The 55,168-nt window shown below is 38.5% G+C and overlaps 2 protein-coding genes across 8 annotated transcripts; one reads left to right on the top strand and one right to left on the bottom strand.

The window, feature by feature from the left end:
* The first annotated feature begins 8,947 nt into the window (after positions 1 to 8,947).
* Positions 8,948 to 54,511, top strand: LOC139953543 (solute carrier family 23 member 1-like). Of its 7 annotated transcripts, none has more exons than XM_071952991.1 (14): positions 8,977 to 9,016; positions 31,252 to 31,276; positions 31,393 to 31,778; positions 43,898 to 44,055; positions 44,440 to 44,531; positions 45,096 to 45,145; positions 46,905 to 47,086; positions 47,808 to 47,928; positions 48,449 to 48,623; positions 49,408 to 49,661; positions 50,561 to 50,690; positions 51,052 to 51,195; positions 51,900 to 51,995; positions 52,406 to 54,511. In XM_071952991.1, exons 3-14 carry the CDS (start codon positions 31,560 to 31,562, stop codon positions 52,717 to 52,719), a joined length of 1,935 nt encoding a protein of 644 aa, XP_071809092.1. In that variant the 5' UTR covers positions 8,977 to 9,016; positions 31,252 to 31,276; positions 31,393 to 31,559; the 3' UTR covers positions 52,720 to 54,511. The 7 variants fall into 7 exon arrangements, with proteins under 7 accessions (XP_071809131.1, XP_071809092.1, XP_071809114.1 ...); XM_071952985.1 differs by lacking the exon at positions 8,977 to 9,016 and adding an exon at positions 29,078 to 29,444; XM_071952995.1 differs by lacking the exon at positions 8,977 to 9,016 and adding an exon at positions 29,797 to 29,811.
* LOC139933921 (galanin receptor 2b-like) lies at positions 17,373 to 18,287 on the bottom strand. Its single transcript, XM_071928155.1, has one exon. The coding sequence runs from the start codon at positions 18,285 to 18,287 to the stop codon at positions 17,373 to 17,375; it is 915 nt and encodes a 304-aa protein (XP_071784256.1).
* Positions 54,512 to 55,168: the final 657 nt, after the last annotated feature.

Genomic DNA, 55,168 nt, shown 5'->3' with positions numbered 1-55,168 from the left:
ACACTCTGTCTGAAGGCCAAAATGACATGGGTTCAAAAGTGAACCAACTGCATTTTTGCACCACAACTTCAAGAAAATGGTGCTCACTGATGCGTGACCCTTGAATGTAACCAAATGTATCATTGGAAAGCTTTAAGATGATGCCATGCTTTCTGCTGGTAAACATATAGTCTGGCCATAAAAACCCTTTAAAGTAGGATTACCTTTTTTTTGAGACACCCTGTATAGATAAAGCTTTGTGAACGAGGTGCAGGCGTCTTCTCTCACTTAATGGGGAGAGGTTGATAGTATAAAACATTGTGAGAAACGGCTCCCTCTGAAATAATGTAGTTTTCGAGAAAGAAGTAATTTTCCACGAATTTGATTTCGAGACATCAGCTGTATAATTTGAGGTCTCGAAATCAAGTATATAGTGCACACAACTTAGTGTGACAAGAGAGTTGTTTTCCTTCATTATTATCTCGCCACTTCGACGACCGATTGAGCTCAAATTTTTACAGCTTTGTTATTTTATGTATATGTTGAGATACACCTGTGAAGAGTAGTCTTTGACAATTACCATTAGTGTCTATTGTCTTTAAGACACTGGAGACTTTTGGTAATTATTCGAAACGATTGTTTAGCAAAAAAACTTACTGTACTTGGTAACGATCAAAGGAGAGAGTGTTGAGAGTGTACAACATTGTGAGGATAGGCTCCCTCTGAAGTAACGTAGTGTTTGAGAAAGAGGTAATTTCTCACTCAAAATTAATAATAAAAGACCTCAGGCCTGAAGCCTTTTTTTTTGGCATCAGAGAGAACACAAAATTGTGTAACAAGAATGTTGTCTTCCTTTGTTCTATTGCAGTTTTGAGGTTTTTTTATTGGATGAATATGCCTTTAAATTACGTTCAGATTATGGGCTGCGACTAATAGTTGACCTTATCTCTGTTTTGTTTCAAGTTTATTGTGTATATTATTATTCTAACAGGTTGCCTCACTTTGTTTTTCTTGTTTTGGGTATTAAGTTTTCTTTATTTTGTGATAATTATTAATAAAATAAAACACTGATTATATTTACACAACTTGGCTCTGCTATTTTAATTACATGGAAGTAGAAATAATCAAACTTGGGGCCGGCAAAACTAAAGTTGATTATAAACATTGTTAATTTGTTAACCAAGATATGTGTACATAAAACGCTTTGTTGTTCGTGTTTGGGTATTAAGTTTTCTTTATTTTTGTGATTTCTAGGTATAATAAAAACATATTGATTATATCTTAAATAAATCGGTTGTGTTATTATAAATCCGTGGTAAAAATAATTAAACTTGGTGGCGGCGAAAATACTATTGATCAATTAAATTTAATCAACATTTTTTTACATATTTTACACAATTGTCTTTGCGAATTTGTCTGGTACCAAGATGCGTAGTTAACCATGGAATATGGACTAGTGGTTGACAAAACAAATGTTGCTGGTTGAACTTGCCCCAATATAAGTGGCTTTTGCTAACTTTGTCCATAGTAACATGCATGCACACACGCAATTAGATTGAATTTCGCGCCTTGGATCGGCAATGGCATTAATGATCTGTTGTCAGACAGGATCTTGACCCTTGTGCTTTTTTGACGTAGTCTTGGTTGGCCGCGTTAATTTGGTCAACGTAGTGTAATTGCCGATAGAATACTGTCAACAACATGAGTTACTGGAGAAGAGATCTCAATCATACAAACATCTAGATTAAAAAGTATAGACTTGCAAAACAATCGATGCAGCGCCATTGTACGGCTCTGACAAAAAACAGGTTCGCACCGCCCTCTATTGACTATTGACTATAACCGCTTAGTTTCTATTCCAATCCAAGATGGCTGAACATTGCAGTGAGAAACAAATCATGAAACATACAACTCGTTCTTCACAGTGTGTCTCAGTGGTTAGGACTTAGCAACACACAACTCATTGACTATTCGTAGCGGTAGGTAACCTGGCTGATGATGGTGGAATTTCAGCTATTTTCCTTGTCTTGGAGGCACCGCGGGATAACGAGAACAACTATAAAGAATGTGGTATGTGGCTTTTATTGATATCAATTCATCGTGGCAAAGATAGGGGAAAAGTTTCCGTATCCTGCCACCACTTCTTTTCATTCGTTAAGAAACAAAACGTCTCTAACTAATTTAAATAACGTATTCTTTTCTGTGAAGTCGAGTGAACAAGTTGTGGGAGGGTACGGAAAGTTTTCTAAGATATATTTTGAATAGAAAATTTGTCAAGAAATGGAGGAATTATAACTGTTATTTTTGTGTTGGTTTTAGACCAAAGGCAATGACAATGACATGACTGATGTCTTGGGATGCATTAGGGTAGAATTAATGAGGCAGTATATTTGATAGCAGGACAAATTATCTCAACATAATATAATAGCATAGTGAACAAAATTCGCAAACCATATACACATAAAAGGGTGTTGTTTTTATTGATATTTGCCAATATAATGATAGCTCTTGTAACAGACTAAACTCTTCGGACAAACTGCCCTTTATCCCTCTCCTTATTGTAAATAAACATGAGCCCAAGTCCTTCTAAATTCTTTTGTGATAGAAGTTAGGGAAGTCAACTTTGTGATTTAGTTTAGGTGCTCTGTTGGGGACCTTGGTGTATGATATTCATTGTTATAACTTGTGCCCTTGTGATTAGCTTCTTTTTGCGTGCTTTTCTTTTCGGCTCAGTCAACCTATATTTTTATGTTGGAGTTCAGTTCATCGCCCAAATCAGCATTGAGTTATTACATAATTCTTCACTGATATCAAAATCAGATCAATGTGACTATTGTTGATACCCATTGACCTATATATCTCACTGAATTATTGTTTTTGAAATAAATTTAGATTGTTACATAATATTACCCTCAAACAAATATGGAAGTGCCCACATGCTGTGTTATGGCCAGGACAATGCCCTTGAGAAATTCCAAAGATTTCAATACCATAAATGATGTGTTTACAAAGTCTGTGTGGTGTACAATGAATATTCAATGCATGTTAACCCTAAAAACAATGACCAAGCTAACAAAACACACTTTAGTTGACAAACAAAGAAATACCCCTCCAAACGTCTTTGGCCAAGCTGCATGAGACATAAAACCTTCTAAATTCTCCTTTGTAAAAACAGCCTGGTAGCCCAAGTCCTTCTAAATCCCACCCTAACGAAAAACTCATTGTAAAACAAACCCTTCTAAATCTTCCTGTGATACAATCCCTAAAAAACAAATCCTTCTTTATCATACACTTTGGCAAAGAGGAAATTGAAGGATTTGGGCCCTTTATGGTGACAATTGTTTTCATTTACATATAAGTTGTACTTCCGTCGGTATATAAAGCTTATTATTGGACCAATTTAACTCCGACTGTTAGCAATCGTCCGTGGCCCCAAATAACAACAGTGTGACATATCGTCTTTCGTTATTTCCTTTTGTCTCTGTAATTAAGAATCTCACATAGACTCTGTACACAAAGTCCATATGGATTACCCCTGTCTTTAGAATCGTGTTCCCCGTTCATGTTTCCCTGTTTTCGGACTCCGTAAGATAGTGAATGTCAGTCAACCCCGCAGTCAAACCTTACCTTGCCCAAGGAACACGTTGCCTTGGATCGGTCGAGTTGGTCTTCAAAAAGCGTTTGTAACCGTTTGTTATAAAATGCAGGTTAGAAAGATATTTTTTTTTTAAAGTAGAATACAATGACCCACACAAATTTGCTTCGAAATTGTGTGGTTTTCCAGTTACTTTACGAACTAACACGGTCTGCCATTTATGGGAGTTAAACATTTGACTCCCATAAATAGCCGACCGTGAATAGTCAACGAGGTAAAAAGAAAACCACGCAATTTCGAGTGATACTGTGTGGATCATTGTATTCTACTTTTAAAATATCTTTCTAACCATATCAGCCATTCCATTGTGACTCGCGTGACAATCTCACTGGTTTTTCAACTTTTGAAAGATCTGTACTCCAAAATATAAAACGTGGCTCTCATGTAACTCAATTTATATAAACTTAGTAAAGAGCCCTATAATAAAAAATAAAAAACGAACACAAATTGTGTAGGTATCATGTTTTTATAGGTGTTCCAAAAATGTGACTCGCGTGACTGCCAAAAAATGAAAGGTCTTGTATCCCTGTATGCCGTTGCCCATTCGTGAGAACTCAGAGAAACTTTTTAGTCCCGGATCACTTTTTTTTTAAGTACAAGAGAAGCACTATACTTTACAATAAAAAGTACAAAATAAAAAGTTTTTAAAAAATTGAAAATTTGTTAAATGCAACGTGACTCGCGTGACAGAAGTTTGTGACTCGCGTGACAAGTGAGAAAATATACAATAGCTAAACAGGATACTGCATAACAAGAACAATTTATTTCATTCAGAACACTTAGAACTTGAAATTGAATCTTTTCATCAAAGGAAGAAACACCTGAAGCAACATTTAAAGGAAAATTAAGAATCTGAAGAGGCTTTGACTTAAACATGGTAATGTTGGGACGGTTCTGAAAAGAATTGGTGGTTCAACAACACTGTCTGGTCGAAACGTAGAGTTGTGAAACCACCAGTTCTTTTCAGAACCACTCAAACTCATAGAGAGAACCCTTACTAGAAATTATTATATTGTTTTGTGATTGGGGAAGGACTTTTTTCTCACTACGCTTGGCAGAGTAGGTTGATAAGAAACAACCAATTTTGGTGTCAAGTTCTAATGGCATTAGACTGTGTTAGGCTGAGTACATGTACATCTGTTAAGTAATTTCTTTATTGATGCCCCTCTCCAAATCTAACTTAAGAATACTGTCTTAAAATACCCAATTTCATCAAATATTTTTGTTCGTTCTTGTTTTAAGTTTATCATTCCTTGTATTATTTAAATTATGCAGATGTGAATACATTGTACAGTGCAGTATGCAGTGTACACATGGTTCATGTAGTTCAACATGATCTGCTGACAGTGTGCCAAGTCATAATTGAACACTGTAATAATTCCTTTTTCTAACATAAATTTATAAATTCAGGGGCATAGTAGTATGTTCCAGTGGGCTGGGGTGCTTTTTTAACATTCCATGTAGACATCATCCCCAGAATACTTTGGTAGCTTTTGCCAACCATGTGCATTAAGTGCATTTGCCGTGACTCGCGTGACAAACTCGAGGGTGTTTTTTTTTTAAAGTAGAATGCCTAGGTAAAAAAAAACTAATAAATTCTTGAAAGACCCTTTGAAAAGACCACTATTATGAGAGAGAAGAAAAAAAAAGTTGAGGGTCTATAACAGAAAAAATACTATAATCATTTTTTTTGTGACTCGCGTGACAGTAAAACGAGGGTAAAAATTAACTCCCATTTTTCAAAAGTCAATAGTTCAAAAAGGTATATTTAATGTTGGCTGTCCTTACTAATGACTCTTTGTTGTTTATACATAATGATTAAATCTGAACACCTATTGTTTCATGATTTTTTTTTCAAAACCTGAATTTCAAGGATTTTTCAGACTTCAGTGTACACTTTTTACCCTTTACTCCCAAGGCTGTCACAAAAACAATAAAGAATATTTTTATAAAGTCTTTTTAGAAATAGAAGCACTAGGTGTTCTTGTTTCAAAATAAATGTAAAAACTTCACTGATAACCATTTTAATTTTTTTACTATGAAGCGCAAATACCATGGAATGGCTGACATGCATTTTATAACAAACGGTTACAAACGCTTTATTAAAGACCAACTCGTCCGATCCAAGGCAACGTGTTCCTTTAATGTTTTAATGTAAACCATTTTCGAATCCATTGTTTTATTGGACAGTTCGCCAGAACCCAAGTGCGCCCTCTGTGTTCAACTGTCCAATGCAAATTTGTGATGAACATAACAATTAATACATGAAGAATCACCCTCTTTTCCATAACTAGCAATTAGTAAGAGAGAGCACATTTTGTTGTTGTTTAGCTTTTCCATTTTGTAGGCAGCATAGATCATACCATGCTCCAAATACCATTTATTTGGGAGGGATACATCTTTAGAACTTTCTTTGAGTATCAGTTTGTCTTAGAATATCTTTCAATTAGATAAATAATTGTCATGCATATTTGACTCGGTATATGTAGTAAACCATTGTTAGTGGCCAGACTCCTGCTGTGCTGAGTTTGTGTCAAAACGTATTTAAAGGCAGTGGACACTATTGGTAATTGTCAAAGACTAGCCTTCATAGTTGGTGTATCTCAACATTATACATAAAATAACAAACCTGTGAAAATTTGAGCTCAATCGGTCATCGAATTTGCAAGATATGAATGAAAGAAAAAAACACCCTTGTCAAACGAAGGTGTGTGCGTTTAGAGTTGATTTCGAGACCTCAAGTTCTAAATCTGAGGTCTCGAAATCAAATTCGTGGGAAAATTACTTTTTTCTCGGAAACTATGGCACTTCAGAGGGTGCCGTTCCTCACAATGTTTTATACAATGAACCTCTCCCCATTACTTGTCATCAAGAATGGTTTTATGCTAATAATTATTTTGAGTAATTCCCAATAGTGTCCACTGCCTTTAATACGGTGCTGTACTGCACTGAAGGATTAAATCAGTATAGGACATGTCTGTTGATTTATAGACGTCGTCATTAATGGCTTTTGGCATGTATTGTATTTCGGTGACTGCTAGTCCTTTTTTAAATCAAAGTACCGGCCTCATGACCCGTGTCTCTACATTAAAGGCACCTGAAATAGATTTTTTTTCTTTCAAACATAAGAGTATATGCTTACGAACAATAAAACAATTTTTTTAGTAATTGTTTGTCACGATTTATATGTTTAAAATATATATAAAGTTGTTTGGGGGCTGACTCCGCCTACCCCTTTTGTGACGTCAATAGAGGCAGACTTTGCCTGCATCGGTATAGTAAACACACGTGCAAAGTACATGTACGTCCAATTCGTGAGTTGGTACATTTCAAAAAAGTTTTTTTCTGAATTCAGCAGCAATACACCGGGTCGGCATTGCCGGAAAAAACAAAAAAATCTTTTTTTGGAACGTACAAACTCACGACTTAGTCCGTACATGTACTTTGCAAGCGTGTTTACTCTACGCATTGCAGGCAAAGTCTGCCTCGATTGACGTCACGAACAGCGCCCTCTCGGGTCGGGGTCTAATCTTAAATTTGTAAATAACATAAGAACTAATTTTTTAAAACCTTAGTTAACTGTTTATTCACATTCCACTCATCAAAACACATATATTAGTGACAAAAGCTTTATTTTGAAAAAATACCACTTCCAGGTGACTTTAACAAATTGTGAATCTTAAAATTGAAAAATAAACAGTTTCATTCTGTTTATAGATTTTGTAAACCCCTAGTAGGGGTAAAACAAATGACGAATACTTTTCAACTAGATTATTCTAACATGCTAATTTCCCATATCTCAGGCCAACCATAGTTAATAGGCATTAATACTAATTCTGTAGTATTTTTTGTAATTATGAATGATAAGCTTTTTCCACTGAATGTACGATTATATTATTACGGTGCACCCTCGTGCTTTGCTGTGTGTGGTTCTTGGGAACTTAATGCTACTTTTATTTTGTTACTGCCGCGGAGTAGATTTCATTAAAGACAAAGTCACTAGTGGAAATGTAGATGGCGTCCTCTATCGGCAGGCTTTTACACATGATTCCAAGCACTTTTTTAATCACCATGTTTTTCATTAAAGTCACCTGGAAATAGAAAACAATTCTTTAAACATTAGAGTATATGTTTCTGAACAATAAAATATTTGTTTGAGTAATTGTTTTGAACGATTTATACGTTAAAAAAAATAAATAAAGTTGTGTGGGGATAACTCCGCCTACCCCTTTTGTGACGTCAATCGAGGCAGAATTTGCCTCGATCGAACATCGAACACACCTACGTTTTTTTAATGCATTGATGTTGAACACCAAGTGAGAAGACTGGTCTCATACGATACCATGGGTGTCTAGTGTCTTTAATTACATCTAAAGACGGAGCTTTGGCCTTTGCTTCACAATAAGAACAAACGATGTGAAAATTTAATACCGTAACGATCTCGCATTTTAAAATTTATTGACCTTAATTCCAAACCAGTTGACACGCAAACTATCGTCGTTTCAATGTGTACAGGCCTAGTGTTTTGCAATGTTTTTGTTATTTAAGTAAATTTGTGTGAAAACAAATAGTATTCCTTCTGCAAATCTAAGTAAGCAGGTTTTGGAGTTATTGAGTAAAATAAAATACTAAATCATAACAAATAGCTGATGTGCTTAATATAGATATGCCCATACATTGTCCCTGCGTGGTCACAATGACTTTCTGAACACTAACCGCCAACTCACCAACCACGTCAGCTTTAAATATTACACGTAATGTGTATCACCCCCCCCCCCCCATGCACTTAAGAATAATATTATACAAAATAGATCTGTGCCCCCATTTTTTATTATGGTTTTGAGTGCCAGACCGGAAAGATTGCGATTCAATTTTGAAAATGTCAAAAATGACCTACTTACAACGTACGTTCTCTTTGTTGAACCTTAACATTACGTAATTATTTTTGCTCCATTTATGCAATTGACGACACTACTCCGGTGAACAATACTCAAGGGGGGCCTATAATGAACGGACGTTAAGTGCTGTCTTTTTTCACATTACCAGGCTCAGCCGTAAACCTGGACTCCCATCACTGTAATTAACTTCGGCATGTTGACAACTAGGTTGTCTTTATGCTCCAATTGTATACATTTATTAAATCAGAGAATGTATAAACGAAATATACATAGGAAACACTAAGTACTTTTGAGACCACAAAAGAATGTACATGAAGAGTGTGAAATCACGCACCCTCTCCCCCGAAAGATGCAGAAAGAAGAAGACAAAGAAAGAAACACAAACAAACAAACAAACAAACAAACAAACATGATGGTGGAATTTCAGCTATTTTCCTTGTCTTGGAGGCACCGCGGGATAACGAGAACAACTATAAAGAATGTGGTATGTGGCTTTTATTGATATCAATTCATCGTGGCAAAGATAGGGGAAAAGTTTCCGTATCCTGCCACCACTTCTTTTCATTCGTTAAGAAACAAAACGTCTCTAACTAATTTAAATAACGTATTCTTTTCTGTGAAGTCGAGTGAACAAGTTGTGGGAGGGTACGGAAAGTTTTCTAAGATATATTTTGAATAGAAAATTTGTCAAGAAATGGAGGAATTATAACTGTTATTTTTGTGTTGGTTTTAGACCAAAGGCAATGACAATGACATGACTGGTGTCTTGGGATGCATTAGGGTAGAATTAATGAGGCAGTATATTTGATAGCAGGACAAATTATCTCAACATAATATAATAGCATAGTGAACAAAATTCGCAAACCATATACACATAAAAGGGTGTTGTTTTTATTGATATTTGCCAATATAATGATAGCTCTTGTAACAGACTAAACTCTTCGGACAAACTGCCCTTTATCCCTCTCCTTATTGTAAATAAACATGAGCCCAAGTCCTTCTAAATTCTTTTGTGATAGAAGTTAGGGAAGTCAACTTTGTGATTTAGTTTAGGTGCTCTGTTGGGGACCTTGGTGTATGATATTCATTGTTATAACTTGTGCCCTTGTGATTAGCTTCTTTTTGCGTGCTTTTCTCTTCGGCTCAGTCAACCTATATTTTTATGTTGGAGTTCAGTTCATCGCCCAAATCAGCATTGAGTTATTACATAATTCTTCACTGATATCAAAATCAGATCAATGTGACTATTGTTGATACCCATTGACCTATATATCTCACTGAATTATTGTTTTTGAAATAAATTTAGATTGTTACATAATATTACCCTCAAACAAATATGGAAGTGCCCACATGCTGTGTTATGGCCAGGACAATGCCCTTGAGAAATTCCAAAGATTCCAATACCATAAATGATGTGTTTACAAAGTCTGTGTGGTGAACAATGAATATTCAATGCCTGTTAACCCTAAAAACAATGACCAAGCTAACAAAACACACTTTAGTTGACAAACAAAGAAATACCCCTCCAAACGTCTTTGGCCAAGCTGCATGAGACATAAAACCTTCTAAATTCTCCTTTGTAAAAACAGCCTGGTAGCCCAAGTCCTTCTAAATCCCACCCTAACGAAAAACTCATAAACTCATTGTAAAACAAACCCTTCTAAATCCTCCTGTGATACAATCCCTAAAAAACAAATCCTTCTTTATCATACACTTTGGCAAAGAGGAAATTGAAGGATTTGGGCCCTTTATGGTGACAATTGTTTTCATTTACATATAAGTTGTACTTCCGTCGGTATATAAAGCTTATTATTGGACCAATTTAACTCCGACTGTTAGCAATCGTCCGTGGCCCCAAATAACAACAGTGGGACATATCGTCTTTTGTTATTTCCTTTTGTCTCTGTAATTAAGAATCTCACATAGACTCTGTACACAAAGTCCATATGGATTACCCCTGTCTTTAGAATCGTGTTCCCCGTTCATGTTTCCCTGTTTTCGGACTCCGTAAGATAGTGAATGTCAGTCAACCCCGCAGTCAAACCTTACCTTGCCCAAGGAACACGTTGCCTTGGATCGGTCGAGTTGGTCTTCAAAAAGCGTTTGTAACCGTTTGTTATAAAATGCAGGTTAGAAAGATATTTTTTTTTAAAAGTAGAATACAATGACCCACACAAATTTGCTTCAAAATTGTGTGGTTTTCCAGTTACTTTACGAACTAACACGGTCTGCCATTTATGGGAGTTAAACATTTGACTCCCATAAATAGCCGACCATGATTAGTCAACGAGGTAAAAAGAAAACCACGCAATTTCGAGTGATACTGTGTGGATCATTGTATTCTACTTTTAAAATATCTTTCTAACCATATGCATTTTATAACAAACGGTTACAAACGCTTTATTAAAGACCAACTCGTCCGATCCAAGGCAACGTGTTCCTTTAATGTTTTAATGTAAACCATTTTCGAATCCATTGTTTTATTGGACAGTTCGCCAGAACCCAAGTGCGCCCTCTGTGTTCAACTGTCCAATGCAAATTTGTGATGAACATAACAATTAATACATGAAGAATCACCCTCTTTTCCATAATTAGCAATTAGTAAGAGAGAGCACATTTTGTTGTTGTTTAGCTTTTCCATTTTGTAGGCAGCATAGATCATACCATGCTCCAAATACCATTTATTTGGGAGGGATACATCTTTAGAACTTTCTTTGAGTATCAGTTTGTCTTAGAATATCTTTCAATTAGATAAATAATTGTCATGCATATTTGACTCGGTATATGTAGTAAACCATTGTTAGTGGCCAGACTCCTGCTGTGCTGAGTTTGTGTCAAAACGTATTTAAAGGCAGTGGACACTATTGGTAATTGTCAAAGACTAGCCTTCATAGTTGGTGTATCTCAACATTATACATAAAATAACAAACCTGTGAAAATTTGAGCTCAATCGGTCATCGAATTTGCAAGATATGAATGAAAGAAAAAAACACCCTTGTCACACGAAGGTGTGTGCGTTTAGAGTTGATTTCGAGACCTCAAGTTCTAAATCTGAGGTCTCGAAATCAAATTCGTGGGAAAATTACTTTTTTCTCGGAAACTATGGCACTTCAGAGGGTGCCGTTCCTCACAATGTTTTATACAATGAACCTCTCCCCATTACTTGTCATCAAGAATGGTTTTATGCTAATAATTATTTTGAGTAATTCCCAATAGTGTCCACTGCCTTTAATACGGTGCTGTACTGCACTGAAGGATTAAATCAGTATAGGACATGTCTGTTGATTTATAGACGTCGTCATTAATGGCTTTTGGCATGTATTGTATTTCGGTGACTGCTAGTCCTTTTTCAATTAAAGTACCGGCCTCATGACCCGTGTCTCTACATTAAAGGCACCTGGAAATAGATTTTTGTTTTCTTTCAAATATAAGAGTATATGCTTACGAACAATAAAACAATTTTTTTAGTAATTGTTTGTCACGATTTATATGTTTAAAATATATATAAAGTTGTTTGGGGGCTGACTCCGCCTACCCCTTTTGTGACGTCAATAGAGGCAGACTTTGCCTGCATCGGTATAGTAAACACACGTGCAAAGTACATGTACGTCCAATTCGTGAGTTGGTACATTTCAAAAAAGTTTTTTTCTGAATTCAGCAGCAATACACCGGGTCGGCATTGCCGGAAAAAACAAAAAAATCTTTTTTTGGAATGTACAAACTCACGACTTAGTCCGTACATGTACTTTGCAAGCGTGTTTACTCTACGCATTGCAGGCAAAGTCTGCCTCGACTGACGTCACGAACAGCGCCCTCTCGGGTCGGGGTCTAATCTTAAATTTGTAAATAACATAAGAACTAATTTTTTAAAACCTTAGTTAACTGTTTATTCACATTCCACTCATCAAAACACATATATTAGTGACAAAAGCTTTATTTTGAAAAAATACCACTTCCAGGTGACTTTAACAAATTGTGAATCTTAAAATTAAAAAATAAACAGTTTCATTCTGTTTATAGATTTTGTAAACCCCTAGTAGAGGTAAAACAAATGACGAATACTTTTCAACTAGATTATTCTAACATGCTAATTTCCCATATCTCAGGCCAACCATAGTTAATAGGCATTAATACTAATTCTGTAGTATTTTTTTGTAATTATGAATGATAAGCTTTTTCCACTGAATGTACGATTATATTATTATGGTGCACCCTCGTGCTTTGCTGTGTGTGGTTCTTGGGAACTTAATGCTACTTTTATTTTGTTACTGCCGCGGAGTAGATTTCATTAAAGACAAAGTCACTAGTGGAAATGTAGATGGCGTCCTCTATCGGCAGGCTTTTACACATGATTCCAAGCACTTTTTTAATCACCATGTTTTTCATTAAAGTCACCTGGAAATAGAAAACAATTCTTTAAACATTAGAGTATATGTTTCTGAACAATAAAATATTTGTTTGAGTAATTGTTTTGAACGATTTATACGTTAAAAAAAATAAATAAAGTTGTGTGGGGATAACTCCGCCTACCCCTTTTGTGACGTCAATCGAGGCAGAATTTGCCTCGATCGAACATCGAACACACCTACGTTTTTTTAATGCATTGATGTTGAACACCAAGTGAGAAGACTGGTCTCATACGATACCATGGGTGTCTAGTGTCTTTAATTGCATCTAAAGACGGAGCTTTGGCCTTTGTTTCACAATAAGAACAAACGAAGTGAAAATTTAATACCGTAACGATCTCGCATTTTAAAATTTATTGACCTTAATTCCAAACCAGTTGACACGCAAACTATCGTCGTTTCAATGTGTACAGGCCTAGTGTTTTGCAATGTTTTTGTTATTTAAGTAAATTTGTGTGAAAACAAATAGTATTCCTTCTGCAAATCTAAGTAAGCAGGTTTTTGGAGTTATTGAGTAAAATAAAATACTAATTCATAACAAGTAGCTGATGTGCTTAACATCGATATGCTCAAACATTGTCCCTGCGTGGTCACAATGACTTTCTGAACACCAGAACCACCAGTCACCAACCACGCGTGGGCCACGTCAGCTTTAAATATTACACGTAATGTGTATCCCCCCCCCCATGCAACTAAGAATAATAGTATAAAAAATAGATCTGTGCCCCCATTTTTTATTATGATTTGAGTGCCAGACCGGAAAGATTGCGATTCAATGTTGAAAATGTCAAAAAATTTCCTACTTACAACGTACGTTCTCGTTGTTGAACCTTAACATTACGTAATTATTTTTGCTCCATTTATGCAATTGACAACACTACTCCGGTGAACAATATTCAAGGGCGGCCTATAATGAACGGACGTTAAGTGCTGTCTTTTTTCACATTACCAGGCTCAGCCGTAAACCTGGACTCCCATCACTGTAATTAACTTCGGCATGTTGACAACTAGGTTGTCTTTATGCTCCAATTGCATACATTTATTAAATCAGAGAATGTATAAACGAAATATACATAGGAAACACTAAGTACTTTTGAGACCACAAAATAATGTACATGAAGAGTGTGAAATCACGCACCCTCTCCCCCGAAAGATGCAGAAGAAGACAAAGAAAGAAACACAAACAAACAAACAAACAAACAAACAAACCAACAAACAAACAAACAAACAAACATCAAACAAACAAACAAACAAACAAACAAACAAACAAACAAACAAACAAACAAACAAACAAACAAACAAACAAACAAACAAACAAACAAACAAACAAACAAACAAACAAACAAACAAACAAACAAGCAAGCAAGCAAGCAAGCAAGCAAGCAAGCAAGCAAGCAAGCAAGCAAGCAAGCAAGCAAGCAAGCAAGCAAGCAAGCAAGCAAGCAAGCAAACAAACAAACAAACAAACAAACACATAAACAAACAAATATCCCAAGAAACACCCAAACTATTTACAGTTACAACAATACAACAGAGTGTGGGTTCGAGTCCCAGTCGTGACACTGGTACCCTTAAGCAAGACACCATTGCTTCGTCCTTCGGATGGGACGTAAAGCCGTTGGTCCCGTGTGTTGTGTAACCTACGTAAAATAAACCAGTGCACTCGAAAAGAAAAGGGTTTCACCTTGTAAGTAAAACCATGTGCTGGGTTTCCAAAACCAGCGGATTCAGCATATGAGTCATTGTTTAAAAAGATCTTTAAGACCTTCGTTAAAAGAGAGTTGGTGTTATAGCCAAGAGATTTGGTTGGTACCCAGTGGCACTTCGCTGGCTGGATTCGGCGTTCTTGAAATGGCTGCCATATTTTGTTGTTTTCTCAGCAAAAGCACACTGTAGCAAGTAGCTTCCACATGTCACATTTTATTGTATGTTTTAAAATAATGTCGCCTATTCCTTACTATTGCTGGAAACCGTTTCCTCAGTCATTAAAGGCCGTGGACACTATTGGTAATTATTCAAAAATAATTATTGGCATAAAACCTTACTTGGTGACAAGTAATGGGGAGAGGTTGATGGTGTAAAACATTGTGAGAAACGGCTCCCTCTCTGAAGTGCCATAGTTTGGAGAAAGACGTAATTTTCCACGAATTTGATTTCGAGACCTCAGATTTAGAACTTGAGGTCTAGAAATCAACCATCTAAACGTACACAACTTCGTGTGACAAGGGTGTTTTTTTCTTTCATTATTATCTCGCAAGTTCGATGACCGATTGAGCTCAAATTTTCACAGGTTTGTTATTTTATATGTTGAGATACACCAACCTTAAGGGCTAGTCTTTGACAATTACCAATAGTGTCCACTGACTTTAATCAAATTAATAACATGTTAAGCTGATTATGAACATGACCTTAACCAAACTGAGTGCCTTAATGGACGATGAGCGTATAATTATAGGCCATGTGAACTTTGCTTACAATAAGTGCAACCTTGTGTATTTTTTGGGTATTCTGGCAGGCAGTACTGTAACTGGTCCTATGGAAAAGTTGACATTTTGTGTTATAATAATTTCCACATAAATCCAAGAGTTATGAAAGTAAAAGCTGGACAGGTTTTTAAATGTGCCCCTTTCATCATATCAAAAGGTAATAGGAATGAGACAGGACAATCTCCATAAAATAAGATAAGATTTAATGTTGTCTTCCATTTAGGCAGTGTACAAATCGTGCCTGCATGAAGTCCAGGCTCTGTGGCTCTTTTGTAAACATGTGACGTCACAAAGGTCACATCGTCAATACAACAGTAGTAATTTCTATACCGAATGCTAATTGGCTATTCCGCTTCAAATTAGTCTTTCTTGCATTGTGCAATTATTTTCTTTATCTTTAGAGATACAATAACTTGAAGATTCTCTCGAGACAATTTGGAAAAGCTTTTAGGCTTGTATATACTGATCAACCCAAATGAAGCATCCATTTAAATAAAGCAAGAATTGAGCCAGCCTGCTTTTGCGAATACTAAGTAATAAGGATAAGCACACTTTTACTTGGGGAACAAAATGCTATTGAAATAGTTTTGTTTGGTTTGCCTTGTTGTGGGGGCCTTGTTCTTTATAGAAAGTGGTTTTATAATCGATGAATACAACGGAGAGCCTTGATTGTGTATACATATAATAAAAAAGTAAAAAATACCTTCCAATGTTATGGATATTGCTAGAGGGTATCTGGTAAACACATTTAAGAGTGATCGGCATTTTCTCGCAAACTTATCCTCGGGGAAAAATACTCTCTCTTTTTTCGAGAAAAATGAATAAACCAAAATATTAACGCGCGACATGCATGCATCACGTCAGCCAATAACGGAATAAATACATTTTTGTCCTTTTCCAAACACCCTCCGAGACTTCTGTTTTGTGGAAATGTAAAAAAGATTATACGTTTTTACTAACCACATAATATGGCCAAGTGTACTTTCAGCAACTCTTGTAACCTTAGTCTGTAACTATGATTTAAGCATGGAAAGGGACACGGAAAGGGACAAAAATAAGAACGAGACCAGACTAGTAAATTTAAATAATATATAAAAACAACAGTCTTTGTACTAGTGTGTTTAGATCTACAATATCGTTGCGGTATACCCGCTGCCAAAACATGGTATCATCGAACTGCCTCTAGATACACGGGCAATCTTGGTAGTATAGTTGGTAAGACACTGCTCTAGAATGACAATGGTCGCGGGTTCGAATCCCACACGAGCAACATGCCTTTGATGTGTTTTTTTTTCACATGGCTCAGGGAAAGTACTGAGTATACAGTGCCAACAGCAACACACATCGGTGTATGTGTAAAAACCAAAATTAATATTCTTGATCCACAATGCAAATTTAACATCTATTATAATATTCAAGAGACGTTTCAGTTTGTAAGAGAATTACTTGTGACGGTGTGACACACGGGACCAAAGTTTCATCGCAATCAGTTTCGTTGATTCAACACTCATGTTATGTATTTTGATCTTAAAGGGTCTTATGTACTTTTTGTACGACAAAAAACACAATGTGTACAAAAAAACACTTAACTCACACAGTTTGAAAATAATGATACTAGAAGGCTTCCCTGAAAATATGACTTGCCTATAGGTGCTTTAGTTTTTGATAAATGAGTAAAGCAATGTAATGAAATGAAAATATTTTGCGTCTCAGTGATCATGAGACGAAAATTACTTTAGCATGTAAAAACGTATTTTCATGACATTGTTTTACTCATATCAAAAACTACAGCACTTCAGCAACTAATGTTTTAAGTGCACTTTCTACTATATCATTATCTTAACATGGTGTAAGTTTACGGTAAATCTGTGGACATTGTGTTTTGTGTCACAAAAGGTACCCAAATCCTTTAAGTGGAATGCGTGGTCATTGACTCGTCAAAATCATCTCATCTACCCCGGCATCCTAAGACACTCCGCACACCTTTTCGAAATTGACTGTACTTGAAGGCGTAAATCACTGGATTAACGCATGAATTGGTTGCCACCATCGCAACAGATAGTAGGTAATACCACTCGTTGAATTCAAGCTTCCAGCCAAGATTAAACATGAGAAAGATAACCTGGTTAGGGGTCCAGCAGATCAAGAATGTTATGAAGACGATCAGGAGCATCTTGAAGGTGTTACGTCTTGCACGGAGGAGGGACTCGGCCATGACCGGTGCGTTTGCTCCACCGGGAAGATGCTGGGCTGGTGCCGGGCCGACACGGGCTGCTCCCCGCTTCATCTCCACACCGATGCGAATGTAGGCGAAGAGCATGACACCAACTGGGACGACGTATTGAACGGTTGCTGTAAGAACACCTATTGCCTTGGATCCGGGTATGGAAACACACGTACCATTTTGCTCCTCAAAAATCAACATGAGATAGCTCTTAATAGCTGCAGCTAAAAGCCAGCACAGTATCATGGCTACAGCAATCTTCAGTCGTGCCCTTGTTGCGAATGCTGCATGGTACTTGAAGGGGTAAACGATGGCGAAATACCGCTCCATGGTCAGTACCAAAAGGTTGAAAGATGACATCACGAAAAAGAGAAATAGAGCAAAGTTAGAGACCCAAACATGACATAGGAACCAACCGAGTCCGTTGTTAGGAAGCGGCACAGGTAAAGGGATCTCACTCTTAAGCAATGTCACTGTAGCTCCCAAGAAATCAATCACTGCTTGATGAAAGATGAAGGCATTTGTACGAGTCTGCATGGCTGCTACTTTCCAGATGATAAAGCATACCAGAGTATTGCCAAAAATCCCCAGAATTCCAACGATAGCTTTGTAAATACGAAGAATAAGTATTTCTTCCATGTCTGACAAGCAACGAGTACTTCCCCCTTCCGTTTAAGATCAACGGCTATATGAGATTTAGTTGCATGAAGTTAGTCTTCTGATGAATCAAAGACAATGTCAGAGCTCAGGGGACGGTTATAGTAGTTGGTAATGACATCATAGTCTCACTGATCTGGCAACAGAGAAGATGCTACTTAAGATTTAGATTCGGGTGAAGTTTGTCTTGAAAAGAACTAGCGGGATGCTGCGCCTAGCGTGGCACCCCGCTAGATGAGGCGGATTCTAGTATATACAAAAATTGAATATTGTGAAAGGTAATGTGGGGGTAAGGGAAGTATTCTTACAGGAAATAATCATTTTGTAGGATTTGATTAGAAATTGTATTTATGACCGGTATGCAATATTTGTCATTTGTTATTTTTGACTTTTGATAATGTTGAGCGTGCACAACAAAGTTGTGAAACATCGCCCCCTTCACCTTCTCTCTTGCGTTCGCCAACTAAATGAATTGGTGTTTGTTTCTGGAGTAGAGCTTTAATATGTGGGAAGGGTATACTTGGCAATGATGGTACTTTGGCATGATATGTAGGTTTTTTCGTGATATTTTAGTGTTGATCGAGCGGGCCTACGCATTATCCGTATAAAAATGTTGATTATTTTTCGCCTCTTTGACTGCTTTTGTCATTGTATTAGTTTTATTCACTGCACTGAGTATTTCCCCGCTAAGGATTACAGTAAGGATAATTAATTAGTCGACTAAAAAATGTAGCACGTACACTGTGCTATAATGACACACTTGTTTTGTTGTGTTGAGCACATTGGGTATAGTTCAAATACACGCGGATAATAGTCAAGTGTCGTCACATTGCCGATTAGTCAGGTGGTCTTTGTCAAAGAGCCAATCAGACAATTAACACGATGAATTTGGAATCAGCTGTGGTGTTTGGTTCCCTACACAACAAATCCATAGTCACCGACAGCCGCGGATTTACTCGACTGAAGGCTCGCAAGACTGTCTCTGGTCTCCCCCTCAACAATAATCACCGTTGCTAATAGCAGAGGAGATGTCCGACTAAAGGCTTGTATGAAAGTGGTACCCTCCTTTAAAACAAAAATGAACTCATAATCACAGCAACTAATTAATAGCCGCGGAGTTTATGTGACTGAAAAGAAAGAAGTTCTGGTAAACAGATAAAAAAAATTAACGCGCCAGTTTGTAGGGCGGCTCAGTACACTTAACAAAGTAATTTTTCTGCAAAATGTTATTGAAAAAAATACATTTAATGATTGGTTGCAATAATAGGTTGAATGATTTGTTGCTTTGTTTCCAATAACGTTGACACGATTTTAGAATCTTAGATTAATCGAGCGTACGTCCAACGACGCATACAAAGTTGTCAGAGCACCAAATAAAGCGAGTTTTTGGAATATGCTGTGCAACAGATATCTGGTCTACTGTTTTTACCACCGCTTTTGGGGAGTAACCGAGCGTCGGCCTCATTATTTTTTAGTTTATTCTCATATCATTTAATTGTCGAGTAAACTTTCTGGTTAACATCCGCCGCGGGAGCGCAAGCCCCACGTGACGAAGTTCCCTGATAAAACATCCAATTGTATATGTTATCATATCTCTGGAACCCTATACAAACGAAATAGAAACGGTAATTTTAGTGGTCTACATCCTCTCACTTATTCCACTTTTAGAACACATTTGCCTTGTTATTTTGAGGGTTTGTACGTCCAGTTTGGTAATTTTGTAATTAGAAATTCCTATAAATGAACCCGATTCAGCCGCACATGAGGGCTCTTTTGTTGACGGCCGATTGTTTTATAGTACAAACAGGTTTGGCAAAATGTACATCCTGAGTCCTGACCGAACTGCTTTAAAGTCATCTGGAAGTGGTATTTTTTCAAAATAAAGCTTTTGTCACTAATATATGTGTTTTGATGAGTGGAATGTGAATAAACAACAGTTAACCAAGGTTTAAAAAAATCAGTTCTTATTGTGGAGGCAGCGTAGTGCCGTCTTTGAGGCAGCGAGAGGCAGAGTTTGGTTATGCCATTCTAATGCCTCCGTCGCTGGTCGGTTGCTTTTCCGACTTCCAATTACAGGTAAAATTTCTTCTTTTTGCAAGTGTGATTTAAATACATAAACTTTAGGGCAATAAACCGGGTATAACAACCATCATTTAGATTTATCCATCAGCCCATTCAAGCTCTGGATTGTATTTTATTTTTCAGTAATTAAAGTTTAGTCAAAGTTGTAAAGTAGATAAAACTGTCATGGCGCCGTCCATAGCAACAGCGCTCTGCTCGTACATGTGCGTTTATTTAACACGAGCCTGAGGTTTATTGTATGTGGTGAATTAATTCCTGCATCTGTGAAATGGGTAATTTACAGTACAGTTATGCATATTAAGTCCAAATTGATTGAGCAATGTGGGCATAAGTAGTATGAGAGGCGTATATGACCTCCTTTTTGAGAGGTGGATCATGATCCACAGGTCTTGTGGATCATGGCTCGTTTGGGTCGTTGTAAGTAGGAGGTTGCCTGATGGGGGTGTGACGAAGACTCCCCCCCTCTTTTTACCAGCACAGACAGCAAGCGGGCATGTCAAAGTGTAAGACATCACAGTTAGACAATAAATTGTTGAGTATTAAGAACTTTTTTTTTAACTAAGATCATTATAATCGAATTATATACTTTCAGACCCAAAGAACTAGTGTAAATAACACCCCTCAGTAGTCAAGAGTGTACAAGTCCAGTAGTTAGGTTGTCGTCTGCTGCGTTTTCTGATCATGTTCGAACTTGCTCTCAGTTTGCGGACCAGACACTACAAAGACCCCGAGCGGAAGGCCCAATAATACCATACGTAGCGTACGTTTCTGTACGGACTAATAGACTTACGGTGCATATCCAGGATATAGGTCTCTGCAAACGGTCATATTCCATCGTTCTCTACAAAGATTAAACGTTAAATAGAGCTATGGTGTCATAAAAGAATCTAATAATTACTATCCCAATCTGTAATTGCCAGTGTACAAAAAGACCGGTGCATGGTTTACGTGAAAACCTCAATGACCCTTGATCGCGGAGCCTTATCTGGTAGTTAATAGATGACGTCACAACTGATTGGTCTACCAGCCAAACGTGTCAGTTCTTGTTCCCCATACAGTGGAGCTATCTTTGTTTTCTATAACTCCAAGCCCACATCATGTACCACAATCACTCGGACACGGTATTATGTTTGTGTTTACCTTTGCAAAAAGGGACTGCAGAGAAAACGAGTATACACGGAAAAACAAGATATACGTTAACAAAAACTTTATTCGGTATATAACACTACATTAACAATAACATCTACTTTAAACCTCCACAATACTTCAAACAATCATACATGGCGAAGACCCCCCCCCCCCCCCATTATGACAAGAACTTTGAAATCTGTCGACTGAACTGCGTTCGCATGCAAGTGATTGATTGGACCCCAGCGACCCGTACCTGCCTATTAAGGAGATAAGGTGGATGGGTTGAGATTGTTGGAAATTAGAGCAAAGACATTAATAGTAAATCTGTTTTCATGGTGTGTTTTTTTGTGTTTTTTATTTTTTTTAATTTTATTTATTAATTTATTTAATTATAGATACTTAATTAATTAATTAATTATGTATTTACTCATCTTATTATTATTATTTTTTTTCTTCTTTTATTTTTATGTGTGGCGAGTTCACTTATTAAAACCCTCATAGTGTTTACAGTTGATAGATTATTATGCTCTAACAAGTTTCCGTTGATAATACTGTTCTGTATTATTACCAAATCAAACAATACAATCTTGGGGTGTAGGATTGAAAAACCTTTCATCATTTAAACATAAGTTTAGCATTCTTTATCGAAAAATTCAGTATTTTGGATGGACGTCTCCCGCTCTCTTCCTCTTCATATTCATAAGCACTTTCGTCTGTTGATAGATCACTATCGTCTTCTTGAAATACCTCCTCCTCCTCCTCCTCTTCATCTTCAAAATCGTCATCATCAGTTAATTCATCACTATCGTCTTCAAGAAACTCCTCCTCCTCCTCATCTCCTTCATTTTCATGGCCATCATCATCTGTTAGTCCATCACTATCATCATCTTCACGGTAGTCCCCTTCATCCATCACGTCTTCATTTTCAAAATCATCATCATCTGTTGATTCATCACTATCGTCTTCATGAAGCTCCTCCCACTCCACCTCCTCGTCTTCAAAATCCTCCCCTTCTGTGGAGTCGCCACTATCACCTTCGAGGAGGTCCCCCTCCTCTTCCTCCTCCTCCTCCTCCTCCTTATGATTTTGAAGATGTTTCTTCAAATTGTTTGAATTGGAAAACACCTTATCACAAATAGGACAAGCTTTCGATTGGCTTCCGATACTGGGGTGCTTGTGTGTCTTTCGGTGTCGTTTCATATTGTCGCTACGCGAAAAGCTCTTCCCACAAATCGGACACGAGACCTTTACCTGTACGGGTCTAAGCAAAGGGTTTAGACGCCTCGACTCCATTTTTATATCAGTGAGACGATCCAAGACGAATGATATAGGCTTCAAAGTGTTCTCCGACCACCAGAAAACTTTAAATAAGTCGAACCTGTATGGGTCTTTCAAACCTAGATTAAAAGGTAGAATGGGGCACAGGTCGTTGTCAGGCTGATTCACTGTACCAGATGTCCACATTTGGAACAATCGTCAAACGAACTTGACAACGACCTGGGCCCCATTCTACCTTATAATCTTAAGTTGTAAGACCCATACAGGTTCGACTTATTTAAAGTTTTCTGGTGGTCGGTGAACACTTTGAAGCCTTTATCATTCGTCTTGGATCGTCTCACTGATATAAAAATGGAGTCGAAGCGTCTAAACCCTTTGCTTAGACCCGTACAGGTAAAGGTCTCGTGTCCGATTTGTGGGAAGAGCTTTTCGCGTAGCGACAATATGAAACGACACCGAAAGACACACAAGCACCCCAGTATCGGAAGCCAATCGAAAGCTTGTCCTATTTGTGATAAGGTGTTTTCCAATTCAAACAATTTGAAGAAACATCTTCAAAATCATAAGGAGGAGGAGGAGGAGGAGGAAGAGGAGGGGGACCTCCTCGAAGGTGATAGTGGCGAATCCACAGAAGGGGAGGATTTTGAAGACGAGGAGGTGGAGTGGGAGGAGCTTCATGAAGACGATAGTGATGAATCAACAGATGATGATGATTTTGAAAATGAAGACGTGATGGATGAAGGGGACTACCGTGAAGATGATGATAGTGATGGACTAACAGATGATGATGGCCATGAAAATGAAGGAGATGAGGAGGAGGAGGAGTTTCTTGAAGACGATAGTGATGAATTAACTGATGATGACGATTTTGAAGATGAAGAGGAGGAGGAGGAGGTATTTCAAGAAGACGATAGTGATCTATCAACAGACGAAAGTGCTTATGAAAATGAAGAGGAAGAGAGCGGGAGACGTCCATCCAAAATACTGAATTTTTCGATAAAGAATGCTAAACTTATGTTTAAATGATGAAAGGTTTTTCAATCCTACACCCCAAGATTGTATTGTTTGATTTGGTAATAATACAGAACAGTATTATCAACGGAAATTTGTTAGAGCATAATAATCTATCAACTGTAAACACTATGAGGGTTTTAATAAGTGAACTCGCCACACATAAAAATAAAAGAAGAAAACAAAAAATAATAATAATAAGATGAGTAAATACATAATTAATTAATTAAGTATCTATAATTAAATAAATTAATAAATAAAATTAAAAAAAATAAAAAACACAAAAAAACACACCATGAAAACAGATTTACTATTAATGTCTTTGCTCTAATTTCCAACAATCTCAACCCATCCACCTTATCTCCTTAATAGGCAGGTACGGGTCGCTGGGGTCCAATCAATCACTTGCATGCGAACGCAGTTCAGTCGACAGATTTCAAAGTTCTTGGTATAATGGGGGGTCTTCGCCATGTATGATTGTTTGAAGTATTGTGGAGGTTTAAAGTAGATGTTATTGTTAATGTAGTGTTATATACCGAATAAAGTTTTTGTTAACGTATATCTTGTTTTTCCGTGTATACTCGTTTTCTCTGCAGTCCCTTTTTGCAAAGGTAAACACAAACATAATACCGTGTCCGAGTGATTGTGGTACATGATGTGGGCTTGGAGTTATAGAAAACAAAGATAGCTCCACTGTATGGGGAACAAGAACTGACACGTTTGGCTGGTAGACCAATCAGTTGTGACGTCATCTATTAACTACCAGATAAGGCTCCGCGATCAAGGGTCATTGAGGTTTTCACGTAAACCATGCACCGGTCTTTTTGTACACTGGCAATTACAGATTGGGATAGTAATTATTAGATTCTTTTATGACACCATAGCTCTATTTAACGTTTAATCTTTGTAGAGAACGATGGAATATGACCGTTTGCAGAGACCTATATCCTGGATATGCACCGTAAGTCTATTAGTCCGTACAGAAACGTACGCTACGTATGGTATTATTGGGCCTTCCGCTCGGGGTCTTTGTAGTGTCTGGTCCGCAAACTGAGAGCAAGTTCGAACATGATCAGAAAACGCAGCAGACGACAACCTAACTACTGGACTTGTACACTCTTGACTACTGAGGGGTGTTATTTACACTAGTTCTTTGGGTCTGAAAGTATATAATTCGATTATAACGATCTTAGTTAAAAAAAAGTTCTTAATACTCAACAATTTATTGTCTAACTGTGATGTCTTACACTTTGACATGCCCGCTTGCTGTCTGTGCTGGTAAAAAAGAGGGGGGGGGGAGTCTTCGTCACACCCCCATCAGGCAACCTCCTACTTACAACGACCCAAACGAGCCATGATCCACAAGACCTGTGGATCATGATCCACCTCTCAAAAAGGAGGTCATATACGCCTCTCATACTACTGGCATATTTTGACGAATTAATGGTGATCCATAGTCTAGTTATGCTACAACAGCGCCCTCTACGTCATTGGTAGACTTGTCAAATTGCGACATGTATTGACATAGTGTGTTAATTAGCTTGCCATTGTAAGGTTGTCTATTATTATTAAGCTGATGACTTTAAGACTTAAGAATAAATCTATATATTGTTTTGATAATTCTTAAGGGTTTTAGGACAAGATGATCTGGATAATCCCATGTATATTGTTTTGACTGGTAGAAACTAACTGTACTGCTGGATATAATTGTTTAATACAGGTTTTACAGATACAGGTGTATATTTCAAAACAGAAGGGTTGCAAATTAATTGAGAGTTGCATTATTTCACACTCAGTATTTTACCTAATTGGATAGATTTTGGTGGACACACACTGCATGTATTCATCATACTAATGATTTCTTTTATTTTCTCTTTTCTCTTTTACCTGTTAATTGTTTACTGTTAACTTTGTGATGCCATTCTAATGCCTCCGTCGCTGGTCGGTTGCTTTTCCGACTTCCAATTACAGCTACCAAATTAAAGAGTCAATCCGAACCCACCGATGTTTCGAGGTTTCAAATTGTTTTAGGCCTCGTTCGTCACCACCCTCCACAATATGTTATTTACAAATTGAAGAGTAGACCCGACCGAGAGGGCGCTGTTCGTGACGTCAATCGAGGCAGACTTTGCCTGTAATGCGTAGAGTAAACACAATTGCAAAGTACATGTACGGACCAAGTCGTGAGTTTGTACGTTTCAACAACAAAAAAATGTTTTTTTTACGGCAATGCCGACCAGGTGTACTGCTGCTGTATGCAGAAAAACACTTTTTGAAATGTACCAACTCACGACTTGTACGTAAATGTACTTTGCACGTGTGTTTACTATACGTATTGCAGGCAAAGTCTGCCTTGATTGACGTCACAAAAGGGGTAGGCGGAGTCAGCCCCCAAACAACTTTATATATTTTTTAAACATATAAATCGTGACAAACAATTACTAAAAAAATTGTTTCATTGTTCTTAAGCATATACTCTTATGTTTGAAAGAAAAAAATCTATTTCCACGTGACTTTAAGTTCTAACAATTGTGTTGCTTCAGAACTTCCACCAATGGAATGTTCGTTTACAGCAAAACAGCCGTTGATGTTTCACAAAGTTCGCAACTCTGAAAACATACTATTCATTGTAATTTCATGTGCTCTTTTAAAGGTTTAACTGGCAAAATTATATTTAAAGAATCTGTAATGTATTCACTTTCTTCTTGTGAACAATTTGTTCTAAGATAGTGTCACATAGTTTACAAAATTAGCAAGATACGTTTTGCATCATTGTTAAAAATGTTGCAATTTCTGCGTGTATACATCACGTTCTGCAGTGTGTGTGGGATGACATGTACATGTACTGTACCACCAATGGTATAGGGTTAAATGGAACAAACAAAGTTATTTGCACAGTGGGTTGCTGTTTGATGCGTTTAAAGATTGTTGGAAAGTATAGGTAGGCCTACATGAGTGGCTTATTTTGAATAAACACATCTGTCACAGACGCATGTATTTTTATTTCTCATAAAGCCTTAATATTGTTTTTTGATTTGGGTACTTTTTATAACACAGTCGAACACAATGTCCACAGATTTACATTAAACTTACACCGTTGGAAGATATTAATAGTTGAAAGCTTCCTTTGAAATATTAGTTGCTGGGGTGGTAGTTTTCGAGAAATGAGTAAAACAATGTAAGAAAAAAAACGTTTTTACATGCTAAAATAATTTTCGTCTCATGCTGAGACGAATGATTATTTTCATGACATTTTTTTCCCCTAGCACTACCGTGCCTCAGGCTCAGCAAGTAATATTTTCAGGGAAGCTTTCTACTATCATTATCTTCAAACTGTGTAAGTTTAATGTAAATCTGTGGACATTGTATTTCCTGTCCTACAAAAAGGACCGTTTAGACCCTTTAACACGCGAAATTAAACCCCCTGTATACACCATCTTATAGAGTAAAGCCCTTTTCACACGACATAGTCAAACTAGGGTCCTTGGTCTCCGGTGGCAGTTGTCTTGACCAAGGACGTTGGTCAAACTCAAACAGGACCTTTCACACAGCGCAGAAACCAACATCCCATGTCTCAGAACATTCGTCTTTTGTGGTGCTAAAGGTCAACATTGAAAACTTGCTCTCTTGAAGGAGTCGTGCACACGCTCAAAAGTTTAACGTTATCAAATAACGGGGTCGAACATCTTGATTTTCTTGCACCATGTGTTTCTTCTTGCGCGCATGCGTGGTAGCTCCAGCCACGTTACGCAAGCAATTTCCATTCACACAGCACACACGGACGATCGTGGTATAATTTTCACAACGTTGTGTTTTTAAGACGGAGGTCTGGACCTTGGTCTTAAAAAGACCAGGGACCCGTGCCTATTTAAGCAGAGGTACCTTTCACACGATGTGGATTAAACAACGTTGTGTTCTTAAGACCAAGGACCCCCTGCTTATTTTCCTCGTGTGAAAAGGCCTTAAGGTACTATTTCGGGGTGCATGCACCCTGCCAATCATCAATGAGTCACTCTCTGGAATGTTAATGGAAATCCGAGGTCGCCACCCCCATAGCCTTGCTCAAGGCAGTCGAATTATTCACTCCGAATAAAGACCGCCGCTGTATAAAAACCCACCCGTATTCACTGTGCGTAAAACCCACCCGTATTCACTGTGCGTAACATCGCACGACACGATGCCCCCGTACACTATCCGCATGCGGAGGCCGTCAGGCCGACAGCCTTGTAGGATCTGTGTTGAAGCCACTGACCTCATTACTATAATAAGCGAAGAGTTCCCACGGTCAGCTCATTACCATAATGCCCGCGAAAGACAAGACATGTTTACCTCACACACCACCACCACGGACGCATGATAGGGTCCAAAGGTCGTGATAAGGGAAGTGCGTGATTGGACGTCAAAATGAGTAATTCATTTGCCTCACATCCTGTGTTGTCTGATAGGTCTGACGAACGATATACATATTCATGAGCTGCATACTAGCATATCCTCGAGCCCCCCCCCCCAATTTCGTCCACTATTGGAATTTTTTCAATACAACACATTAAAACGGGAAGATACAGATCCGACAAGGCTGTCGGCCTGACGGCCTCCGCATGCGGTTAGTGGTGTACGAGTGCGATGACTTGTGTGAACAGTATTCGTGCGATGTGACAGTGTGTATACGGGTTGGTCATTCGGTGTGATCGCACACACCATGCACAGGGTATACGGCGGGTGGGTTTACAGCTGCGTCTTTTCGGAGCGAATAATGCGACTGCCTTGAGCAAGGCTACCACCCCCACTTCAAACCAAAAGAGATGGCTGTGTGTGCAGCCTATACGGCCTCCCCATTCGACCAACAGGTAGCCCATATCAAAACCAGACAACCACACATGTAAGGAGATATCGCTCGTGACCAGCCAATCAGACGACTCATAAGACGGAGTTCGGATTAGGTTTTTGTAGACTTGCAACCCGACGTCTGAAACGACACAGTCGTGTTGAATTCCACAAGGATGCCACACCACTGGACCTGCTAATTTCAAGATGGCGCGGGTTACGGCTTTAATAGTATAGATCAAAAGACAGTCTCAGGGGACGACTCGCACTCTTGAAAAGCAAGGTCAAGTTAGTTGGCATTGACATCACCTTCTGACCATCAGAGAAAATAACTTCCTACCATTCAAGAGCAACGGCTATTGTGGGATTTAGATTTAGAAGTAGCCTGTCTTTTAAAGAATCAAAGACAGTCAATGTCGGGGCGAATATCTTCCCCAACTGGAGAGCAGTGCAGTGACATCAACATCTGACAATCGGAGAGATTTACTTCCTACCGTTGGAGACGTCTGTCTCAGAAGAATCAAAGGCAATCGGTGTCAGGGCATTGTCAGTTATCCTTTCTCGAAAAGCAATGTCCGTAGTTGGCAGTGACATCGCAGAGAAAATTGTTTCCTACCAATTGCAGTTCAATGGCTATTGTTGGTTTTTGGATTTAGTCAGTGGATCAAAGTCCTCTCTCAAAAAGCTCTGTCCATTTAGTTGGCAGTGACATCAAAATCTGACCAACAGAAAACTTTACGGAAAAACCGATCACCATACACCTCTTGCAATAAGTGAAGATCTCTATAGGTCGCCAGATGACATCGATCGAAGGTGTGTGTTTGTTTGGTGTGTCATTTGATGTTCATAACAAAAAATTCGGGCCTTTTTCCCCATTCCCGGTGCGCATGAATCTGTGAATTCTGTGAATTTGCCCTTTAAATACGCAGTATTATCTTGAAAGACATCTCTTTATTAGATAAACTTTTTACACAAGACTTTGAAATTTGGGTTAAAGGTTTATTCTTTATCAGACCCGGTCCCCGAAACCTTACAATGGTGGATGCTCTAGAATAGCCTTCACAAAGACATGTCGCATACTGTTATAAAACAAGTAGGGGCCTACTATTTATAATGGTGTTAGTTTTCAAGCTAAACACGCTGTGTATGAGTTTTCTGGTGGCGATTTGCATGTTATGACGTAGGTGACTTCTCTGTTTTGCGACACTAACTAATACATAACAATAAGTGGCTTTTTATTTGTAGATCTAGTATATACACACTTGTACAAACAAACCTGTTGTTTTGATAACTATTTAAACTGATTTAAGTCTAGTCTCTTTGTCGTCGTTTTTGTTTGTCATTGTCGTGTCCAAGTCTTTGTCTGTCACAGGGAAATGTACAGAAAACACGGTGCTTAACTTTGTTTCCCTGCTGGTTGGCTAGCAATTAATTTCACTCGTTATTACCTTTGAAATTATACGAAAACGTTGTTGAATTATGTGGCATGCATCGGTTGTTTCAAATATATCTTAAAGGCAGTGGACACTATTGGTAAGTACTCAAAATATTGATTAGCAGAAAACCTTTCTTGGTGACGAGTAATGGGGAGAGGTTGATGGCAAAAAAACATTGTGAGAAACGGCTCCCTCTGAAGTGCCATAGTTTTCGAGAAAGAAGTAATTTTCCACGAATTTGATTCCGAGACATCAAGTTTATAACTGAGGTCTCTAGAAATCAACCATCTAAACGCACACAATTTCGTGTGACAAGGGTGTTTTTTTTTCATTATTATCTCGCAAGTTCGATGACCGATTGAGCTCAAATTTTCACAGGTTTGTTATTTTATGCATATGTTGAGATACACCAACTGTGAAGGCTAGTCTTTGACAAATACCAATAGTGTCCACTGCCTTTAAAGGCAGTGGACACTATTCAAAATAATTATCATCATAAAACCTTTCTTGATTACGAGTAATGGGGAGAGGTTGATAGTATAGAACATTGTGACAAACGGCTCCCTCTGAAGTAATGCAGTTTTGGGGAACGAGGTTTGATATCAAGACCTCAGATTTAGAATTTGAGGTATCGATATCAAGCATCTGAAAGCACACAACTTCCTGTGACAAGGGTGTTTTTTCTTAATAAAACAATGTGAGAAACAGCTCCCTCTGAAGTGACGTAGTTTTCGAGAAAGAAGTAATTTTCATCGAATTTGTTTTCGAGACCTCAAGTTTAGAACTTGAGGTCTCGAAGTCAAGCATCAGAAAGCACACAACTTCGTTTGACAAGTGTTTTTTTTTTCTTTCATTATTATCTCGCAACTTCGAAGACCGATTGAGCTCAAATTTTCACAGGTTTGTTTCTTTATGCTCATTATGTTGAGATACACCAACTGTGAAGACTAGTCTGTGACAACCAATGTGTCCATAAGCTGTTATTTTCAACATGAAACAGGGACTAGTTTACAAGGTGTTGACAAACTACATGACAGCATGATCCCGTAACCCCCAATGATTTACACGCGGGTTATATGTTAGGGTTAGAAGCATTTCCAAGGGCTGTCGGATGTACGTAAATGCAGGCAAGCATGTTACTATTCTGCTAATTAGCTGATTTCTTCTTTTTCTTTTCAAAACAGTGCCAAAAACCCCACTGTACAAAAGGTAAGTGTGATCGGCCATGTACCCTCTTCCTAATCCTATTTGTTTGCAACTATAGAAATTTGCATGTCTCTCTACGTAGTTGAGTCTAAACATAACCCCTTATGATTTAAACGCAGGAAGTTTGATGTATGTATTCTGTACATGAGTCTTATCATCGGTTCGTAACCTGAGGGTGAATGATGAGGTCAAACACCGACCGTAACTTCCATGGCTTACCCGAATACACACAGAACAGCACCATCTGGACAAGCATAGCACAGTCGTTCAGAATCTCTTTCCAACCATGAACGGATCCAAAACGTCATCTTTGGAAGAAGAGCAACATGAGATGTTAGAAGTTAAGTTTGTCACACCGGACCTTGACGAGGATCCAGAGGCTAGGCTAAATGTCGAGCCATGCGTTGATCATTACTCGAGAATGAAGGCGAGACCAAAGCCTGATCTTGTGTACTTCGTTGAGGACACGCCACCGTGGCGTTTAACCATTCTACTGGGGCTGCAGGTACGTCAACAGGTCTAACTTTACATTATCTCAATCACAAGTCCACACATATCTCCCTGGGGTGAAAATAATGTTCATCATCGTGGAGTTTCGTTGTGCCCTTCTTTGATATTCGTGGTTATCCTCTGTAACTAAAAACGTCCACCGACCTAATCGAGAAAACCATTCAAACCATTGGGGTGTCAGACTCATAACTATACTTCATTATAGTTAGCTGTTTCGTAGCGTAGCGCAGCGAAACAGCTATTGTTTTTGTTCGGTTTTTTATTTGGTTGTTTTAGGATTATTCAGTACTCGCATTTTTTTGCATGGTTCCTAAAGAGCAATTGCAACGAAACTTTCAGTGATGAAGGGCATTGGTGCAAGAAGGGTCCTATACGAAATTCGTCATGATGACGTCATCACCGGTCACGTGTCGTCATCTTAAAGGTGTTTTATTTAAATCTTTGAAAATCTATATCAAATCAACCACAAGAGACCGTAGATTTCTGTTAGCGGGATTGGGTAGGGATTAATTAGCTTGCGTGACCTCACATGACCTCTACTTCCGGTCGAAACTGGCCAAAAACGGAAGTGCCCTGTAACTCAAAAGTGGTAACAGTTATGAAGTTGCTTTTCCATAGACGTAAGTGTCTAGCAAGGGTGGGCAGTTCCAAAAAAGTATTGATGACGTCATAAATTGCAACAGCGCCCTCTAGTGGCAGGTTGAAATTTCTTCAAAATGGAATTTTTGAAGATGTCTGTGGCGAAGTTTTTTGTAATCACTTTAAATTTTACACACGTTTACTGTCTGGCAGGCATTATATGGGTGAAGTTTCAGATCAATAACGTCATCGGGAGTCACGTGACGCGGCATTAAAGGTGCACTTTTTGAAGTTGTATAACTCTCAAAGTAATGACGCCATTATGTTGAAACTATGAAGATTGTTAGATTTTGGCAAGTTCTCGTGAATTGTGGAATCACATGATTTTTAATGATTCTTTTCAATTTGTACACCTTTAACACATCAATTGCCATCTGAACATGGTATAATCCAAACTATTTCTTTATTTATTCCACTTTGGGCAAATTGCTTTGAATACACAACAAATTTAAAACTCAAATGAGAAATTTGAAATGTTATTGACGAAACAGCTATGTATTTGTGCAATGCCAAAAGGTTGCGTGCCATAGCCTCACGCCCACATTGCCATGCCAATGTGCGTTATCTTTTGTACACGAAGTCCAATGCCATGCCAATGTGCGTAATAATTTGTACACGCAGTCAATGCCATGCCAATGTGCGTAATCATTTGTACACAAATACCATGCCGTGTTCTTGTACACACACCCGATTGCGTGTATTCCGTATGTAGTTGCGTTTTGTACACAGGTGATCTAGCGTGTAGTTCCCAATGTAATCCTCATACAAGCAATGTCAAGCTCCGTCATGGTTCCTTTCAGCATAGAGTAAGGACATAGACTTACTCTATAAGACTTACTCTATGCTCTCAGTGATGAAAGGTACAGAGACTTACTCTATGCTCTCAGTGATGAAAGGTATTGCATTCATCACTGAGAGCATAGAGTAAGTCTCTGTCTTTAATGGTCCTATCCTAAAGCAAGAAATTCATGATGACGTCATCGCCGGTCACGTGACATCATCTTTAGGGTGTTTTATGTTAACTGTTTGAAAATTTATTTCAAATCAGCCACAAGAGACCGCAGGTTTTTGTTTGCGGGATTGGGTAGGGATTAATTAGGTCTTCATTTTGTTTTGTGTGCGTGACCTCACATGACCTCTACTTCCGGTCGAAACCGGAAGTGCCCCTTTAATCCAAAATCCTTGCCACATGCGACCCAAAATGGCTGCACGTGTGTATTTGCGTGTTGTTATACCAATATTTCTGTGATTACGGCGGAGAAGAAGTCTTGCAGTTCGGGGAAGACGTCGCTGACGGCTGACAGTGTTTTAAAGACATCGGTATAACAATCGTATTGAATTTGTCATGCGATTGACGGGTTTCATGGCACTTCCTGGAAGTATTGGTCAAAGGTCAATCTGGTCTACCAAGAAGAGCGGCCACTGGTGGGAGCAAGTTGCTATTAGAAATTACGTTTTCCCAGGAAATAATCAAACCTGCTCAGGGGCAGGGTTAAGGGATTCAACCCTGGGGTAAGGCCTAGTATTTTTCTGAATGGCATTTTCGAAGATTGCATAATAATGTCTATGATGTTGTAGGGCCAAGGTAATTAAATGTTTTATAGAAAAAATACCGCATGGTCGATTTTGCACAATGTGACCATAGCAGTAGAAAGAAGAAGTAATCTTCCTTTCCAACATCAACAGTGCTGTTTTCCCATTGTGCAAAGAAAGAACACTGAATAGGCTTTAACCCTATATTGGCTAGCATTTTTTCATGGCTTCATAAAGACTTTTAAATGTATAAAAAAATGTTTTTGCAGGAGAACACTTATGCAATCGAAAATTTTTAGGCTTTGAAAAACAAAACTATTATCCTACCGACCTTTAGTCTTTTTTCCCAAGGTTTTCAGTTTTTATCTGCAATGGGCAGGGGTCCGTTCATATCCAGCTTCACGCAGGCAGTCAGCCAATTTTGAGAAAACTTTCCCGTTTCTTGTAGGCAACTAGTTTCAAAGTGTTATCATCACTCCATCGGTCACTTCTACCCTTGTGAGAAATCGAGCAACAAATTGAACTAAAATATTTACTGTCAGGTGGTAGACAGCAATGTCAATCGAGAACTCAAATCTGACTCTGGACAACAAAAGTCCACTAACGGCCAAGTACATGTAAATAAGAAATACCATACACACTTGGCGTGTGTACGAGAAAGAAGCTTGTTCACGCCAACTATTAATTATTGTATTCCTATTCCATTCACGTGGTCAATTTTTTAAATTAATATATTTATTTGTAAATTACAGATGTAATTCACTTTTATTTTCGTACCTAAACGTAAACACTTTCAGAAGGAGAAAAGACGCGAATTATTTGGCGCGCTAATTTTGACGTCTGTGACCTTTCGAGGTTAATAACGTCTCAACACAGTGGAAGTAAAAGGTGGGGTAAGTTAAACCCTCTTTCGTTCTCACCAGCTGCTTTTCCCGGGAAAAACGTTTTTTTCCCCGGGGTTAACTCCTTTAACCCTACTCCTTAACTCTACTCGTATATACTCGCATCTACTCTAATCAATTTGTGTATACTTGTATATACCCGTGTATATACTCGTTATCGTATAATATACTCGTTTTGTAATTGTTTGTACTCGTATAAACTCGTATCTACTCGTATCTACTCGTATATACTCGCATCTACTCTTATCTATTCGTGTATACTCGTATATACCCGTGTATATACTCGTTATAGATACTCGTATGTAATCGTTTGTAATCGTATAAACTCGCATCTACTCGTATATACTTGTATCTACTCGTATATACTCGTATCTACTCGTATATACTCGCATCTACTCTTATCTACCCGTGTATACTCGTATATACCCGTGTATATACTCGTTATCGTATATATACTCGTATGTAATCGTTTGTAATCGTATAAACTCGCATCTACTCGTATATACTTGTATCTACTCGTATATACTCGTATCTACTCGTATATACTCGCATCTACTCTTATCTATTCGTGATACTCGTATATACCCGTGTATATACTCGTTATCGTATATATACTCGTTTGTAATCGTTTGTAATCGTATAAACTCATATATACTCGTATACACTTGTATCTACTCGTATATACTCGTATCTACTCGTATACTCGCATCTACTCTTATCTATTCGTGTATACTCGTATATACCCGTGTATATACTCGTTATCGTAGTATATACTCGTATACACTCGTATGTCATCAACTGTACTCGTATCTTTTGTATTTTTATATTGTGTTGTTTCTACTTGTATTCGTTTATAATCGTACTCGTATATATTCGTATGTAATCGTATATATTTCTATATACTCGTATCTCGTATATATTCGTATACACTCGTATATACTCGTATCTGCTCGTATACTCGCCTCTACTCGTATTCATACTCGTATATTCTCGTATATACTCGTATTTACTCGTATCTACTCGTATACATTCGTATCTAGGCCTACAGTATTATGTATAGTAAAAGAACCTTTTACTTTAACGCACCTAGCCTTGCTCAAGGCAGTCGCATTATTCGCTCCGAAAAGACGCAGCTGTAAACCCACCCGTCGTATACCTTGTGCATGGTGTGTGCGATCACACCGAATGACCCACCCGTATACACACTGTCACATCGCACGAAAACTGTTCACACAAGTCATCGCACTCGTACACCACTAACCGCATGCGGAGGCCGTCAGGCCGACAGCCTTGTCGGGTCTGTATCTTCCCGTTTTAATGTGTTGTATTAAAAAAAATCCAATAGTGGACATGCTAGTATGCAGCTCATGAATATGTATATCGTTCGTCAGACCTATCAGACAACACAGGATGTGAGGCAAATGAATTATTCATTTTGACGTCCAATCACGCACTTCCCTTATCACGACCTTTGGACCCTATCATGCGTCCGTGGTGGTGGTGTGTGAGGTAAACATGTCTCGTCTTTCGCGGGCATTATGGTAATGAGCTGACCGTGGGAACTCTTCGCTTATTATAGTAATGAGGTCAGTGGCTTCAACACAGATCCTACAAGGCTGTCGGCCTGACGGCCTCCGCACGCGGATAGTGTGCGGGGGCATCGTGTCGTGCGATGTTACGCACAGTGAATACGGGTGGGTTTTACGCACAGTGAATACGGGTGGGTTTTTATACAGCGGCGGTCTTTATTCGGAGTGAATAATTCGACTGCCTTGAGCAAGGCTATAACGCACCCACCCTTTGGAACCGTGTTCCTGCTACCCTTCATTCTCAGTGACGAACCCGGTCTCTTCGAAATACACCTTATACCATCAGATGCAATGATTATTGTTTTTGTAAAGTTCTATTGTTAAGTTTTTTTTGTAGATTGCATTGTATTTTGTTAGTATGTATTGTTTGTAAAGTGCACTGAGCGTTCTCAGAACTGAAATGCACTCTATAGACGATGTGACTTCTGACGTCACACGAAAACCATAACATGATTCGCGCGCATACCGCCGGGCAAAACCTTTGTGTTTTGGCAGCCAGTTCGAAAGTGTATGCAATCTTACCATGACTACGTGTCTTTTTGCCCGGCGAAACATGACGTATACAGTGTTTTGTCAACAGAGGGCTGTTTAAATGTAAACATAGGTCACATCCAGCCGATTTCACGAAACTGTACGCAACTGCGTAAGTCCACTTGCGCAACGTTTATGGAGCAACTTACGCCATAAACGTTGCGCAAGTGGACTTACGCAGTTGCGTAAAAGTTTCGTGAAATCGGCCCATCGTCTATAAGAACGTCTTAATGTTATATGTATGATTAAACTAATGTACTTTGTAATTATTCCAAAGCAAAATTAATGGTGAGAAAATGTTACGGATACAATTTGTCGGTAACATTCCATAAACTTCATTCTGTGCAGCCTAGAGCAAGGACGACGCAACAATTGTTCAACATTGTTTGAGAATTATGATAACATCTGATTTTTGTGGAAACCAGTATACAAATAAGTCACAACGTCTACCGAGTAGCAGCCTCGTAACAACGTTATGCATTGTTATAACAATGTATTGTCTTTAATCGCATTATGCACATATTCATTTACCACCAACCCCCTGTGAGGCAAAACAAAAAAAATGTTTAGCGTAATGATAAATGTAATGTTTTCCTCGGAGAATATTAATTCGGACACTGATCTAGAATATCCTTTATGCATTGACGCCATCCAGCCGCCATCTTGGAGGTAAAGCGATTTTTTTTTCTTATGAAAAAAATTGAGCGTTCATGACTATTTTGTTCCTTTATATAGGCCAACCAGCCGGTTGTCATTAACATGTGTCAGGCGGCCATTTTTAAAAAGAAAAAAACAAACAAAAAACAAAAAAAACATTTAAAAGGCCCTTCCTTTTTCAAAAAGGCAACATGCAAACATGTTTTCTTTTTACACAACAAGTTTAAAATAAATAAGCTGGTTTCACCATCACATATCTATGCACATGTACATTGACCCGAAGTCAATAATGAATATATTGGTCTTAATCAAATATTTGCTCTTGTCAGAATTTAAACAGTAGTCACACGGAGTTTGAATTGTAGAATTCTGTTTATGATAACACGGCGTGGACATTATGAGATCCAACCATATAACTTCAGTTATCACCTTTTTTCGAGTCCTTGAGGTTGGTGCCCGTAGTACAAAAGAATCACACGGAGATATTACAACCTTTTCATTTCATAACTGGTCGCTGGAAGAGCACTGACATTTTCTTGCTGTGTTTTGTTATTGTCTGGAAATATTGCACATTGAAATAGAATTTACTTGACCCCAATTCAATGAGCACTCAAAAGAAGTTGAAATGTAATTGTTCGCGCATTTATAAGATTTTTTTTACGCTTGTATTGTCACTGGCTATTGTGAGCGAAGTTTTTGTTCTGGTTTCAAAAACGGTGTGGTTCCGACCTTCCGCGAATCTAGAAGGGAACTACCGGTGCCAGAATAGTTGAACAACTCCACCCAAACGGGTAGCAGAATACGATGGCCGCTACAAATGATATCGAACTTGAAGATGGGACTTTTGAACAATCCAGCTTTTCGTCGGTCCCTAAAGCCTCAAAGAATGGGATTGATTTGGGTAATGGAGTGGACAACTCGACCAAGAAAAAAGCCCCCCTCCACGGGCTGGTGTACGGCATTGAAGACATGCCTCCGTGGTACACCACTCTTATTCTCGGACTGCAGGTGAGACTTTACACAGTAAAACTAGCAACGGGGTCACCTTTGTTTGAGTGCATTTCATTTGGCATAGGAAGGCCAAGATATATAAATTTTGGTTTTTCTCTTACACCGATGTATCTAGCACTGTTTAATTCAGTATTTTCCGGAGTCTTGTGAAAACATTTCCACATGCATATAGCTGGAGTGGGGTTCGAACTCACGACCCTTGTAATTCTAGAGCAGTGTCTTAGACCACCGAGATTGTCCGGTAGCTAGAGGCAGTTAGAATCCTATATTTTAGCAGCGGGTAAAGCAACGAGGGACAAATAATGATAATTTTGTTTTTACCCTTACACTGGTGTGTGTTAGCACTGTATACTCAGTACTTTCCCGAGCCATGTGAAAACAAATCCACATGCATATTACTCAGGTGGGATTCGAACCAACGACCTTTGAATTTCTAGAGCAGTGTCTAACCAACTAGACCACCGATATTGCCTGGTAGCTAAAAGCAGTTCGAATCCTATGTATAGTTAATCCAAATGATTGTTATTAGGGACCAGTCTAATTTTAGATTTAAAAATAAACCTTTAGATTTGAATTTAAGTGTTTTGGATTTATTTTCAATCATTTTGGATTAACTTTTAAATCCAACTATTATTAATAGTGGCATAAATAGCATTTTGTACATCATAACTCTAATTGGCTTATAATTATACACTTTCTATATGAGGTAAGATCTTTGAGGTAAGGATTGTTGCCTTGGAATCGGTAGCCTTGTTCAAGGCTCTTTACGCAAGCTTTTCGAGGTAGCAAACAAGGTCTCGAAAAGCCATGCTTCGACCCCACGGTATCAAGTACGGCTATGTACCGTGCGGTATAGTATCTACGCAGTTCGTGAATTCAGAGCGGGCCGGTGTGCTTGCGTAAAGAGTCTTGGACGAGGCTAGGGAATCAGAGGTTTGACGTTAACAAACTGTGTTAATTATTTCTGGAAGAAAACGAATATTTAGTATAAGTCAATTTTGAGACCACAATATCTCAAAAATAAAGGTCTGATCAAATGTTTTAGATCACACTTGTTGGATAGATTTTTTGTGGCCTTTTAATACTTGACGACGCGCCATGGTTCAACGTCACTGTAACATAATTAGTGATATAAGCCTATTAGCTTGTTTATAGGAAAAACCTTAACTTACCGCTTTAATTTAGTTAAGTATAAGTTGTAAGATTATTAGTCAACTCAATCTGTATCACGTATGCCGTAATACCCTGACCTTTCCATTAAACCCCAGGGAGGGAGGGAATCTATCTTAACTCCTTGGTAGCAGAATATTCAATGACGGTTCCCAGCACCCTTACCCCGAAATGCCTTGCTTTGGTTGGTTGAAAAGAACAATGGAACCACGTCTGAACCCTGACAATCCCAATCGCTTAGCCCCGATATGACTGCGTATTTCCCGGTGATAAATCGGTTTACTGCGTTATGCATTATACCCTATTACCCACACAAAGCTTCGGCGTCTAGCCAGTATTGTGTAAATTTAACATGTTATTACATTTGCACATGATTGATAACCGGCATGAATAAATGTCAATGTCCTTTTTTCCTTTCTTGATTGAATGTGATTTTGCAAGTTCCATTGTTTCTAGGGACAATTTTCCCAATACGGTATGGTTTGAATGGGACACTTCATAAGCCCATCGTTCCAATGGGACATAATTTGATAACATAAGAAATGTGTTTGATCGAAAAGAATTCTACAAATTCCCATTTTCATGTGACATCATGTGAGTCCCATTAGAAATGTACTGGGTGAAATGGGATACTGTATCGCCCACTGGTTTCAACATGGTCCCATTGAACATGGCACTGGGTGGCCATGGGTTCTGCAAACTCTCGTTGTTTCCATTGGGACAATTGTCCGATAAATATGATGGGTTGTGTCTGTTTGGTCCTTGTTAACATAACACACACAGAATTATGACATAAATTGCAAAGCAACATGTTCCTTTTAAAATTACAGTGTTCTTTGTTTTTGAATTTTTTTTTTTTTAACATCAAAATATTTACAAAAATGATAATGCACCCAAAACAATTGATTATAGGTGTACATGTACATGTGCATATCTTTGGTCCATATAGAGAGAGCCTGCCTAATGCACAATTGCAGTGTGCACATGGGGCCAAGTCACAGGTTATATGGTAGTACCCTCCTGCTGGTTGAGCGAGGTCACAAGTGATCGAATTATAGCAGCACTGAACTTGAAGTCTTTAGGCCATTTGGATCAAATGCAAAAGATGCCTGGGGGAATAATTGTTTCAGATCCCCATAAGCCTTTACGAGATAATGGCGGACACAATGCTACAACACTGTAAGGTTTGGGTGAATGTGTGTGTGAACATCCTAACCAAACAGTACACTCCTATTGGGTGAATGTGTGTGTGTAAACATCCTAACCAAACAGTACACTCCTATCACGTCCGCCATACCTCAAAGTTGGCTGTATACTCAAAAACCTAATACTAAAAGTTCTCATAACTTGTTAGTGTTTCAGGTTGATTCAAGTTGTACTTTTTATCATAAAACTTATTATAAAACTGGTTTACTGATTATGTAAATATAATGTGTTTGTAACTGGAGTCCATGCGTTATACATGATATGCATGCTCTAAAAGGGTCAAAAGGCCATATAGGGAGTGTTTAGAAATGCAGATAAAGTAAACACTATAACACGTTTCCTAAGAATACAGTAGAAAGATTGTTCCAAATCATTGACCCAACCAGCTACACTGAATTAAGCTTTTTGACCTAGAACTTTGTTCGCTCGGGGAACATTTAGGCGAGTGACGGGGAAAAAACCCGAAGCTGTGGTACACCGTTTTCTACAGCAATGGAGGAACGACTTGAACCTAGAGTGTTTTTTAACTGAGATACGGAGTCCATGAGTTATTGCCTATGAAGGGTCATAGGCCATGGCAAACGGGCCTGTCTATTTAATCATGGAACTTAAAGGCACCAAACACTATTGGTAATTACTCGAATTAAATGTTAGCATAAAACCGTACTTGGTATGGTATCAAGCAATGGAGAGCTGTTGATAGTACAAAAACATTGTGAGAAACTGCTCCCTCTGAAGTTGCGTACTTTTTTGAGAAAGATATTTTCTCATAAAAATATTTTTAAAAAGACTTCAGCTTACGCCTGTGTTTTTCTTTCATCACGTTCTCGCAACTTCGATAACCGATTGAGTCTAAATTTTCACAGGCTTGTTGTTTGATCCATAACGTCGGGATACACCAAGTGAAAATATTGGTCTCTGACCATTACCAAACGTGTTCAGTGCCTCCAATGACCTTTTATAGGCCTTTTTGGTCTATAGGTTGCAGGACCACCTGTCGGCGGACCGTCCTTCTAAAAAGAAAATGACCTTGTCTTTTTGAGGTCTTTGAATGTTTAGCAAACACAGCTTTCTGCACGTATAAATCAGCCTAGTACACAACAGTACAAGTGTATAGAAGAGTTTGTACAAGTGTGCCATTGAAGGACGGGAACATTATGATTAGCTCCATTATTATCAAATATGCGGCACTAACGTAGTTTAATATTTGAATATCTTATAAAATTTATCAGATATGTTTATTTAATATACACAGACACAAGGATTTGTTGATGTAGTGAACTCTGCCAAGAGTTCATTTATTCCGTACTCTGAATTCCGTGGTAAAACGCCAATTCATAATAATATTAACTTGAAAATTTGAGTTTGATTGGTCGTCGGAGTTGCGAGATAACTATGAAAGAAAAAACACCATTGTCACACGAAGTTAGGTGCTCTTATGCTTGATTTCGAGACCTCAATATGTAAACTTGAGGTATCGAAATCAAAATCGTGTAAAATTATTTCTTTCTCGAAAACCACGTTACTTCAGAGGGAGCAGTTTCTCACAATGTTTTATACCATCAACCTCTCCCCATTACTCGTTACCAAGTAAGGTTTTGTGCTAACAATTATGTTTGAGCAATTACCATTAGTGTCCACTGCCTTTAAACACTTGACGATTTGATTGCCTAATACTTTCAACGACCCAACAACGGATAAACACTATGTTATTCGTAAACACATACATACACCCGAATGTCTCTGTTGTTTCATAAACTGTTGCAACCCGCAAACAAAAAGTTGATTGGTTTTTAATCTGAATTTTTTTTAGTGTAATTGTTTATACCAGCTCTAAACCTGATAACGGATTGAGTGTTTTAAATAATTAATTACTCCTGTTAAAGTTCAGTTCCTCCGATGTGTGCCATCACTGTATACTCGACAGTAGTTACTCGAGCTCTGTGAAGAAAATCAGGCACATAACTCGGGTGGGGTTAAAGCCCACGAACTTTGCAAATTAAAATTCAGTATGTATATTCCCAGGAAAAAATTCCCATTGAGTCCCATTGATATTTTGAATGGGATTCAATGGGATCCCATTGTTTCAATGGGATTCAATGGGATCCCCTGTGGATCCCATTAGATCCGGTTGAATATGTCCCAAATTCCACCCCAATCCCATTGTATCCCATTAATCCCATTCAAATTTTCAATGGGATCCCATTAAATCCCATTGATTTTTTTCAATGGGAATTTTTTCCTGGGTTGGGTAAAACCAAAACAAGTATTACTTGATACCCTGTTGCAAATTACTAGCTGTTACTAGGAACACGTTGCCTTGGATCGGACGAGTTGGTCTACAAATTGCGTAACCGTTTGTTATAAAATGCATATGATTTGAAAGATGTTTCAAAAGTAGCATACAAAGATCCACACAAATTTGCCTCGAAATTGCGTGGTTTTCCCTTTACTTTGCGAACTAACACGGTCGGCCATTTGTTTGAGTCAAAAAGTTGACTCCCATAACTGGCCGACCGTGTTAGTCGACGAGGTAAAAGGAAAACCGTGCAATTTCGAGGCATATTTGTGTGAATCATTGTATTCTACTTTTACATCATCTTTCTAACCATATGCATTTTATAATAAACGGTTTACAGACGCTTTTCAAAGACCAACTCGACCGATCCAAGGCAACGTGTTCCTTTAACAATGGGTGCGTTCGATTAGCTTCCCCGGGTCGACCCCGGTGTGTGGCGTTTTTTTTTTCCATGACGAACGTGTGCAGATAATTACCCACGTTCGTCCTGGGGAAAAAACACGCCACACACCAGGGTCGAACCAGGAAAGCTAAACGAACGCACCCTATAACTACTTCACTGATGTCATATTTACAGCACTTCATGACGAGTTTTGGCGGGAATGTTTCTACGGTGTTCATCCTTGCTCCGCATTTCTGCATTGATCACGATGCTGCGCTAAAAGGGCAGCTCATTGGTACCCTGTTCGTTGTCAATGGGCTGGTAACCATCCTTCAATGTACTATTGGAGTAAGGTATTGCAACTCATTTGATTCTCTGAATGTTGTTCTCCCTAAGCCAACATGGCATGTTTTAAGCAATCTATTAACTATTTTTCGGTTTCTGCTATATGGAACAAGTTGCCTGCTAAGATCAAGAATCCAGTATATTGGCGGGAGTACAAAAATGTGTGCAAACGAACAAGTTAAATTTATTTTTATCCTGCACTAGGTCCCGGCTACATTTAAGTACAAGAAGGTTTGGGACTAGAATTCGGTTTGGACTGCAAGTAAATGGCACATTTATTTTCGGTCAGCCTATAGTAAGTGTTCGGGCGCATGCACCAGTGATTTAATATGTTTTACTCATTTCGAGTTAGAAAAAAATGATTTAAAATAACACCTTTCTTGTATACACAGATTGCCGATTATCCAGGGCGCAAGTTTTGCCTTCGTTGTTCCAACCATTGCTATTCTACAAACAAGAGGCGAATGCCTCCCCGTACAAACAGGTAATATTCATTAAACAGTCGCTGCGTAATGTCGGGTGGGACGTAAAGCCGTTGGTCCCGTGTGTTGTGAAACTCACGTAGAACAACCCAATGTTGTTCTAGAAAAGAGAAGTGGTTCACCCTGGTGTTCCTGGTTTGATTGGACTCATATTGCGCCACAGCACCTTGTTAATCATTACATGGTGCTATATGTAAAATGAGTGGGTCTCATAAATCAAACGTAGCCCACATACCTTGCAAAATACTGTATGTTAAAGCGCCATGAGCGTCACTTCGGCTTTTTCGTGGAAAACAACGGAGAACATCGTACAGACTATTAAATGACTAAGAACATTTGAATATTCCCACTTAGTCTTTCTCCGGAAAACGATCAGAGCATACTGATCGAAACGTCGAATTGAAACCAACGTTTTTTTCAGAAGCACCCCAACTAATTTTTAGAGATAGTCATTACGTGGTGTTACCGCAAATCTTTCCGTATCGTATTTTCCAGCATGCAGAGTTTCAAATCCTACTTTATTCCCAAATAAAAACAAAAACATGACTGGCTTTTTGGTTTGACAGATGAGCAGAAGCTAGCGGCTGATGAAGATTGGCTGTCACGTATCAGAGAGGTAATTTCATAACCCATTAACTCATTGGTTTTTGTTAATGAAAGTTGATTGAACGTGATTCAACAGCGGAATCAAACAGCTGAACGTTGAAGGAACATTACAGATTTTTATTTTTTTGCGAACAAAACAGTTGCTTAAAGTGTAAATCTGGGGTGTCGTGTTCCGAGTGGATAAGAGCACCGAACTCAAGCTCGGATGTTTCTGTTCGGCAGAGTGTGGGTTCGAATCCCGGTCGTGACACTGTGTCCAGGAGCAAGACGCTTAACTAAAATTGCTTCTCTCCACCCAAAATTAAATGGGTGCCTGTGTGGGCAGAGATGGTTCTTTGTAAATGATTTAGCCGATTGATGTTGCATGTATACGCCCAGGGAGCTAAGATGGTTTAGGGAATGAAGGCCCAGTGACCAGGGGTAATAATGTTGGAAGTTCTTTGAGACGCCCTTCGGGTGTGGAGAGCGCTATACAAAAAACAGTTATTATACATTGATACCTCACCATGCAATGCCTCAAATCCTATATGTTATTATATAGGCACTTAGTTTGTAAACAAAATGGTGATATGGTCTATCGGTATAACTTTAAGGTTGTCATCAAATAATGTCTGCATCGGTTTAAATTAACATCGGTTGATTTTATGTAAATGATCCAAAACACACGGTGCCTCGATTAAACTCTTTTTATTTTAATTGGGAAATTTTAATCGGGGATAAAGTATACTACTTCGTTGCAGGATAATAATGAAAGAAAAACCACCCTTGCCAGACTAAGTTGTGTGCTTTCTGATGCTTGACTTTGAGACCTCAAAATCAAATTCTGACGTCTCGAAATCAAATTAAAGGAAAGTTACTCTCTTTCAAAAACCATGTTGCTTCAGAGGGAGCCTTTTCTCAGAATGTTTTACATTATAAACCTCATATATAAAATTTTCTAATCTGATTGGTTAAAAATTGAGTCGTGGAAATAGCTATGCCCCCTGTTCCCATCAAGATGACGTCATGGTGACTATATGCCCGGGGCATAGTCAATTGATTATGCCCGCCCTGAAAATAACGCAACCTTTTTTCGCAGTCAGTGTTTTCACCGTAGTCAGTGTTTCTGATCAGAAGAATCTTTATTCGATGTATAAAAGAAAAATTGACTGCTTTGTAATCGGGGCACAGTTAAAATTATAGGCCCTCGGTGATGTCAAAACCATGGCTAAGCCCCCAACTTCGGTTCGGGCAAAGTCATGGTTTTGAAATCACCTTGAGCCTACAATTTATCTGTGCCCCCTCATAGCAGTCAATATTTCCATACCATCAACAGCTCCCTTTCACCCGCTACTATTAAAGGAACACGTTGCTTTGGAACGGACGAGTTGGTCTATAAAAAGTGATTTGTAACCATTTGTTATAAAATGCATATGGTTGGAAAGATGTTTTAAAAGTAGAATACAATGATCCACACACATTTGCCTCGAAATTGCGTGGTTTTCCTTTAACTTTGTGAACTAACACGGTCGGCCATTTATGGGAGTCAAAAATTTGACTCCCATAAATGGCCGACCGTGTTTGTTGACGAGGTAAGAGGAAAACCATGCAATTTCGAGTGATGCTTGTGTGGATCATTATATAATCAGATACATTTTATAACAAACGGTTACAAACGCTTTTCAAAGACCAACTCGACCGATCCAAGGCAACGTGTTCTTTTAAGTAAGGTTTTATATTAATAATTATTTGGATTAATAACCAATAGTGTCCACTGCCTTCCCTGACAGATCCAAGGCGCTATTATGGTTGCATCTTGCGTACAGGTGGTTGTAGGAGCCACTGGTATCGTGGGGCTCTTGATGAGTTTCATTGGTCCCCTGACAATAACACCAACCATTACGCTGATTGGTCTATCCCTTCACCAAACAGCAGCGTTGAAGTCTGGCGCTCACTGGGGCATATCTGTCTTGTACGTATACATACTGTCACAATGTTGTGATACATGGTTTTAAATATTGTCTGTATGTTTTGTAGAATGTCATGGCCGAGTGGTTGAGAGCATCGAACCCAGTTCTGATGCTAAAGGCCCGGTCACACAGGTCCCGACAACGATAACGAAAACGATAACGATAAAACTGCACGCTCGCGATTGGTTGAATTGCTCCACGCAGAATACGCCCACGCTCATTCAACCAATCGAGGGCGTGCATTTTTATCGTTATCGTTTTCGTTCTCGTTATCGGGGCCTGTGTGACCGGGCCTTAAGTCACCGGAGTGTGGGTTCGAATCCCGGTCGTTTCATTGAGCAAAATACTTTACTATAATTGCTTCTCTTTACCCAGGGGTATAAATGGGTACCTGCGAGGATAGAGGTTGATATTGTGAATGAAAAAGCCTTCGGAGCGCTACGGCAGCTTGGGGCTGTATACTCCCCAGGGAGCTGAGCAAGATTAAAGGAATGTTATTGGCCCAATGACCAGGGGACTATACATGTTAAGCGCATTGGTACGGTTTACTGTAAAATGCGCTATATACGAATTTGTATTATTATTGTATTGTGTTTATACGGGATTTCAACATTATTATCAACTTTGTATAAAGGTATTTCAAAATCAGCTTGTGTAATAAAGATATGTATTATCGTTGTTCGTTTATTTTTGAAATCCCCCTTTTTCTTTTACATGTATTAGGACAACCGTTCTCATTATAATCTTCTCGCAGTTCCTGCCTGAAGTTGGGATACCATTTTGCGGCTACAATTCTCAAAAGAAGTGTCATGTGACAAGGTTTAAGCTCTTCAAGTTGTTTCCAGTAAGCCTTGATGTTCTGTCGGTTCCTATGGCCAGCAAATCGGCGACCACAATCATTATTGAATGGAATTGAATTATGTTAAAAATGTTAGGAACTTGTGTTGCGTCATGTTTTATGTTCATCTGTCCGTTTGTTTGATTGTCTGTCTGTCTGTCTGTCTGTCTGTCTGTCTGTCTGTCTGTCTGTCTGTCTGGCAGGCAGGCTTTTTACGAGCTAATGCTTACCAAAATGGCCCAGTCTCTATTTATTTATTTATTTATTTATTTAGGCTTACTGTTAAAGGTATGTTTTGCTTTTCTCCGCAATACATGTAACTGTCGTTATTCTTTTATGAGAGTATGGAAATAAATGTATTCCTGGATTGAATTGAATTGAATTATATACGAAGCAAACAGTCCATGGAACATCAGCTAGCGACTGTACATACTCCTTTTTTAATCCCTTCTCTATGCAAGGAACCACTGTTACCCATATTGAAATGTGTCAGATTAATCAGTTCTGTTTTGCTTTCCCCAAATAGATAATTTTGGCTATAGCCATCGCCTGGTTTTGTTGTTTTATATTCACGGTCACCGGCGTGTTCCCTGACGTCCCGAATGAAAACACAACAGATCCTGGGTACGGATACCGTGCTCGAACCGATCTCAACAGTCTTGTCCTGGAGAGCTCGCCCTGGTTTTATTTCCCGTATCCAGGTAGGCTTTATATTGTAAAAAACAACACCAGTGTATTATTAGCTGGAACTTGCACTGTTAGGACACTAGGTGGCAGCAGACCAACCAGGTATTTCCGTTGTTCTTGCGAACATCTTTATTTCCATTTTAGTTAATTGTTGTTTGCAAGTTGTTTTGTTCCTAATCGTAGTCTTATGTTTGTCCGTTTATCTTGTATCTGTCTGTCCGCAGGCTGACAAGCCTCGGCTTATCAAATCGGCCTCCATCTTTGTATAAACTACTCTGTTCGCTAGATATACATTACATATGCATTCTGTAATGCTGTGTATTTGAGAGTAAGGACATATATTTGAATTAAATTGAAACATTCAGAACTATGCTAAATACAGAAATTTACCTGGTAAGTCTGCTGCCACCTAGCGTTCCAAAGTTGCTCATTAGTAAAACACGTCCTTTGTGAAGCAGATACGGTACCATTGGTATTATCGTCAGTCAAAGTCTTTATTGTTTTGTATAAATATCATATGAGCTTGAATCACTCATTCAAAATGTATTTTTCTTTGTTACCGTACGCGAGCATTTGAGTTACCCTTTTTGGGATGTAATAAAGATTTTTGTGTTGTATTGTATTGTCTTTGAGTTGAGAGAGACCGCCGTATGGCTAGATAGCTTAGTTGGAAGAGCGCCGGCACATTCATCCGGAGATCGTTGGTTCAAATCCAACTCGAATAAACTGTTCTTTGTTTAACCAACATTTAATTGCACCAATTTAAACATATTAGTTTCGCTCCGCCTCTTTCAAAAGGTCAGTGGGGTACGCCCACTCTGACACTGTCAGGCGTTCTTGGCATTGTGGCGGGAGTTTTAGCGTCCATCATAGAATCAGTTGGCGACTACTACGCATGCGCCAGGTTGTCTGGTGCCCCGGCTCCTCCAAAGCATGCCATCAACAGAGGTATCGTACTGGAAGGGATCGGATGCATACTAGCTGGTGCCTGGGGGACTGGAAATGGAACCACTTCACACAGCGAGAACATCGGAGCAATTGGGCTCACAAAAGTAAGATCTACAATTGTTATAAAAACTTTACAATCAGCTATCGCAGAGTCACCGACTGTACTATTGTAAACAAGTTGTGTCTACTTATTAACGGTACGGTAACAAATCGCGATTTAAAACACAAAGTTTAAGGAACACAGCTGGAGCTGGATGATACTACCAGCAGAATCTTTGACCTATACATGTACCATTAACTTCGAAGCCCCATAAAAAATTAACACATTTTTGACATCAAATACACCACAGGTTCTTATATCTTAGCCGCAAGTTGGATTTGGGGTATTTTCTTTTTTGTAGGGATTGAGTTTGCTAACCCATGTACACACAGCGGTTGTTTGGTTCCGTGGCTTCAGCGAACCTGTCGGAGTTTGGTATACCATGTCAAAAAAGTTTAAGAGCAGCCAGTGTTACCCGCAATTTAAGCAGTACAGTTTAAATTAACTGTATGACCATGCGTTGGTGTGGATGTTGTCATACTACGTCCACTTAAAGGCAGTGGACATCGACACTATTGGTTATTACTCAACATAATTATTAGCATAAAAACTTGCTTGGTAACGAGTAATGGGGAGAGGTTGAAGGTGATTCCGAGACCTCAGATTTAGATTTTGAGGTCTCGAAATCATCATTTGAAAAGCACACAACTTCGTGTGACAAGGGTGTTTTTTCTTACATCGACGACAAATTGAGCTCAAATTTTCACATGTTTGTTATTTTGTGCATAGTGTTGAGATACACCAAATGAAAAGCCTGGTCTTTGACAATTACCAATAGTGTCCAGTGTCTTTAAGCATAAATCTATTACTGCATGGGTTCTCTATATACATGATTGTATTTTTCTTAACAACTATTTCTCACAGGAAACATTTGTTGATGGTTGTCTAATATTATTTCCACAGGTTGGAAGTCGCGTAGTTGTGCTGGCTGCTGGTTGCATTATGGTTCTACTTGGGCTGGTCAGTAAACTCAGTGCTCTATTCGCAAGCATACCTGATCCAGTCGTTGGGGGCGTACTCAGTGTGACGTTCGGTAAGTGTTTGCGTTCTGTGTTATCCTGTTCGTGACACTTTACACTTAACAATCGCCAAACAATTACTCAAAATAATGAGTAGCATAAAAACTCTTTTTCGAACTAGTAATGGAGAGCTGTTGATAGGTATAAAACATTGTGAGAAACGGCTCCCTCTGAAGTGACGTAGTTTTGAGAAAGAGGTAACTTGTGCCATTATTCTTTTGCATCTTTGATAACCAAGTGAGTCAAAATTTTCACAAGTTTGTCATTTTAATGCATATGTTGGGATACACTAAGTGAGAATACTTATCTTTGACAATCACCAAACGTGTCCAGTTCACTAACCACTGTTTATTTTCATTTTTTTTTTTTCTTTAGGGATGGTAACAGCCGTCGGCTTGTCCAATCTACAGTACATTGACCTCAACTCATCTCGAAATCTCTTCATCGTCGGCTTCTCTACACTAATGGGACTCGTGGTGCCTCACTATCTCCAAACAAACCCAGGTTCCATCAATACTGGCAAGTAGAAAGCGGTTTTTATAATTATGTGTGTGTGTGTGTTTTTGCAAGTTCGCCCAACCATGCATTTAAACTGTGTTTGTAGTAATTATCATAGAACTGCAGAAGTTTATATGTTTAAAATTTCAAAATTTCTTGAGACTGGCCGGCTTGATTACTGTCAGTCTTTTTAAGGGAAGCCTCGCTCTGCTGTTTATGGATGATGATGTCTGTAAGCCACCCATGAAAAGCAGACCAAATGTACCTATACAGGGTGTCTAAAAAAACCTATACACTTTTGACAAGGTTTATACATATGAACCTCTTCCCCAAGAAATGTGTAAGCTCCAAAGTTAAGTCTCACAGATTGGAAGGCTCATTACTGCGATGCAAAACCTAAATTTCATACCCATTGCAAAAGTGAGCCGTGCTCAACCAATCATTAAAGTTTTTCTGACGTTTTGGTGTCATATGAAAGTTGAGTCCATAAGCTATCCATACATATGATTGGTTCTATAAAAGCAACTTTGAATATCATAAAAATATACCAATACATCATTAGAAATAAAATAAGAAACATGAGCACTTCACTTACTTGAGAGAATAGGTTTGTGGGACAGGATTACTTTCTTTGAAAGAGTTGGTCACAGAGTCACGGTGAAACCGGCGAGTTCTTCAATTCTGAATGATGTGAAAGTCATGTCTAAATGTTCTCCTCTACACAGGGTCGGGTGAAGTCGATCAAGTCCTGACGGTAATTCTCTCAACCGGAATGTTCATTGGTGGATTTCTGGGCATTTTGCTGGACAATACCATTCCAGGTGAGATCATGTCATAAATGTTGACGATTTAGGCATTTAGGTGTCTTTACACCTAAAGTTGTTGATATTGGTGTAAAATGTCATGAGAAACGGCTCCCTCTGAAGTAACGTTGTTTTTGAGAAAGAAGTAATTATCCACTAAAAAAACAAACAACAGTCAGCTGAAGCCGTAAGCGTCGGAAACCACACTGTTTTTGCATTCATTAATATCTTGAAAGTTTGAAAACCAATTGAGTCAAAATTTTCACAAGTTTGTCTATGTGGGATACACGAAGTCAGAATCCTAAATTGACAATAATACCAAATCTGTCCATGTTCCTTTCAACTATATTGCACTTTATTGACCAATGTGGAAATAAACGTAAATGAAATTGAAATGGAAATGGAAACTGTCGTTATTTTCAATACAGGAACCAAAGAGGAACGAGGCTTCACGGCGTGGCGTGAGCACATCACTGGAACAGAAAGTGAGAATGACGAACCAACAGATGTTAAAGTTGCCGAAGAGGGGGTTAGTACGCACCCGAGCCAGACGACTAACCGACGCCTTGTTGAAGAGACTACACCTTCACTGCCAAAGTGCTACGACCTACCATTCGGTATGAGGTTCATTAGACGTTGGACCTGGTGCTCGTACTTACCATTCAGTCCAACATTCAAGAGTTATAAATGCCCTTGCATAAAGAGTGATTTGGAAAAGAAATCAGAGAACAACTCCAGTTAGAAAGTATATGAAAAAGCGGAATATGTATCATGTAAACTAGACATACATTTCTAAGGAAAGAAAGAGTTAGTAGTAAAACATTTGCAAACTTGATTTACTGACTGTGGTACGCTGAAAAACAGATTATTTCCACATGACGTCTTTTTACCATTATTGGTTTTCTAATGATTTAAGATAGTTTAAAGGCAGAATAGGAAATCAATGTCCGACTTTCATACGCCATACATTTTATTTTATAAAACCCCAGTACGGGGTGTTATATAAAAGCACAACAGTTGGAGAAAATTTAAGTATACAGAAATCATTGTCTTTTTCCCATGAAAAAACCCAGTATACAATAATTGAATTAGAGGACAGTTGAGGTTTTAGGACTCCATTTTCTATACACAAAGGTCTTTCTCCTGTAGTTTCAGCCTTGAAATTGTTTTCCCTCTTTCAAATAGGAACAAACGTTGGTTTTAACTTAATTATAAATATAGGCTCACAGGTATAAAGGCGTGCAATGGTGTCAAACTAACACACGCCTGCAAATTTGCTGCATGTCCATTAAGCACTAATTGAATCCTTGAGTCCTTTTAAATAATTGTCATGTAGGGCAAAGCTGTGTCAATCCTTTAATTTGCATAAGGGACAGACAACAATGGTAAATAGATAAAGCTTTGTGAACGATGTGCAGGCATCTTCACTCACTTAATGGGAGAGGTTGATAGTATAAAACATTGTGAGAAACGGCTCCTTCTGAAGTAATGTAGTTTTCGAGAAAGAACTAGTTTTCCACAAATTTGATTTCGAGGCCTCAGCTGTAGAATTTGAGGTCTCGAAATCAAGCATCTTAATGCACACAACTTAGTGTGAAAAGGGAGTTGTTTTCCTTCATTATTATCTCGCAACTTCGACGACCGATTGTGCTCAATTTTTTACAGCTTTGTTATTTTATGCATATGTTGAGATACACCAACTGTGAAACTACCGTTAGTGCCTTCAGTCTTTAAGGCACTGAACACTTTTGGTAATTACTCAAAACGATTGTTTAGCATAAAAACTTACTGTACTTGGTAACGATCAATGGAGAGAGTGTTGAGAGTGTACAACGTTGTGAGGATAGGCTCCCTCTGAAGTAACGTAGTTTTTGAGAAAGAGGTAATTTCTCACTTATAATTAATAATAAAAGACCTCACGCCTGAAGCCTAGTTTGGCATCAGAGAGAACACAAAATTGTGTAACAAGAATGTTGTCTTCCTTTATTCTATTGCAGTTTTGATGGCTTATTGAGTATAAAGAGGTTTCACAGGTTTTTTTATTGGATGGATATGTTGGGATACCGAGTGCAAATACTTGTCTTTGGCAAAAGCCAAAGGTGGCCTTGCCGGATTATGGGCTGCGACTAATAGTTGACCTTATCTCTGTTTTGTTTCAAGATTATTGTGTATATTATTATTCTAACAGGTTGCCTCACTTTGTTGTACCTGTTTTGGGTATTAAGTTTTCTTTATTTTGTGCTTATTATTAATAAAATAAAACCCTGACTATATTTACATAACTTGGCTTTGCTATTTAATTACATGGAAGTAGAAATAATCAAACTTGGGGCCGGCGAAACTAAAATTTATTATACATTGTTAATTTGTTAACCAAGGTATTTGTACATAAAACGCTTTGTTGTTCGTGTTTTGGGTATTAAGTTTTCTTTATTTTTGTGATTTCTAGGTATAATAAAAAAGTATTGATTATTTCTTAAATAAATCGGTTGTGTTATTACAAATCCGTGGTAAAAATAATAAACTTGTTGGCGGCGAAACTACTAGTGATCAATTAAATTTATTTCACATTTGTTTCCATATTATTTTACACAATTGTCTTTGCGAACTTGTCTGGTACCAAGATGCGTAGTTAACCATGAAATATGGACTAGTGGTGGACAAAAAAAATGTTGCTGGTTGAACTTGCCCCAATATAAGTGGCTTATGATAACTTTGTCCATAGTAACATGCATGCACACACGCAAATAGATTGAATTTCGCGCCTTGGATCGGCAATGGCATCTGTTGTCAGACAGGATCTTGATCCTTGTGCTTTTTGACGTAGTCTTGGTTGGCCACGTTAATTTGGTTAATAATGTAGTTGCCGATAGAATACTGTCAACAACACGAACTACTGGAGAAAAGATCTCGATTACACAAACATCTAGAATTAAAATGTAACACTTGCACCTAATCCTTCCGAGTTGGCCTCCGAAAACAATCGATCCGTCGCCATTGTACGGCTCTGACAAAAAGCAGGTTCGCACCGCCCTCTATTGACTATAACCGCTTAGTTTCTATTCCAATCCAAGATGGCTGAGCAGTGCAGTGAGTAACAAATCATGAAACATACAACTCGTTCTTCACAGTGTGTCTCAGTGGTTAGGACTAAGCAACACACAACTCATTGACTATTCGTAGCGGTAGGT

Source organism: Asterias amurensis, chromosome 2 (genome assembly GCF_032118995.1).
Source record: "Asterias amurensis chromosome 2, ASM3211899v1".
NCBI lineage: Eukaryota > Metazoa > Echinodermata > Asteroidea > Forcipulatida > Asteriidae > Asterias > Asterias amurensis.
The sequence above is the reverse complement of the archived record's forward strand: the minus strand, read 5'-3'. Positions and strand labels throughout refer to the sequence as shown.

What these genes read in the sequence shown, in the direction of transcription:
- LOC139933921 (XM_071928155.1), bottom strand. Translation starts at nt 18,287, where the DNA reads ATGGAAGAAATACTTATTCTTCGTATTTACAAAGCTATCGTTGGAATT.
- LOC139953543 (XM_071953013.1), top strand. Translation starts at nt 31,560, where the DNA reads ATGAACGGATCCAAAACGTCATCTTTGGAAGAAGAGCAACATGAGATG. An exon ending in CCATTCTACTGGGGCTGCAG is followed by an intron (nt 31,779 to 43,897) that starts GTACGTCAACAG and finishes TCATATTTACAG; the next exon opens with CACTTCATGACGAGTTTTGG. An exon ending in CGTACTCAGTGTGACGTTCG is followed by an intron (nt 50,691 to 51,051) that starts GTAAGTGTTTGC and finishes TTTTTTCTTTAG; the next exon opens with GGATGGTAACAGCCGTCGGC.